This window comes from Castanea sativa, chromosome 12 (assembly GCF_040712315.1).
Source record: "Castanea sativa cultivar Marrone di Chiusa Pesio chromosome 12, ASM4071231v1".
In the NCBI taxonomy this organism is placed as follows: domain Eukaryota; kingdom Viridiplantae; phylum Streptophyta; class Magnoliopsida; order Fagales; family Fagaceae; genus Castanea; species Castanea sativa.
Window position 1 is genome coordinate 2917372 of NC_134024.1, and position 72089 is coordinate 2989460.

Sequence of the window (72089 nt, forward strand, 5' to 3'; positions counted from 1 at the left end):
ATAGTCTCTTCCAACCTACTAATCTCCGCTCCATCTTCTTTAAGATAGGATTCCAGATAGGTAAGTCCTTAAATTTAGCACCTAATAGAAGGCCCAAATATTTCAAGGGAAGAGAAGACTGCCTACACCCCAACAACCCCACCAAAGCCTCTAGATTGTGCACCACACCAACGGGTACCAACTCAGATTTTGCCAAGTTAATACTTAACCCTAATGCCTCCACAAATCTAGCAAGAATCGCCCTCAAATTAGCAATTTGTGTAGGATCAGCATCACAAAAGATAAGAGTGTCATCAGCAAATAAAAGATGAGATACCATTAACGATGTACCAGCCGTACTACCTACAAAAAAGTCAGAGAACTGCCTAGCGGAATTAGCCACATCCAACATACGGCTCAACACCTCCCTAAAAATATCAAAAAAGCAACGGAGATAAAAGATCCCCTTGCCGAATCCCCCTAGAACTTCCAAAGAAATCAAATGGGCTACCATTGAACAGAATGGAAAATTTTACAGCTAAAATGCAGTACATTAGCCATTTTCTCAATTTCTCTGAAAACCCACAGCACTGAAGCATATACATTAGAAAATCTCAACTCACATGATCATACGCCTTTTCCACATCCAACTTACACAGCACACTTGGAATTCCTGACTTCAATCTATTATCAATACATTCAGAGGCTACTAGAACGGAGACTAAAATTTGTCAACCTTTCACAAAGGCATTCTGTGAATTTGAAATAAGCCCATGAGCCACCCTACAAAGCCTATTAACCAACACCTTAGAAATAATCTTGTAAATAGGGATGGCAAAAAGTACTTGACCCGTGGGTACCCGGCCTGACCCGACTCGTGAAACAATAGGGTTGGGTTTTGGGTTTTTAAAATAAAACCCGAAGCGGGTTCAAGTCAAGTACGGATTTTAGTGATACCCGCCTCGAACTCGACCCAGTTAGAGCAAAATTACCAAAAACTCTAACTACACACACACACACACACACACACACACACACACACACACACTTAGAAAAGCCCTAATCTCTAACTCCCTCTCATTCATAGCCGCCCCTCTGCTCTGTCACTCTCACTCACTCAGCTCCTCACCCACTCTCACTCATTCTCAAGTCTCACCCTCACTCACTCTCATTGTTGGCCATACCCCTCTCTCAGCTCTGTCACCGGTCCGTCACCGCTATCACTGTTATTTTTATTTTTTTAAAACTTTGGTTTTGTTACATGAAATATTTGGTTATTGTGAGAGATCAATGGCTGGCGGTGTGCATGTGTGGTGGTGGTTAAGAACTGACCGTGTGGTGGTGGTGTAGTGGTGGTTTATGTTGTTGAGTTTTGTGGGTTTCCGATATGTTGGTGGTTTTTTGGTGATGATTGGTGAAATTTAAGTGTTCAGATCTGGATTTTCTTGGGGGTATGTTGCTAGGTTTTATGGGTTTCTAATCTATTGGTTGCTGAGAAAATAATGGGTTTTGTGGGTATCCAATCTAGGTGTATGTTGCTGGGTTTTGTGGTTTCCGATCTGTTCAGATTTCGGTTTTCTTTTTCTTTCTTTTTCTTTGATAAAAGATCTGGGTTTTCTTAAGTGTTCCTTTTTTCCTAATGTTTGGTTGCTGAGAAAATCAGATCAGGCAAACATAAATTTTTTTTTTATTGGGCCACGGTTTGGGCCACAAATTGGGCCTTGAAGTGGCATGGTTGGACGGGGCCCGCGGGGTCCGACGAGGCAGATTTGGGAGTTAAAAGAAAGCTCATTTATATATATGGGGTGGGTTCGAGCATAAAGAAACCCGCCTCGAGCCCGACCCGTTGTCATTCCTACTTGTGAATCTCACCAACTAAGCTAATTGGCCGAAAATCCTTGACCTCCATACCATTCACCTTCTCGGGAATAAGGGTAAGGAAAGAAGCATTAAAACTCTTCTCAAACACTACCTAAGTATGAAAGTTGTGAAAATTCTACAATTCCTACGAATCAAGGGTATTTTGGTAATTTAGTTGAGTCTAGAATCTTCTAAGGTATTCTAAATGTCTTAGGTTATTTACTTTGGGTCCATGATAGTATTTATTAGGTTTTAATAGTAGTCTTAATACCAGTAAGAATCTTATTAATACTAGTACAAGTAAAAGTCTTTATATATTGTGCTCAATGTATTCAAAGAAAATAGAATGAGTTGATCAATAAAATTGAGTGTTTTGAGCAATAGGCATGTTAGCCTTTGTTGTTTCTTTCTTCTTCTCTCTCTTTCTCTTCTTTCTTTCTAAGGTTACTGTTCACGGATACTGTTCACACAGCCCCTATGCAGCCCTAACTTCTCTCTAATTCTTCTTCTTTCTTAACCCTAAACCCACCACAACTAAACGTAGACAAATCCATAATTTGTCCTACATCAAGTGCCTTAATGAAGGCGCTAAGTTTGATACTCGGCCATTTTACCATGAAATTCGGGATGTTCCTACTTCTATCTTCCCTTGGAAGGGCATTGGAAAAGTAAAAATTGCTAAAAGAGGGGCTTTTTTAATGTGGACAATAGCTCATAGCCAAATTCTTACCTTGGATAATCTTATGCTTCGGGGTTGCCCTTTGGAAAATTGGTGTTGTATGTATTGTTGTAATGAGGAATTTGTGAACCACCTCCATCTCCTTCTTTTTTGTCCTATAACTCATTCTTTGTAGGTGCATATGCTTTAAGTTTTTGGGATTCAATGGGTCATGCCAAGTTCTGTTGCGAGTTTATTATTTTGTTGGCAGCACTGGCTTGGGAGAAATGAAATTTGGTTCTAGGCTGTTTGATGTGGATTATTTGGATAGAATGGAATCATCGCTACTTCGAGGATACTGAGAAATTTTTGGCTCAGTTGATAGATTTTTGCCACCAAACTCTCTTTGATTGGTCTCGATGTTAGGTTTTCTCGGATTCTTCTTCTATTATTGAGTTCCTTTTATGTTGTCTTTCCTTTGTTCATCATAAACTCATAGAATACTACTTTATTCATTTTAAACAATTTATCATGCAAACAAAATGAGCTTGGGCTTGTGGACTTCTAAAATGAGGAGAGGGCGAGCAGTGAAGAGGGTGAAGAGAAATTCAGAGTTTGCATACTCAGCAGATCTAAGTACTAGAATCCTTAGATTTGGGAACCTAGAAGCATGAGGATTGAGAAAAATATTACCTATCAAATTCAGAGACAATAATGTTGTAATAAAGAAGAGACAGCAAAGAAACTTCACCAAAGGTTTAGTAATGGTTAGATCGAGCTTTTGCAAACCACGTGTAATGGTGGTGCAGATCCATGTGTCAACGTAGAAGGGAATACATTTGGTGAAGCAAGCAACAGATGTGCAATGTGTGCAGGGTATGGGATTGGAAATGGTGAGCGAAGAGTCCAAATTTTAGACATTATATCCGCAAAGCTAAGATTTTGATCTCACCGCCCTAAGTATGGGCCCAAGTCAAGAAAACATATATACAAAACAGCAAAACCCACAATAAGCTTCTCCTGTTTTCTTGGGGGGGGGGGGGGGAAGGGGGGGGGGGGTGGGAATGAATTTTATGTAAAGGAAAGAAATTTCTAGCAAAGCCAAACAAATCTGGTTTGCATGACCCATGCTTATGTATTCTGAAAACAAAACCATAAGAAAGCATAAACCCTAGCATTTTGTCACTTGTCCAGTTTCTATGAAAAATATAGGATTAGAAAACAAAATCTATATGTTTCAAAGGGAACCCAGAAAGTTGAGAACTCATGAACTAAGTCTAGCACCACTATTTCAGCCCATATTAGTCAAGCTGGCATTACAATTCCTAGAACTTAAACATCAATATGAGATAGAATTCAAAAGCTTTGTACCCTTTCTACATTAATTTTCCTCAACTTTCCCAGGAGCTAAACATAGAAATAGTCACTCATACACAAAAATAAATGTTAAAAAGTGGCCTCTTTATCTGATATTGGTTTCTGAATGACAAATAAGATCATGAGTAACTTCTAATTCCAAATTGTCAAGAGTGGCATCTAGATTCTCATAGACAAAAAACGAACTGCATGGATAAAACTATATATATATATATATATATATATATATATATAAATAAAAGTTTATGCTGAGTACCAAATTCTTTTTGATAAATAATATAGATGATTCTGATCAACAATAACACAAATAAAGATATACAATTAATAGAAGATAATCCACCACCAACTACAAATATTTTAAGAAAAGAAATCAATACTACTCAACGAGAGCTCACATGCCACACACACGCATCAGGAATTCTAGACAAGATTTCAATTCTAAAATCAAATTCTGAATGAAAACAAAAAATAATGATCTTTATGTTTCTTATATTAGGATTCAGGAAAAAAAAAAAAAAAAAAAAAAAGGCCCTCCACCAAAAGGAGTCTAATTCAACTGTTACAGGCCCAATTTTAGGGAAAACTCAGCACAAAATCCAAAAACCAAAAAGAAAAATTTCCACAGCTTTCTAATCAACCAAACAAAACAAAATCAACAAATTCATAGCCTCAGAGATAATCAAAAATACAGTTGAAAATATCATTGACTCAATTTCCAGATTTTGAAAGGATTGATGTAGTGAAAAAAAATAACATCAAATGCCTCTTTCTTTCTTTTCTTTTTTTTCTTTTTTTTTTTTTTTAAATAGTCCCTAAGAGAAGGTGGCCTCTAGGGGAAAAAGGGCCCAAATTTCCATATGATTATAAAACACTGGCATGCATCTATTGTACTCTCCTATGGAAAAACGTAGTAAATACGATAAAAAGAGCAACAAAAGTGCCAATTTTATCCTCGAACATAATTGAACAAAAATGATGAGCACACAATCAATTACCCATATAGATCTTCTTCACTGCCAGCAATGTGACAATTTCTCCAAGCCAGCAGACTCCGACAACTTCATCGTATCCAATATGGGGCAACTAGAAGAAATAAGAATCACAAATTACTCAACTAATATGGGCCTTGTCACAGATTAAAGAAAATGCAACCATATGCCAATGAACATAAAAATAAAAATGTACAGCTACAAACAAGTTCCATAAGAGAGAAATGGTGACTTGCACAAAAATCAGGGGAAAAGAAAAAGTTTATCAGCCTTGCAGATTCACGAAAGCTACCACTTCATTGGCATTCCTCTTCCTAGCAATCAAAGTTTCCTTGTCCTTGTGTGCTTCCATTCCCAAACCATCCAAAATGCGGAATGAATCTTTGAATTAGATTAGAGAGTCGTTTCCTCTTTGGCTGTGGTATGTCTATGTCATTAGAGGTACCTTCTCCTAAATCATCTAAATCATCCTCATAAGAAGTGATGCTGCAGCTGCCAGCCATAGTTTGTTTGAGATTTTCAACATCTTGATTGAATACCAAATGCGCCCCACATTTCGTAACCCTTAATCCTGGACCTTCGGTTTCAAATGTAACCTCAATCTGGCTGAATCCATTAGCATCAACTCTATTCAATTCTTCTCTCCACTAGTCTCCAAGGGATGTAGAGGGATAATATTCCAACCAAAGTTGATACAATTTAATATTACCAAATTCTTCCGATAAAGGAAGGTACAGTCCGTTAGGTGCAAATCCAGTGGCTTTAACGGAACACCAAAGCCTTTGTGTAGCTCTATAAAATCCATAATCATCAATACTACAAAGTAGGTCAAGTGGATATAGCTGGCAGAATTAAAAAACAACATACACAGCAATTCCCATAAATTCGTTACAGAAATGTGAAGGCAAATGCAGCTTCACTGAAGCCTCCACATTTTGGTGGCTAAACCATTTGGGAATTTCACTTCCAGGAATCTCCAGACCATAAAATAAACGATCTTGGTCAAAGTATCTCTGAAATATACAAATCATGATGCTTAGAACTTCTCTCTCTCTCACACACACACACACACACACACACACACACACACACACACACACACACACACACACACACAGAGACCTGGTTATTAAGGATATAACATCTTAGCATTGTCCACAAGAAGTCATTGTAGCCTTGATTCTCCATTAATTTTATGCAATTGAGAAGATAGAGTGTTGGCCAAAAATCATCATCTGATCCTACTAATAATGTTTCCAATGAGGTACAGCCTCTTGCATGAATATGCTTAATATTTAATGGAAGTTTTGGCAATGATGGAAGACTCATGCAACAAATCAAACAAAGAACTTTCAGATTAGATAGTCAAATCATACTTTTAGGAAGGTAAACAAAAATATTTCCCTTTAGATCTAATTTTAATAAAGACGACAAACAGCCAATAGCATCGAGAATTGTCTGAAGATTGCAATAACTTAGATCCAGTTCAACCAAGGAGCATAAGCCTGATAAATTATGCACTAGCATGCCCATGGGATCTGTACTTCTTGGCATTAAAGGAAAACCAAGGAGTTTATTTGAAGATTTAGGTGATGGCCCTTCACATCCATGAAAAGACATTATTCTGACATTTTTTAAGAGATTGATGGATTTAGGTAGCCCTTTTATAGCAATTCCACTCACATCTAGCTCCTCCAATCCTTTGAGATTCCCCAAATTCTCTGGCAACTCATCAAGTTTTGAGCAGCCAGATAAAGTGAGAACTTTTAGAGACATCAAACTACAACATGCATTTGGAAGACTTGAAAGGCTTTTGCAGTCTCTTAGGTCCAATTTAATCAGGCCAATTAAATGCTCCATTGATAAAGGAAGATCATTTATAGCAGTCCCATTCAAACTAAGTTCCAACAAACATGACATCTTTCCCACAACCTCCGAAAACTTCTTTAGACTTGAACAACCAGAAAGAATGAAAACTTCAAGAGATTCCAAGTTGATCGTGTGTGGAAGGCTTTCAAGGCACTCGCAACCATTCAGATCTAATCGAATAAGTAGTTTGAGATTTCCAAGAGATTCATGAATCTTTGGCAATTTTGTACAACCTCAAAGAATCAATTGCTTAAGATTTGTTGCTCCAATGAGGTTTGGGATCTCAATCAAGTTTTTTGAGTCACTCAAGTCAATGAGTTTTAACATCTTTAAAATCTGTTATAAACAATAAATTGTGAGATAAATTCAAGCCTAAATGAAAGGGAAGAAAATACACAATTGCATAAGTGAAAATCTTACAATAATTTCTTTCCATAGTTGTTCTATACTGCTGCTATGCATTCTCAATTCAACAAGTTGGCATGGATTTTAAATGATATCCATGCCATTCTATAACACGTAACTCATTAGAAAGGTAACTAAGACCTTGTGGAAGTTGCACATTACAAATTTTAAGCGATCTCATTTTTTTCATCTTTGAGAAGACATTAGCATCCAAGCATTCCTGTCTTTGATTATACGTATTTAGCATTATGACTTCAACTGTCTCTGTTCCCTAATAATTAAGAACAATTCAATTAGAATAATTAGTAAGAATTTGTTATATATATATATATATATATACACACACACACACGTATGTATGTATGCATGCATGCATGCATGTATGTACACATACACACACACACACACTTTAGGGTTAGATTTGTCAACTTACAATACTTTTCTTCAAAACATGAAGGACATCCTCATACATCCACAATCTACTATGTCCACCGGGCTCTTTAGGGGATTGACTACAAACAATTTCTTGGCCCATTTTTTGTAGCAAGTCATGCATCCACAAGATTCCCTCTTCAGCAATGGTTATGAGAGATTTGTTGACAAGGACATCAATATTGTAGTCTATAGAGTAACCAAAACTTTCTAGTATATCTCTTATGCAATCTATTTTTTCTCCCTTGAAGAAACATGCAATATCTAAAAACAGCTCTCTCTCTATATCCATAAGCCCATCATAACTTATTTTAAGTATACTCAAAATGTTTCTATTAGGTTTTTGTTTTAGGTTATCTCGAGCACTTCTCCCTACCTCAAATCTTTTACCAAATAATGAAGAACCTAAAACTTTAAGAGCCAAAGGAAGTCCTTGGGTGTAATTCACAAAATCCATAGACAAATCCATATAATTTTCGTCAAGATGTGGTTCCTTGAAAGCTTTCAAACCAAAAAGCTTCATCATCACTCAACCTCCTAGTTGTATATACACAATCCACTCTATGACTTGTCAACAAATGGTTATCTCTACTTGTTACAATAATTCTACTCCCAGGACCAAACCATTCATGTTTCCCTGCTAGTGCTTCTAGTTGTTCTATGTGATCCACATCATCAAGAACAATAAGAACCTTTGTATTACGTAGTCTATTCCCTATAACATTGATTCCCTCACTTACACGCTATATATTTATTTCGCTTTCCATGAAAACCATAGAAAGAAGTTGTTTCTGTAAAGAAACTAGATCTTGCTTTTTAGTTTCTCTAACATTAGCAATAAATCTGGTGGCTTCAAAATTACAATATATTTTGTTACAAATTTCTTGTGCAAGAGTTTTTTTACCTATTCCACCCATCCTACAAATCCCTACAAAGCGAACACTGCCTGACCCTTCTTTTAAATACAAATCCAATAGTTCTTTCACATGGGATTCCATTCCAACAAGGTTCGTGGAAATAGTACTTTGGGATATAAGATTCACTTTGCTAAATATCCCTTTAAGGATTTCTTGGATAACTACCACTTCATGCCTACAAAGAAGATAGCAAAACAATAATATTGATGATTGTATATAATACAATAAAGTGGAAGCTCAATCAAAAATCTAAATTAGATTCTCATTACACTCTAATTTTGTGCCAAGTTTCCTTTTGATTTCCCTATCATTTGATGTCAAGTGTCTTTAGAATGCACGCTAGTTGCATGCCAAATGTCCTTCCAACTATGCACTAATTGTTTGTCAACTATATTTACACGAAAATTCATATATCTAAATTTAGAAAATAAAAAAGACTTACTTCAAATAATTATGCTTCTACTTATAAAAAAAAAATATATGTATGCTTCAATGAAATACTATGAATGTGTATAGTCTATTACTTATTAGATAGATGCGTCCTTGGATATGCATGGGTTATAAGCTAGTATCTATACTACCCTTTAGGGGTTTCTCCTGTTTGGAATGGAAATTTCATTGATTCAAAAATACCTCCACACTCTTAGGTTTAAGTAGAGACAAAATTAAAGAATAACCCAGTAAAAACACATTTATAACTCCCATGTACAATATTGCCTACAAAATTACAAAATAGGACCATTTTCTATTGGTTTTCAAACACAACTTCAAATGTATTTTGTCAACAACTTTAAACTTTTTTTAACTGATAAACTTATACAATTAGCTTCTTCTTTTTTGGGCAGAAAACTTATACAATTATCACAACTATTGGATAAGTTTAACTATAAAAAAATTAACAGGTTTATTTAAAAAAAAAAAAAAATTGGATAGGATAACTCCCACCCATCTTCCATGATTTCATCCAACACGGCAACACACACACACACACAAAAACTCCAGTTGGATAACTCTCCCATGGTTTTCAAAATATCCCTACTTAGAAATTCTACTAATTTAAAAGCTACCCTTACCCTAAACATTTAAAATGTTAAGCAACTTGAATTAATGGGTCAAATGAGTAATTATATAACTTAACACTACTCATAACCATGCATCTCCCGCTTCCTGTCACTTTCACACCCTCATTTCTCTCGACTTCTAACCCATAACATGCACATGGTAGTTACAATTCGTTCAAAAACTTCTTTTTAAAAAAAGAAAAAGAAAACAGAGTTGAGGTTCTCTGGTTTGCCTATTTGTAAATTTTTGGGTCTTATTGTGTTTTGGTTTCATTGTTTTACTATAGGCTTTAATGATGATAGTGATGAGGTAGCAATATGATCATGTTGCAACCCTCCGACCCAAGAACGAAAACCTTGCAAGAGAATTCGATCCTTTCTTTCAATGCAGCCTTTAAGGTCCCTATCAATTTCATTGAATTTGATGTTCAGGTATATATATACACACACACACTAGCCTCTAAGCACGCACGTGCTTAGAGGCTCCATTCATTATAATTCAGAGTTGTTACATTTTCACGTACAAATATACCCAAAGGTGTGATGAGTTGATCTTTGCCCTTCTGCACAAAGTTCAGACTTTTCACTGTGACAATGTATGATGAAGATAATGAGAGAAACTGTGACCTTATTTTTTTTATCTACTTTAAGTGCAAGCCTGCAATGCAATGCTTCTACCTTAGCTAAATCTATTTATAATCTAGTAATTTTCTACTTTGCTTTAAATATCTCTCGAGTTGCAACTTGCAACTATACTAACATTTTTCTCCAGTATATGTTTGATAAATTATTGATTATTAAGCTTTTGCGAAAATATGTAATTTATCATGCTTTAAGAGCATGAGATCCTTAGTTCAATCTTGTCTCTACTCTAACTCAAATAGGGGTGTCCATGAAAACCGGCAACCCGCCCAACCCATCCGACCTACCGCCACCCAATCCGACGACTCCGGCAATTGAACGTGGGTTTCGACCTTACTAACCCGACCCCAACGAGTCAACTGTTGGTTTTTAATTTCAAAACCCGTGAAACCCGACCTGAACCAAAATCCAGCAACATAGGCAAGCTTTCGGACCAAATTCGGCGAGGTCTAGTCCAAATCCTTCGAGATTCGGCGAGATCTCACTGTTATCTAACGAAATCCAGGCTAGATCCTGACAGATTCGATTAGATCTCAATGAATCTGGCCAGATTTCGGCCCCAGCGATGAAAACCAAGACTCGAACACATACAACCCAAAACTGACGAGACTCGAACCGAAAAATCCGACTAGATCATCCGAGTCAGTTTTAGGTCATGTATTCCTCCACTCGAATCATTCAGGTCGGGTTCAGGTTAGGCACAAATCCGACCCAGCCAAACTCGTGAACACCCCTAACCTCAAATTTAAAATATTAAAACCCCATGAGTAGGGCCCCACTTTTTAGAGAGGGGTTTAGGCCTCATATGTGAGGGGAAGTGCTAAAATTATGGTCAAATGATAAGATTCACAATTTCCTAACAACTTAAACTTTTGAAAGAACCTGTAATTTACCAATGTTATCCAAATTTGGCTAGCCTTGTTGATTGACGTTCCAAGCCAACTCTCAAAGGCTCATGAGCAGGGCAAGCCTTGTGATTACTTGTTGGTATAAAATTTGGAGGGTAGAAATATACAATTTTAGCTTCACAGCCCATTGGCAATTTTGACTATCTATTAATGTGGCAAATATCAACTAAACATGAACAGTTTTTGCTGAAAGTAACTCTAAAGTCCACTATTGAAAAAAATTGGCTATATATAATCCAGACTGCTAAAGCTAAAACTTTAGTAATAGAGTTACAAGCCTAAAAAATTTTCATAAAAGAGTTAGAAGCAAGAGTAACCATGGCTCTAGTCTCATTAGCGATTCCCATGCACAGCAAATGTACACCACTAGCGTTCTCCAACTTCCTTGCACTTGTGTTCTTCAATCAGCGCAGCAAGTTGCCAAGGAACCTTCTTCTTTTCCAAACACAGGTCCTCCAATTTTCCACTAACCAAAACAAGCCTAGAAAAAGTGCTTCTCAAACAGTAAGCTTCCACTCGTTTGCATACATAGGCAAAACAACCCCATTTGTACCTACTCTGCCAGTGCCCCTCAACTGTCAGCAACACTTGCCATCTCTCCACGATAGGACACACTCGCCTTGGTACTCTCTAGTATTTACTATAATCAACATCTTGTGCATCATAGGCTTGTGCATACCTACAAAAGAAAGCTTTACTGAGCATTAGCACATCGTTAAGTACACTGTTTTGCACCCTCAAACATCACTGTGTTGAGGTTATACAGCCCAAGCAAGACTGTGCTTCAGGAATAAACGATCCAAGTTCTCTTCCTCATTGCATAAGACACTTGGTTCACTCAATATGTTATGTTGTATGAGGCCATAGCAGCTTATCAATAACTCCACAGCTTGAGATAGGGATAGCTAAAATTTGGCCACTTCTGGAGAGTGCAGCTCTCTAATCAGGTCTTGTTTTCAAGTCAAAGTGTAAAGATAATTTTAAATACCTATTAATAGTAGTAGCTTATTTTGACTTAATTGAAGGATTCCTAAAGTATGGTTTTTATAACCTAGCAAAATAATATATTGTATTATTGAAAAATATTGATACACACATACATGACTAAACTTAAATTCTGGACAAAACACATCAAAATAAATTGTAGGATCTTTCCACTACAAAATACAATACATCAGGCTAAAAGGACAAAGCCAAGCAGAAAAATATGATAAATTAAATTCTGGATGTAACGCATCAAAACAACAATGACAATTAGAGCAGGGCTTACCAATCAAAGCAGGATACCTTCTCTATTTTTCAACCTTTTCTACACAATTGCTTGCCTGATTGAATATGCACCAAAGAATTAGGTTAGTATTTTATGGCTAAGTTTGTTATACGCTCAATTTTAATTTCTGTTATCCTTTGATTCTAATTCTAGTTGAGTTATTTTGATAAGCTAAGTTACCATATGGAGATAAGTCTTCTGGTTTGCTTTAACCTGTGAAATGAGCAGGAATAGTTTTACCCTGGTCATGATCTGAAATGGGTAAGGACAAATTTCAGTCAATAATTTCATTCAAAGTTAAAGTTATAAAAGTTAGAAAACTTCAAGAACATCAAGAGGAAATAGCACAAAATTCAATTGGTAAAAGCTTAAACAATTAAAGAGCAGTACTACGTATAAAAAGAGTTTTAATCTATTACAATTAAAAAGTAATGGGGCCACCTACATGTGGTTGTACCTGTCTATTGAATTAAATATGTAAGAAATCACAAATAGAAAAAAGATATGTCACAGGGCATCTATTAAACTCTTAAATCTCTGAATTAAAAGAGGAAGGAGAAGAAAGAAAGAACGAAAAAAAAAATCTAAATAAGAAAGGAAGAAAGATATGACACTTTAAAACTGAGATTCAAATATTATAAAGGTCTTACCAATTCTTCTTCACAAACATTACATGGGAAGATGAAGTCTTCAATGATTTCCCAACGTTGTAAAATAAAGGTATCAGATGGCTAAGGCCATTTAGTAATAGATCCAAACGCACTTCTCTTATGGTAAATCACAGATTTGACAAGACTGGTGTAACAATTGAGTAATATGCAGTCATTTACAACATTTTTTTGGTGACACATAAAATTGGACTAAATGCTTTTAACTTTGAAGATTGTCTCTTGGGAGAGCTTCTCAATTAGTTGGTGATGGCAAATCTATTAACATATAGGTACAAGCTTAGGTTCCCAACTCTGATAGTTTAAGAAGTTCACCAAGAATATTACTGCGGCTAATGCAGACCTTTTTCTGTTGATCAATGAATTTATCAAATATCAACAACGTGACGATATTTGGATATATTGAGAACTTGGTAATGATTTCATCATTGAAGAAATTTTGCATATTAAAATTAATTCCCCATTAAGGTAAGTTATGATCAAGCTCCTCATGGTTGAAAATTTTGAACAATCACTAACCATGATTTGATTCTAAAATTTGTTGCATTAAGAGAATTGCAATAATAATGTCCTCACACAAACAAATCATTTTAGTAACTTTATAATTGTTGTCGTACTTTTAAATAATTAAAGATTCAGAGAACAACAAAAGAAAAAAAAAAGAATTGAAAAATCATTTATTCTCTTAATAAAAATAAAGCATCTGAACTGGTTTCAGGTTAGTACACAACCATAAAAACCCCTCAACAATGGAGGAAGCTAGACGCAACCTCTAGGAAGATTAATTATTCTAACTAGCCATGAACCTGTGTGTTGCACATAATAATTATTTTTATACAATTTAAACTAATTTAATAAAGAGTAATATATTTTGTAATTATATTTTTATTTATTATAAGAATAATCATAAATGTAATATAGGAATAATCATAAATCATAAATTTAATAAGTTTTTTTCATACTAAAATTTTATTTTTTAATAAAAGCTACTTATAACATTTTGCGAATCATTAAAAAGAATATAAAATTTGGAAATGATTCTTTTAGTTTTAAACAAACTTTCTCAAACTTATTTTTTCTGCCTACAATCCAAAACACTGAAAAAAGTAATAAAACTTAACTATGATTAATTGGAACAATTAGGAAAACATTTTGTTGTTTATAATCTACTAAGGTTATTTTCTTTGCAGAAATTGTAATTTTGTCCACCTAAAACTTATTATCAAATAAAAAATTATTAGAAAAATCTAAGAATTAAATTTCTATATATGCATTGTTATATAATAATAATAATAATAATAATAATAATAATAATAATAATAATAATAATAATAATAATTAAAGTAAAATTGCGAAATTTAATATTTGTCTCTCATCCAATAATTTTTGTTTAGCCAATCTTTAATTTTCTCTAAATAAATGGTATTATAAAGTACTTCTAATTAGGGGTGTCAATGTTCGACCCAACCCGCGAACACGACATGAACCCGACACGGGTTTTTTCAGGTTAGGGTTGGACCTTAATGGGTTTGGGTCATAAACGAGTCAACCCAAAAGCGACATGATAAGAAATGTGTCATAAATGGGTCAACCTGCGTAACCTGCAATAGACACGTTTAACATGCCAATTTAGTTGTGTTAACCCGAAATAACCTACTTAATACAACCCGTTTAACTCATATAACAAATAAATATTTATTTTATTTTAGATTTGTCAAATACCTTTTATATCTAACATATATTTTAAATTTAAAAAGAAAAGTGAGTAATTACAAAAATCTACAAAGGATTTAATTGAAAATTGAAACTTTCAGACCCTAGAACTATTCATACTTTTTTTTTTGGGTATAGAACTTGCACAAATAAAATTGGATGAGCTTGTGGAAGATGTTATGAATTTGGACATTAACAAAGAATTTATGGATGATAATCGTGGTCATAGTCAGGATTAGTATACTGTTTACTCAAATTCTTTCAATATTGATACTTAGCATTTGGCGAGTTCCAAGAATATTATATTTTTGTTGAATTATGTTATTTTAATTTTGTTAAACTTTGTTATTTTGAATTTGGGTTGAAGTGTATGCACTTCTTTTGGAGTGTAAAAAACTTATTTCTAGATGAATGTTATATTTTTGTTGAATTATATTATTTTGAATGTGGGTTGAAGACTTGAAGTATATGCACTGCTTTTTGGGATGTAAAAAAAAATATTTCTAGATGGATGTTATATTTAATATTATGCAGGTTGAAATGAGTTGTGTTACATTCATGTCAACCCAACACGACTCGTTTATTAAGCGTGTCAAATGGATTGGGTCAGGTCAACCCGCCTTATTAACAGATCGGGTTAGGGTTGAAAGATCATGACACGATTATTAAATGGGTCGGGTTAGGGTTGAGTCATTTAGTCGAATACCCCTACCTCGACACGACACGAATCCGACACGTTAACCCGAATTGATACCCCTACTTCTAATACAATTATTAAGAGTACTTTGTCCATAAAAAAGGATTAAAAATAAACAAAAATGATTAAAGTCTCATAGTTTAACATCTAAATTGAGCACTATAAAAATCATGCTATCAAATTACAATTGCTACCAGATTAAATTATCTAAATCATGCTACGTAGTAGAATAATATTATATTTTTATATTTAATCCCTTATAACGCAATATAGGATAACATTTAACAATCAAAGAGAGAGAAAAAAAAAACACGACAATTGAAAAAAAAAACTGAATCACATTAACTTAAAGTAGATTAAAGAATATAAAAAATTATCAATCTAAAGCGAAGATGCAAGAAAAATAAAAATAAAAAATCTACCCAAAATTGTGTGTATGTGTGTGTGTGTGTGTGAGAGAGAGAGAGAGAGACAACCTTTTTTTTGTAAGGGAAAATTATGCATAGAATGAAAGAGATAGTGACAAATTTATAGTAAAATGGTGTGAATAAGAAGAGACAAAAATAGAGGAAGATGAAGGGAAAGATGAAGAATGATATTAATGTAGAGGGTAGTGGGGAGATGAGAAGGTGAGAGACGGAGAAAGATTGGAGAAGTAGTGGGGAGATGAAAAGGTAAGGGAGGGAGAAAGGTTGGAGAAGTGTAAATATGAAATAAAAAAAATATCAAAAATAATTATAAGAAAATGGTAAGAAAAAAGATAATGACGTGAATGCTGATGTGGCTCAGCATGAGCGCAGCAGCATTAAACACAATATTATATTTTTATATTTAATCATTTATAACACAATATAAGATAACATTTAACAATCAAAGCGAGAGAAAAAAACACAACAATTAAAAAAAATAAAACTGAATCGCATTAACCTAAAGTAGATTAAAAAATATAAAAAATTATCAACCTAAAGCGAAGATGCAAGAAAAATAAAAAATAAAAAATAAAAATCCACCCAAAAATTGTGTGTGTGTGTGTGTGTGAGAGAGAGAGAGAGAGAGAGAGAGAGAGAGAGAACCTTTTTTTGGTAAGGGAAAACTATGCATAGAATAAAAGAGATAGTGACAAATTTATAGTAAGAGGATGTGAATAAGAAAAGACAAAAATAGAAGAAGATGAAGGGAAAGATGAAGAATAATATTAATATAGAGGGTAGTGGGGAGATGAGAAGGTGAGAGAAGGAAAAAGCTTGGAGAAGTAGTGGGGAGATGAAAGGGTAAGGGAGGGAGAAAGGTTGGAGAAGTGTAAATATGAAATAAAAAATATCAAAAATAATTATAAGAAAATAAAAAGAAAAAAGATAATGACATGGATGCTATACTTCAACTTTTAGTAATATATAGATATAGATGTGATCAATTGTCAATAATGTTGATATTTGGATGTATGAAGAGCTTGTTTTAATGATTTGATCTTTACAGAATTTTAAATATCCAAATTAATTCCTCTTAAGGGTTATATTTTATCAAGCTCCTCACTACTGAAGATTTTTAATTTTATAACTACATTTGATTGTAAAGTTTGTACATTTTAGAATTGGAATCCTGGTTGTCTTAGCTACATAGCAAGTGGAGTGGGGAAAAGTTATATAACTGTTGTCATACTTTAAAATAATAAGAACTTTCAGTGCAAAACAACACTGGTTTTTTTTTTTTTTTAAACTGAGTAGGTGCGTAAATGGCCCTTTCCTTCCAGAAATTTTCCTTGCAAAGACAGTGATTGAGATTTTTTTTTTACTACAATGTAGCTTTAATGATAAACCCTTCCCCATGTATTGCTTGGTTGTGTTAAAGGGCTAAGCATTTACGTCCTCTCCTTCTAGGCATCTTCCAGTCAAAAGGCGGATCCAAGTTATCAAATCCATAAGGAAAAACAAAACAAAACAAAAATAAAAACAAAAAAAAGCTGGATATAGTTTCTCTTATGTAATTGCATGTTAATAAAAGACTCAATTTTTAAACAGAATAGGTGTGCAAGTGGTCATCTCAATTCAAACAAGTCATTTTTTTTTATAGGTAATCAGAGAACTAATATTAATGAGAACTAAAATGAATAGTACAAGATGTTCATGATGATGAACAGTAAGAAAGAAAAGAAAAAAAAACAGTAAAACTAAAGAGAAGGGACTCAGATAGATAATCTAAGGGAAAACATAAACTCTAAAAGAGACGAAGAATCAGTAAAACCCAAGCAACGAGACCACTCAAAAAGGCTACACTAGCATAAAACCTTTAACTCATCCAACGTCTTCTCCATGTTCTCAAAGGAGCGAAAATTCCGTTCCAACCAAACAATCCACATTAAACACCCTGAAATCAAATTCCAAATATTCGAGTTATACTTTCCAAGCCACTGATGCCAACAAGATAACAACCCCGCCACCAATCCTGGCATAACCCAGTGAATACCAAAAGCCTGAAGTATAAGAGTCCATAAGGTATGTGAAACAGGATAATGAAGAAGAAGATGGTCTACCGACTCCCCATCACAACAACACATACAACACTGATTTACCAAAGGGCGACCCCTAATCATGAGATTATCCAATGTGAGAATTCGAACGTGAGCAGCTGTCCACAAGAAGAAAGCCACTAGCGTAGGAATCTTTGGTTTCCAAACACCCTTCCAAGGAAACAAAAAATTTAGAGAACCCTAAATTGCTTAGTAATAAGAGCGGGTGTCAAACTTACCATCACCTTTGAGCCGCAAACAAAGAGTATCCCTCTTATCCCCCCAAGGAATACGAGATTGGATAAAATGAAGAAAAGAAAAAGAAGCAGCTAGCTCCCAATCTTCAAAAACTTTAAAAAACCTTAAATTTCACACCCTAGTAGTACTTCCTTCTGGAAGCCACAAAACCTCAGAGATGCAAGCATCCTTAGCATCTGAACACACATAGAGCTCAGGGTAGAGATCTTTTAGGGTATTATCCCCAATCCACCTATCATGCCAGAAGCAGATGCGGGTGCCTTCACCCACTACAAAAGACAAATGGTTAGAAAAACTCTCCCACCCTTCATGAATGCTTCTCCAAAGGCCACAACCATGGGTCCTCCTGCACACTTTCCTACACCACCCCCCTTAACCCTCACCATATTTTGTGGAGATTACTCTCCGCTAGAGATGGGTAACTTCTTGCCCATAACGCCACAGTCATTTTCCTAATAGAGCTTGATTAAACGACGCCACACTTCTTATCCCCGACCCACCCAATTTAACAGGTAAACACACCTTTTCCCTAGCCACCAAAGGATATTTGAAACTCCCCTCAGAAGACCCCCAAAGAAAATTCATCTGAATCCTTTCCATTTTAGCAGCCACAGCTTTAGAAATAGTGAAGATAGATAAAAAGCACGTAGGAAGACTTGATAGAGTACTTTTTAGTAATGTGAGTCTACCACCCTTAGATAAATAGAGACGCTTCCACCCTGATAGTTTCTTCTCCATCTTCTCCAAAATAGGATTCCAAATAGAAACTGTCTTAAAAGAAGTTCCCAAAGGCATCCCTCGGTATTTCATAGGCAAACTCCCCACTCTACATTGAAAAATACTAGCCAATGCAACTAAATTATTCACCTCCCCAATAGGGATAATCTCACTTTTCCCAACATTGACCTTCAATCCCGTAACAGCCTGAAAACAAGACAACACAAGCCTTATGGACAGCAACTGATCCCTAGAGGCATCACAAAATAAGATAATGTCATCCGCAAACAACAAATGGGAAATCTGCACACCAACAGAATGCACTACTCCCACATGAAACCCCAAAATAAAGTTATTCTCCTCTGTCTTCTTCAAAATTCTGCGTAAAACCTCCATTATCAAAACAAACAAAAGCAAGGATAAAGGGTCTCCTTCTCTCAACCCACAAGAGCTTTAAAAAAAAAACCTTCAGAGAATCCATTTACCAGGACTGAAAAATGGACAGAAGTAACACAAGCCTTAATCCACCCCCTCCATTTCAACCCAAAACCCATCCAGTCCAACAGATAAAACAAGGCATCCCAGTTTACATGGTCATATGTTTTTTTAATACCAAGCTTGCAAACCACACCCGATAACCGACTCTTCAACCTACTATCCAGACACTCATTTGCAATGAGCACTGAATCTAGAATCTGCCTACCACCAACAAACGAATTTTGAGTCTCAGAGACGAGTTTATCCAAAACCGCCCTCAACCTGTTAGCTAGTACCATGGACAGCAACTTGTACACACTGCCCACCAAACTGATAGGGCAGAAGTCCTTAATGTTAATAGCATTACTCTTCTTAGGAATTAAAGTGAGAAACAAAGCATTCAAAGACCGTTAAACACAGAGTGCCAATGAAAATAATCAAAGAAATCCATGACATCCTTTTCCATCACACTCCAACAATTGTGAAAGAAAGCCATGGTGGACCCATCAGGACCAGGGGCTTTATCACCCTTCATCTCCCTTAAGACGTGTAATACTTCCTCCTTTGTGGACTCCCTTCTCTAAGGACAGCCTCTCCACCTATTCAATGCATGCAAAATCTAATCCATCCTTAGTAGGGCGCCCCAATTCAGTTTCCTCATACAACCTTTAATAGAAGAGAACTAGCTAAGAGTGCACATCCGACTCACCCTCATAAAGAACACCATCCACCTCGATCCTCTTAATATTATTAGCATTTCTATGAGAGTTTTCCAATCTATGAAAGAAACGAGTATTATTATCTCCCTCCATCACATACAAAGCCAAAGATTTTTGTCTCCAGGAAATTTCCTCAAGAGAAGCCAACTATTCTATGTCTCCTTTGGGTTGAATACGACGAACCTGTTCCTCATTCGATAGACCCAGCAACTCCTCTTTTACATCTAAACCCATCAGTTCAGTCAGCAAATTTTTCTTTCTAAAAGCCAAGTCACCAAACTCCTCCCTGTCCCATTTTTTTAAATCTGCTTTCAAAGCCTTCAATTTTTTAGCCAAAATAAAACCTGGTAAACCCACAAAACTGTACCCATTCCACCATTGCTGAACTCTATCAACGAAATCCTCAATTTTCAACCATATATTTTCAAATTTAAAGGCACTACGACCACGTCGAATAGCGCCAGCTTCCAACAAAAGAGGGCAATGGTCAGAAATAACACGAGGAAGCACCCTTTGGGAAATATTCTCAAAATGATCCACCCAATCTAGGGAAACCAAAGCTCTGTCAATTCTAGACATAGAGGGAAGGCTAGAATCTTTAAACCAAGTGAAGGAAGCACCCTCTAAAGGTAAATCCACTAAAGAATTACTCTATAAAGTCTAGAAATGCAAACATAGCAGGGCTAAACGACTCACAGCCAAGCCTTTCACTTGGGTACCTAATGATATTGAAATCACCTACTAAGCACCGTGCCATGGGCCATCTGGCACACAACAATGACAACTCCTCCCACAAAGTAATCCGCTGACCATCCTCACTGGGGCCATACAGACTTAGATTTATATATGTAAATAAAGTAAATTAAGGATAATTAGGCATTGCTTGGCCCCACGAACTATGTAAGTGTTATGGTAATAATTAGTCTAAGCAATGCTTATCTCAATTCAAAGGCATCTTCTAGGAAAATTGACTGAAAATGAGAGCCAGGAGAAAAGAACCTTCATAGGATAAGAGAGCAGCTTTGATACATCAACAATGTTTACCAAACACCCTTTTGTTCTTTAAATGTGACTTCTTTTCCTCAACTAGGGGAATTCATTCATACTAGTATTAGTCCATTGGTTTCTAATGAGAACGTATAATTTAGCTTATTAATATCACATGATTCCTACTAGTCCCTTGGTATCTACTGAGAACGTATAAAAGCTTTCCTGTTTTGATGGTTGGTTACGTATTGTCCAGAACATGATTTCTTCTGCTTTCTAAAACACCAGCAAAAAGCATTTTCTTGCCATTTTTTGTTCTTTCAGTCTTCTTTGTAGTCTCTTTGGCAATTCTAATCAAACATATGGTGGGCAATCCATTAACTAATAATTAATTAATAGAAATTATAATGTTTGTAGTGGCATGCATATACTGTTTTTGCACTTTGAAAATTTTTGAACAACAAACTCTAGGCAACAAGATTGCATATTTTACCCTTCAATTGCACTTGCCTTCTTGTCTCCTAGCCATGTGACTGTTTCTTCTCACGAACTAGTCCAATAATCTTCGATTATGGGAGCAACTAGCACAAATAAGTAAACACAAATCACTGAATCAAAATGACCCTAGTCACTGTTTGTTTTATACAACTCAGAAGTTTTTAATTCCTGATTTTTGTTTTTGGATTAAATGAGTTTCTTAAGGAAGAGATATGATTCTCAAATAATAAAAACATTGAGGTGGAGGTGGAGGTCACGCTGAATATAACCTGGCTGTTATGATACAATCGAAACCAAAGGTGGGTGGGTGAAGCTTTGAAATAGCAGTGAATTTGGCGCATACGTCCTCTAATTATGCTATGGAATTTATGGAAGCTCAAAAAAATAATTAGACGAGAAGGCCTAATGAAGAGTGTAGATGGAGACCTCCTGTAGGTATGTATTATAAGGTAAATTTGGCTCTCAAGGAATCGCAGAACAATGCCTATAAATAAATATAAAAAAAATAAAAAATTGCAGAACAGCATATGGTATGGTTTGAGGGTAGTTCATAATAGTGGAAACCAATGTATAGGAGCTATGTGTGCAAAAAAAGCAGTAGGGAATGACCAAATTACATCATGAAATTGTTATGGTTGTTTGCAGTTGTTCCTATGAATGATTATTTGATTAAGTTTGTCTTTCATTATTTACTTTTAGGTTCGGTAAGGTTTTGGGACAAGTTGTTCACTTATCAAAAAAAGGCCTGAGAAGAGTTGTAGACTTTGTTGGACAAGTTGTTCACTTCACGTATTTTATAACATGCTGTATCAACTTTTCAAGTATGAATAATTCATTACAGTAAAGAGTTTTCACTTTTTAATTTTTTTTTTTACAATTATTATTGCAATTATGATAGTTCATGTAAAATTAGAATACTTATATGTATAAATTATACTTTCATAGAAATTTTGCCAGTGCATCGCACGGGTTAGCAATCAGTAGTAATATATATTATACAAAACTAAAACATGTTCCTTTTGAATACATTATGCTTCCCTAGACAGTTTCATAAATATCCTTTCATAGTGGTTCAAAACATAAGGAAGGCATTTGATAAAACTTGTACAATCTCATTTGTTTTCAAGCTGATGCAATGGCAATTCTTTTAAAAACACAAAACATGAATATCATTGCATATCCACAAGCTTATTCATAACATACGATAAAGTATTTAATAAACATGCTGACTTCATTCGTTTTCATAAGAAATGTGAGGGATTTTATCCAAGGATATCCACAGTTTACTTATAAGGAAAGCAAGAACGTTTGAATAGCTTTGTACAATAACATTCGTATAAGGAATTATCATAAATGGTCTTATCAAAACATTTTATGCGAGATTAAACTTGAAAACTAAAAACATGAACCACTAAAGGCTCAAATCACTATCCATTACCTGAAGTTAGCAGAGCCAAGAGTCTCAGAGCTGGAAAGGAATCACCGACCACCGAGAACGTCGCCTAAACCACAATTACAACGTGTCACTCACATGCTCCATTCTAACTCATTAAATCAGAAACCCCGACTCACTCAAACCTTACTGAACCCTAGGACTCCCTAGAGCCCTATCCCATGCATATGAGAATCCCAAAACATAGCCATGCCACAACACGCATTCATAGGGTAACCCACAATACAGCGAAACAAATATTAACAACATATTTAACTATTACACCAACTCTTGAATTAAAGTTATCATGTGCTTGTAGCCAACATTTAGAAGTCATTAAAGCACGTGACCACATCAGCTAAGTTGTCAATACATCACTCATATAACAATGAGCTCAGGAATACATCCTTTATCATGTCTTATACAGGTGCAAGTTACTGAGTGCCATTTACAAATAGTTAGGTATAGCAAGCCAGAACTTAATCCTACATCAATAATTTAAAGACATAAAGACGTACAGCATAGTATTGACATTAGAAAGGTTAACTTCAGCTAGCAGCTAAGATGTACGGTACAGATACAGGTATGGATATGATACAGGTAAGAGTACGAAGATACCACATTTCTTGAAAAATTACCTAGGATACGATATGTCGGGCATACGTGTATTAATTTCTTAATTATTAAATATATTTTTATATACTATTAAGCACATATCAATTTAAGAGCAATAATAAATAATAAAATGATGAATCCATGTCCTTTAAATGATGTTTAGAATACAAATCAAAATCCAAAAGACTAAATAAAAGATAACTAGATAAACGTAAGCGTTTACCATTGAAACCAATATATAAAAAATATAAATAAAAATTATTACAAGTTTAGGCTATCATTCACTATTGGGGGTTGGATTACAACGGTATCCAAGCCATATTACAGGCAAAAATTGGAAATCTTGGCTTCTTCAAACAAAAAAAACCTAGGTACGTTTATATATATATCCAGAATGATACTAGTAAAAGACATATTGGATATGGTTATGCAAGGAAAATGGAGTATCCGTGCATCCTAGGCTAGCAACCATTACTTCAATATGTAGGACTAAATCATCAAACTGTAGCACTCAAGTCAAAATGTAGTAGTATTCATGTATCCGTGCATACTAATACGAGACATATCAGATATGGATACGTGAGCAAAATACCAAAAACGGAGATGGTGAAAGAGAGACTAAAATCATCAAAAAAAATGTAGTACTCAGGTCACTACATCAAGGAAGATAAATTGGTATGTGGCCGGTTAAAGCTCACCAACAACATTTATATAACTAAAAACAACAAAACTCCTTTAGCTATATATATCTGTAACTTATACCACCAACAACTATAAATTAACAAAAGTAAGCATATAAATCTTTTACGACTAACTAGCCACACATAGACATACAAGTATACCCATTTCTTTTTGGGGTTAGTACATTTTACTATTCTAAACCATCCTTTAAATTACACTTTACACTTAAAACTTTTAAAATGGACAATTAGCACCCTAAACTATAACCCACAACAGACTTTATACCCGGTAGTCAATTTTGCATTTATCTTAGACTGAAAACCAAAGTTTAGAGTGCAAAGTGTAACTAGCTAGGAATATAGTTTAGAGTGATAAAGTGAAAATTTTCATTTATTTTTAAGGGATTGAGAAGAGGGGCAAATGAGTCTTTTCACATGTTATATTTTTCCATCCATGTTAACAACCAAACTAACGAAGGGGTGTAAAGTAAACACGTGTTATAGTTTAGAGTGGTAATCATGTATTCTAAAAGTTTAAGGTACAAAGTGTAATCAAGAATATAGTTTAAGGTGGTAAAACGTAATTTACCCTATCTTTTAAATACCACTATCACTTATTATGAATGCTTAAAAAAATTAAAATCCCCATTTTACCATATCAATAATTCTTCAACTAATTCCAAGCAATTACCCACAACCAAATTTCAAAGGCTAAGGTAAAACAAGCACGTGGAAATCAATAATTTTTCAACTGTCGTGTACCTTTGGAGGTCAGTTCATATACAACTACAATTAAACAATTTTTTATTTTTTGATTAGTCACAATTAAACAATTTCTAGCTCTTTATACTTGAACTTAGGTCTTAAGTCTTAACTAACATTATCTCGCATCATTATTTAAGCCTCCATAGAGATGGAAGGTAATTCACCTCAAATAAAGGTTGTCCCGGAGAGAGATTTTCCTTTCAAAATTTTGACGTTCATTGGAAATGGTTGCTTCAAGTACTAAAACCATGAGTCGGGTGGTAAGTATTTTGGGCTGTGGTTTGTTCGGTATAACTACCAGTTGACCCATACAACTTCTCTCAATTTATTCTTAACCCAAGCACTCACAAAATTGCACACACAACCTTATGCATTTAACATATATAAATATATATATATATATATATATATATATATATATATGTATGTATGTATGTATGTATGTGTTTCTCAAAAAAAAGATACTTAGCGTTGTTGAGTCGTCTCACATTGATAAAGTGTGATATTGAGAAGGGGTTTATCGCTTGTTCCATGACACTAACTGCCTTGGTGTTGGCGTGTAAGTGTATTCTTTTATCTCATCTCCTTCTCTATATATGGGTGAGTTTGGTTCAGCTTTTTGAAATTGAACTTTTCGAAAAAGTGGGGTTTTCAAAAAGTGCAGTATAAAACTGAGCTTTTTGAAAAAACTGAGTGTTCAGTAAAAACTGTTAAAAAGTACTTTTTGAAAAAGTTGAGTGTTTGGCTAGCACTTATAAAAGTGAAGGTTTGAGTTGTAAATTACCAAAAATGACAATATATATATATATATAAGAGAATTCTTTGTTTTAATTATCTCTCTTAATGTAAGTTATGGACACAAAATTTTTAAAAAAATTTCACAATAAAGTCTATATGACAAGTTGTTAATGGTAGATAAAAAAATAATAATGTCACTAGTATGTCTCAATGAGAACCAATAACAACTTACTGTACAAAATTTATTATGAAATTGTTATAAAAATAGTGTCAACAACACTATTTTTTTAAAAAGAAAATAGCACTAATTTAAAAAGTCTAAAAATACAATAAAATGTGACAATATTTTCACAATACTATTTGTTCTTAGTTATGGTCAATCCTAGTCTAATAAAAGATTTGATAACTCAACTGATTTGAAACTTTTTTTGTGATAATTTGTTGTGTCCTAACGCAATTGTAATTTTCATTTTATAAAATTCCTATGGACACGTATCCCACTCTACCTTTTACTTTTATTTTTATTTTTTTTTACTTCTCTTCTTTTATTCTCAACCATACGTTTCCTTTCAACCTTATCTTCTTCTACCTTTATATTCTCCCATCCACTATTATCTTCTCTCTGCTTCTCATTTCTCTAATTTCATCCATCAGCTTCCGAGAACCAAACCGAACTCCTCTCAAATTTGTCATCCAACCTCATGCATGCCAATTAAAAATCAATTAAGGTGAGTTAATTTTCCTCCACACACTTCTTCACAGTTTGTCTTCTTTCAAGTTTCAACACCTCTCTCTCTCTCTCTCTCTCTCTCTGTTTCACATCCTCTAAACTATTACTTCATCAAAGGGGAGAGAGTGAGAACTGACCCAAAGAAAATGCCGCTAGGTGAAAGGTGAGGGGACAAGGAATCCCGCTTCTGCGGCGTAGAGATGGAGTTCAACAATGACATGCCTCTGCTCTTGTCTCACAATCTCTCTTCCGCTGGCTTCGGCTTCGTCGTCGCTACTCTAGTTTGTATAATCGCCCATAGAGACGGAGTTCAAACTATTACTGCAAGGGATTGATTTTTTTTTTTTTTTTCCTTAGCTGATTTAGGAACTGTTATATATATATATATATATATATATATATATATATATATATATATATATATATATATATTTTTTTTTTTTTTTTTTTTTGTTTGAATTTGGAAATTTGTTATTGAATTGAACCTGGGCTAGACGCTCTTTTTTTGCGGTCTTTGTAGCAATTAATTTATCAAGGGTTCTGGGGCTGCAAATGACGATTTGAAATGTGAAGGGTAATTTGGTAACCGAACACAGAGTCTAACGGTTATATTAATGAACGCATATGGCCTTTTGGAAAGAGAAAACATTAGGTCCGGAGCTGGCGTAAAACCAGTGTTTTACGCCAGCCAATCAGACCACGCCGTGTCAGATTCACTTAAGTCAACAATATAAGCTAAAAAAAAAAAACACATTTCACTCTCAGCTCACACGCTCACAGCTTTTCCTTCACGCCATTCCTCTCTTCTCATCTCTTCCTTCACGCCGAACCTCTACCACCGCCACGCACCGCCACACAGATCGATGTTCTCCTCTCTTCCTTCACGCCGAACCTCCACCACCACCACATAGATCGCCCACCGGAGCTCACCGCCACAGATTTCGCTGGAGCTGTGCATGGAGCTTGGAAACATACCGGAGCCGCCGTGAGCCACGATCCAAAGGTTTGTTTTTGATGATTCTCTTTTCCCTTTTCGCCAATTTAGATTTCAAACACAGCCTGACTAAATGATGGGAATTTTTTTGGTTTTGTGTGAAGATTTTTGTGGGTTTTGGTGTGATATATGTATTGGATAGTGAGGAGTAGAAAGTGGGGTTGTGATAAGAGAGGGTTCTGCTGTGGTTTTGATTAGAAATTCTAAGCTGGGTTTTGGGTTTTTCTTCTTCTTAGTAAAGTATGGACCTGAATGATAAACCCAGAAGGTTGTACAAAGTTTGGAAGGGAAGTAATGTGAGTTTCTCTGCCTCTCTCCATGTCTTGTCAATTGGTTTTGCTCTTCGTGTTATGCTAATTTTCAGTTCATTAACTGAATTGGGTTTCTTAAATTTTCTTTTCTCTTTTGAATGACTATAATAAAATTGTGATAACTTCACCAATTGTAATTTCTTTGTATTGGGGTCCACTGTTGTTCATTGTTTGGTTGGTGATTATTTGATTTTAGATATGTCTATTGCTATTTTTTTGATTGAGATGATTGATCCTCTATTATCAATAACTGGAAATTGTACAATTGCACTAGTTAGGAAGCTCTACTAATGTGGTTAGAGGCAACAAAAATGAAAGAATTAAAGCTGATTGTGGGAGTTTTCTTTTGCGGGTCTATTCAGTTAGTTTAGTATTCTGTTGGATTTTATATCATCATACCACACTACTAAAAGTGTGAGGAAAAGAGGTTAAATTTTCAATTGCAGCCAACTAAAATATTCTCTAAGATGGGTGAGGTTTGGAAAGAAGGTTATGTCTAAAAAAACAAATATATTATAAACTTATTTTCTCATCACTTTCTCTTTTTGAAAGAACTAAACTATAATATAATTCCATTCATTTCCTCATTTTATTCTCTCTTGTAGAATGCAAACCAAATGGGAATTTAGAAATGTATTTCATTGTCTTTAGTTTCTCTCAAATTTCTTTTTATAAAAAAAATAATGAAACATAATATAATTTTTTTTTTCTGTTCTTTTACTAACTTGGCTTTTTTACTGTAAAATTTGAACCATATGGAGTGGAAATGAGTTTTCAATTTTGGTTCAAGTCAACTCAGCCACTTCACTTTAGTTTCATGTTAATGAGGCTAGTGTTTCTTTTTATGTTTTCATTTCCTTCCTTTCCCCTTTTTAGGGGGAAAGAGGGTTGCTTATCTAATTTGTCTAGTTTCTTATATTATGGGGTAAATTAAACAGGATGACAATTTTGGTTCCACATTTCTTGCTTTAGGAAAATGAAATTTAATGCTTCGTTGATTAATGTTAATTTCTTCTGTACTGTGCATGGTACTGTTTAATATTTTCTCTCTAGTAACTAAAATTTCAATTGGTGTGTCATTCATAAGAAATTCTGTGTTTTTATGGAGAGCATGCTCCAACTGCCTCCCAACTAAGGAAAATCTTCATCGGTGTCGAGTAAGGGTGGAGACGAGGTGTGAGATTTGCAGTCACCAATCTGAAACTGTAAGTCATATCCGGTGGGAGTGCCCATTTGCACAAAACGTGTGGGCTTTATTCAAAGGTTGAACACAAAAATGCAGCAACAGAGCCTTCAATTTCTTACTACTGTTCCAACAGATGCAGATGAAACTGAGCTAGCAGGAATTAGAGAAGTGGGTCGTTACAGCATGGGCAATATGGAATGCTAGGAATAAATTTTATTTCGAACATTTCCAAACTCATCCAAAGGTGATCCTCGACTTGGCGAATGGCTTGTGTGAAGAATACCAACGTCTTATGGATAGGCACTGAGTGACTTGATGTGCCATCCTCTTGAGCTGATGTACTCTTTCTTTTTTCTTTTTGTACTACCATTTACTTGAGCCCTGTCTTGGATTGGGCCTTGTTTGTATATTGTTTCTACATTAATGAAAGATTTCTTTCATTTTGAACTCAAAAAAAAAAATTTGAAAAAAAAAACTAATTATGATTAATATTACGATTGTTAGTAAGAACTATAATGAGCAAAATTTGATACATGGTTAGCTCCAAAATAGTTGGTAAATACATATGGTTTTAGGTTCATAACAAGCAAAAGATGGTAATAGAAATAATCATCCTTATTGGCTTATTGGCTTTATGAATAATGAATGTGACCATTGGCTTTATGCCGTGTTTCAATAGTCTTGAGATACTATACTAGTTTTTTCCCCTTATTGGCTTATTGCAAGGCTTATAAACTTAAAAGAGTAAAAATAACATCTTAGGCTCTACAGACATGTCATGGATTATTTTTATAAGAGTTTCTCATTAAGAATACATTCACCTGAAATAAAACCTGTCACAATTTTTTCTATAAGATTTTCTAATTGAGAATACATTCACCTGAATTAAAACTTGTCACAATTTTTTCTATAAGAGTTTCTAATTGAGAAATCATTCACCTGAAATAAAACCTGTCACAATTCAATTCATAAAAGATCATATGATTGACCATACATCTTGAAATAAAATGTCACAATTCTTTTGGGAAATTTCTATTTGAGAATACATTCATCTAGAATAAAATCTGTCATAGTTCAATATACAAAAAGGAGGACCCTACGTTAGGAATACAAAAAAGAAAATTGTTCTATGTCTATCCACCACAATTTAAACATTATATAACAAAAAAATATTTGCTTCCCAATCCATTCTCTTGGACACAAAACTTGTTTGTACATCAACTTCCTTGGAATTGTTGTAATGAATTCTGCATAAAAGAATGTACAACAAAATACAAAAAATAAAATTGGAATGAACACAGTTAAAAAAAAAATTCAATATATTTGCAGCTTAGTTCACCCACAGAATGCTGCAGCTCAATGATCTCAAGCTGAGATGCCTTGACAATCTTCTCCAATGCACCAGCCTGTGTAAAGCAAATAAATATCTCAGCAAAGGAAAAATAGGGTTCGGAAAACATAACAAAACCTTAAACACATGGTATTCATTAGCAGATAATAGAAACTATGGTCAAAATTTTCATTGGCAGATAATACTCTCCTAGGTATCAAATCAGCTATTACACTTCATTTTTATCAATGTTCTATATCTGCAGAACATTTTTTTAAGTGGACAGTCTAAAATATGAGTACATTAACAGGCTATGAATTTTGGTGCCAACATTCATATAAAAGTTCTTATTAATAAAACACTGTAATTTCCACTCATTGGTAAGTGAAGAAAAGATAGAGAAAGCATGCCTTTGCCATGACAGACACAAAAGCTCCAGCAACCCAACATACACATATCAATATTGCACCAAGTAAAACCCACATACACATATGCATATACATACAAAAAAAAACTCCAGCAACCCAACATAAACTTCAAAAACCAAAATTTACCCAGTTCAAACCACAACAAAAGAAATCAGAAAAAACACAATATCAATCTTATAAGCATAATACAGCCATAGACAAAAACCCACTTGTGAAAAAGTAAAACAAATTTTGAAACTTTCAACACAATTGTCAACTTCTTCACAGCAAGTTCCAATTCAGCATTCAATTATCATTTACAAACTCAATCCCATCACATTGTACATCTAAAGCCAATTTATCTAACAGTCAATCTAACTTAATCAAATCAATCAAACATCCCTCATTTAAAAACCAAACAAACCCCAGATCATATCAAAACCCAACACAGCATCTTTCATTAGAACAATACAAGATATGAACATACACTCACCCTCCGTTCTCATCAAAAAGGAAATGCTCAAAATTAGCATAACACGAAGAGCAAAACCAATTGACAACATAGAGAGAGGCAAAGAAATTCACATTACTTCCCTTCCAAACTTTGTACAGCCTTCTGGGTTTATCATTCAGGTCCATACTTTACTAAGAAGAAGAAAAACCCAGAACCCAGCTTAGAATTTCTAATCAAAACCACAGCAGAACCCTCTCTTATCACAACCCCACTTTCTACTCCTCACTATCCAATACATATATCACACCAAAACCCACAAAAATCTTCACACAAAACCAAAAAAATTCCCATAATTTAGTCAGGCTGTGTTCGAAATCCAAATTGGTGAAAAGGGAAAAGAGAATCATCAAAAACAAACCTTTGGATCGTGGCTCATGGCGGCTCCGGTATGTTTCCAAGCTCCACGCACAGCTCCGGCGAAATCTGTGGCGATGAGCTCTGGTGGGCAATTTGTGTGGCGGTGGTGGAGGTTCGGCGTGAAGGAAGAGAGGAGAACAGCGATCTGTGTGGTGGTAGTGGAGGTTCGGCGTGAAGGAAGAGATGAGAACACTGATCTGTGTGGCGGTGCATGGCGGTGGTAGAGGTTCGGTGTGAAGGAAGAGATGAGAAGAGAGGAATGGCGTGAAGGAAAAGCTGTGAGCGTGTGAGCTGAGAGTGAAATGTGTTTTTTTTTTTTAGCTTATATTGTTGACTTAAGTGAATCTGACGTGGCGTGGTCTGATTGGCTGGCGTAAAACACTGGTTTTACGCCAGCTCCGGACCTAATGTTTTCTCTTTTGGAAAAGGCTACGAAGAGAAGCTTTCTGAGAACTCGCATTCCCCTTCACATATCAAAAGCTGCGTTTTGAAACTTCACCAAACGCTTATGTTAGTTTTTTGGTTTCAAATAGTACTTTTTGGTATAGGAAAGTGCAAACAAACGGGAACTATGCGTGTGTTTCTCAAAAAAAAAAAAAAAAAAACATATTCGAAAAGGCCATAATTTATCCATTTAGATTTTAGACATTAATCATATTACTATATCTAGGTTAAAGCATAGTAATTAGTTATACTCTCTCTCTCTCTCTCTCTCTCTCTCTCTATATATATATATATATATATCATACAATCATTCATTAATAATATAATTAGGGTAAGTGGATAACATGTGTCACCTCTTGGTGGTGTGTTAGCACTTAGCAGTGGTGTTCCAAATGTCCCACGTGCACGAGAGCTTATAAAGTGGATTCCAAGTGTGCCCACTTAATTGTCCCCAATGGAGGTGAATGTCACATAGTTTACGCTCCCATACATATACAACACTTAAATATCTATATATTAAAGGTATTGTCTATAGTAAATTTATATAAAACATAGTTACCCGTTGCTTATATACCTACCATATGGAACTCAACTAAGTATGTTGCTCAAGGAATTGACATTTAAATTAACTTCATCTTACATTAACTAGTTATTAAAGGGGTTTTACATGGTGCAGGGCCCCACAAATGTCTCAAAACCGAACCCCCTAAGGCACGATTTTCTTTCATCCTGAGGGAATATGCATCATGATATTAGTTTTCTAAGAAGCCAATAACAAATGGGCAAAACCCAAAAAGGAAACGATGAATACTAATATATAACAATAGAATACAACGAATACAATCACAGTACAAAATGGATAGGCAAACAGCAATGTAAAACAACCATGCAATCAATGGAACATAGCTAGTAGCACATGAGCGAAACCTGCAAAAGGACGTGATTAATACAAATGTATAACAATAACGTACAGCATATGCAATTACAGTACAAAATCAATTTTCATGACATGCAAATAGCAAGAAAAGCGTCCGCGAAGTTACTAATTCTTGCATCCCTGGATGAATTTGGCAGAATATCTCATTCTCAACTGTTTCCCAATTGGTGCTACCTCAGTTGTCATCATGTGCATTTTCTGTCTTGTAGTCATATCTCAATGCCTTGATTTCAGCTTATTACTAGTGTTGCACAGTATTGAATGTTTGCTACATAGACAACGTTGTAAAAGTATTACTCTGCAAGCAAGCCCATTTAAAACCTTCGACACAACTAATTACATACTACATGGCCACTATTTAAGCATTTACAAAAAGATTTCACGAAGAAAGATGCAGTAATATTTTCATCATCTAACCATCTACACCATTCTCAATTAAATTAGATACTAATCAGCCAATTTTACCTTGGGAAGATACATGTCCAAAACATGGCCAAACTGACTAAGATGCAACCCAACATTATCAACAGTAACTTCAATTAGAATAAGTGTGTTTGTTTCCGCTTTTTAAGCCCCAATATGCGCTTTTGTAAAAAGTAAACACTATTTATGCATTTAATGAGTTATAAAAGTTGACTTTAATATTTATGCGCGTTTCTTTGCTCTTCACATAACGCGTATAAATATTATAGGCGTTTTCAAACCAATTTGGAAAAGTGAACTGCGCGTTAACAAAGTATCCGTTGGACCACACCCCACTTTACGAAATTGCCCTTCTTTACCCTTTCTTACTTTACCCATCTTTCTCTCTTTTTCTCACGCATTCCTCGTAGAGCCTCTCATCTCTCATCTCTCTGTTTTGCCCTCTCTCAAGACTAATCACACTAGCCTCTCTTCTCTCTGCTCTGCGCTCTCCGTCCGTGGTAAGTCTCTCTTCGTCTTCTTCTTCTTCCTTCTTTGTCTTCTTCTTCTTTCTTCGTCTTCTTCAACACATGTTTCTGTATTTTTTTTTTTTAATTTTAATTTATGTCTAAACTGATTTGAGAAATTTGTTGGAAAATTTATGGAAAAAAAAATATTAATAAAAAAAAATTGAAAACCTGTATTTTCAAGGAAAAAGAACCAGTTGTAGCGGCGGAGAATTTTTCGTCGATGTTGATGGAGAGATCGGAGTGCGTGAGCGATGGAGGGAGGTGCCATACCACCACCTTCGTCTTCTTCGATGGCTCTTTCATCGATTTCATCCTCAAATCTCTCTCTCTCTCTCTCTCTCCCTGTTTTCATTTTTCTCTGTGTTTGTGTTTTGGAGCGTTGTATTTGTGTTTGGGTGAGGAAGAAGACCTAAAGAAGAGAAGAGACAAAAACACTAGTGGAGGAAAAGTAAAGTAAAGATTTTTTATTTGAATGAGAGAATAAACGGGACACGTGGAGTTAATGTAGGGAAATTTATTAAATAAAAATTACAATTAAGTTAAAACCCAACAAATTTTCATAACAGTTGAGATATCAAATATTTCATATGTCAAAATAAAATAAAATTAATTAATAAAATATTAGACTGGGATTGACCGCAACTAAAACAAAGAGTATTGTAAAAATATTGTAATATTTTATTATATCTTTAAACTTTTTAAATTAGTATTATTTTTTTACGAAAAAAAATAGTGTTATTAACAGAATATTTTTATAACAATTTCATAATAAAGTTTACATAGTAAGTTGTTATTAGTTTTCATCTAAACCTACTAGTGACATTTTTTTTTCCTACCATTAACAACTTGTCATAATATTTATGCGCATTTCTCTGCTCTTCACATAACGTGCATAAAAATTATAAACTTCTTCAGACCATTTTGAAAAAGTGGGCTGCACATTAACAAGGTATCCGTTGGACCACATGTGATTTTACGAAATTGCCCTTACTTTACCCTTCACTTAAAACTTATCTTCTTCCCTTTATACACAAACACAAACACACCCACATATACGCACAAAACCTGCAAGAACACCACCACCAGAACGCAAATCCCACCATCCACCCAACACCGTTCAACCATCACCACCCAACCACCACCACCACCACCAAAACCTGTTAAAACAACAGAAACCCAAAATATAACGAAAATCAAACATGATCTACCCAAAATCCACAAAAAATTAACTTAAAATAAAACCATCAACTGAAAACCCATAACCCAAACTCAAAATCAAAATCAGAATACATACTAAATGGTAGCAGGACACTTGAAATCAGATGAGAGAGATTCAACCATGCAAGCTCTGACAGAAAGGAAGAAAAAAAAGGGAAGAAAACTTGTAGGTAAAGTGGCAAGAGAAAGGAGAGAAAGGAAGAAAAAAAAAGTAAGAGGAAGAAAGAGAGCTGGGAGTAGAATGTTCTGAAGTGTGAAGAAGTGGAAGGGAAAAAGAGAGGAAAAAAAAATCTTAAAAGATTAAGGGTATGTGGGTGAAAGAAAAAAGAGGGGAAAAAAGGGGGAAAAAAATGCCGTGTAGAGGATAAAAAGAGGGGAAAAAAAAAGAAGGAAAAAAGAAAAAGAAAATGTTATCACAATATTTTCACAATAAATTTTAAGTAATAAATTATTATTAGCTAATATTAGTGAGAAAAAAATAATTTTAATAGTACGTTAAAATTAAAATCAGTATAAATTTTTATCACAATATTTTCACAATAAATCTTAAGTGGTAGGTTATTATTAGCTAATATTGGTGAGAAAAATAAAATTTTAAAAAGAGAAAAAAATAATTTTAATAATACGTTAAAATTAAAATCAGTATTAATTTTCATCACAATATTTTCACAATAAATCTAAGTGATAGGTTATTATCAGTTAATATTGGTAAGAAAAAAAAAAATTTAGAAAGAAAAAAATTGATTAAGTATAATGAAGTAGTTGATTTAAGTATGAAACAAACTCATTTATATTTACATTGCCCTTTTTGGTAACTTACCACTCAAATCACTACTTTTATAAGTGTTAGCCAAACACTCAGTTTTTTCAAAAAGTACTTTTTAACAGTTTTTACCAAACACTCAGCTTTTTCAAAAAATACTTTTTCATACTGCACTTTTTGAAAACCCCACTTTTTCAAACTCACCCTAAATCCTATGAAAGCCCTCTTTCCCCATGCTGAAGCTGCTGAACTCATCAAAGGCTTAACAGCACAGTCGTAAGCAGAAGCAGAACCAATCACTATTTCTGGTGGCAAGTCCTCTTTTCCTCCAGAAGACAATAGTCAATTCACTGGCATCTGCCCAGTTACATGAGCATGATCTGCAGTGTCAACAGCAATCTACAAAGATGAGAATATATTTGTATAACATCGAAAATATTTTCTAATTTAGAACAAGGACATCCATAATGAGTGCAGGACCGTAGGTAGAACTATTCAATGCCCAGAAAAAGAGCAACAAACCAGAAAACGCAAAGTTGCTTGGAAAATTCAATATAGTCATAGCATCTCTATGCAAGAAAGTTTAATTATCTGTTTCATTCACTGAGGTTTGTTCAATAAACCACCAAAGAACCAATACATTAAGAATATTTAAAACTGTGGTTTTACTAGCATTAAGGCTTTTTTTGTTGTTGATAAATAAACAAAATCATTGTTTAAGTTAAAGAAAAATAAAGTATACATAAGGGCTCATACAAATCTTGAGAATATATTTTACAGTGAGGTTGAGATCCAGGGAACATTATAAATCATGCACATGAGATCTATCAACAAATTCCAAATTGGAACATTGTCCCCAAAAAATTTCTGTGGATACTAGCAGTGTTTCCCAATCTCAAACAGATCATATGTACAAGCAGTATGCTTCTCTCATTTGTTACTGACCACTTAAAATGATGTGAAGTGCTGGCAAGCAATCACATATTCTAATTTACTTATAATAAAAAATCACATATTCTAATTTCATTTCTGTATGTGGCAATCTAATTCAACTATAACCTACAAAGTACAAACAACAATGAACCTCTTCAGTTTTCAATGTTTAAAGATGTTTATCCAAAAGAATAGAAAATATATACATAATACATACTGGTAATTTTTTTTTTTTTTTTTTTTTTGAGAAACATATTGGCAATGTTAAACTATCCATTTCTGAAAAGGCATTATTCCCCATTTTGCAATAAAAGTTTCCATGTTTATAAAATTTTTAAATTTCAGTTTTCAATAATCAACACCTGCAACAGTGCAACCTACCAATAATTAAACAGTATGGCAGTGTTAGAGTCAATATGACTGGCCAAAAACCACATATGATATAAAATCAAATTGTGATGTCCTTAACAGGAGCACAGATCTAAAATCAAATCAAACAATTAAAAAAAAAATCATGTAGAACATTATTCAACTTCGGAAAATTTAGTTGACGGGAAAATTAAACAGAGCAAACACAAATTTCAGAAAAAATATACATATATACATACATACATAAATATATATATATATATATATATATATATATATATATAAAAGAAAGAATTCATAGTATAATCATGATTCTATTTATAAAATGCCAAACTCCCTTCCAAGGTGAACTTGAAGCATGTATAATCAGATAGCTGTGTCTTAAAATCTAGAATTACAATGAAAAATTGCATACATAGGCACTGAAAACCAATAGCCTAACCCCCTTATCACGGCCTGCACACCTACCACTTCAGCCAAGCCAAGGAGAACACCACTTCATTAGTGTGCAATGTACCAGCAATATAAACCACAAAAATTGTCTCCAACTTAAATACAACCAAAAACTAAACATCAAATTACAAAATCAAACATGATAAATCGTAGCTTACCTGCTCAACCAGAGCCATTGTATGGGCAAGAAAGATGCAAATGTTCTTCTGGGGATTCCTTATTGAGGGACTCAGCAGTACAGCAATGTAGGTCTTCCCACAACCTGCCCCAAATAAAAAATTATATCCTCCAAAGCTTTCTGGCATAGCTCCAACTGGTACCTTTAGAAAACAAATAAACAAAAAGACATAACCCACAATAAGCTTCTCCTATCTTCTTGGGAAAAAAATGCATTTTATGTAAAGGAAAGAAATTTCCAGCAGAGCCAAACATAACTGACTTGCTTGAGCCATGGTTATGTGTTCTGAAAACAAAGCATAAGAAAGCATAAGCCCAGCATTTTGTCACTCATCCAGTTTCTATGAAAATTTTAGAATAAGAAAACAAAATTTATATGTTTCAAAGGGAACCCACAAAGTTGAGAAGTCAAGAACTAATTTTCAAGTCACGCATTACAATTCCCAAATCTAAAACATCAAAACAAGATAGAATTCAAAGGCTTTGTACCTTTTCTACATTAATTTTCCTCAACTTTCCTAGCTGCCAAAGATAGAAATAGTCACATAAACAAAAACAAATGTTTAAAAATAAAAAAAATACCCTGTGTCTGATGTTGGTTTCTGAATGAAAATAAGATAATGAGAAGTTTCTAATTCCAAATTGTCAAGAATTGTCTGAATGCTCACGGACTAAAAAAGAAGTGCATAGATAACAAGTAAAACTAAATAAATAAAATAAGAGTCTGTGCTGAGTACAACAATAAAGATGATTCTAATCAGCAATAACATAATTAAAGATATTAAATTCTTAGAAGATAATCCATCTGCTACAAATGTCTTAAGAAAATAAATCAATAATACTAAACGAGAGCTTACTTGCCCTCTACACACTATCATCAGATATTCTAGACAAAATTTCATTTCTAAGATCAAATTGTTTAAATGAAAACAAAAAATAATGAACTTTAAGTTTCTTATATTGGGAATCAGAAAAACAAAAGGCCCTCCACTTCCAGGGCAAACTCAGCACAAAATCAAAAAAAAAAAAAAAAAAAAAAAAAAAAAAAAAAAAAAAAAAAAAAAAGAAGAAGAAGAAGAGAAAGAGAGGCAAATTTCCAGCTTTCTAATCACCAAACAGAACAAAATTCATCATAACCTCGGAGAAAATCAACAATACAACAGATAAAATCATTGACTTAATTTTTAGATTTCAAAAGGGTAGATGTAGTGAAGGAAAAAAAACAGATCACATGCGGTTTTTTTAATAGGCCCTAAGAGGACTGACCTCTGGGGAAAAGGGCCCAAATTTTCTGCTTTCATTTGATTTTACAACAAAACTGAAGTGGCATTCATCTATTTTATTCTCCTATGAATAATTGTAGTACATTGGTACAAATAGAGCAACAAAAGTGCTGACTTTATCCTCTAGCATGATTGAACAAAAATGATCAGCATATAGAAATCAAACTTTTAATATACATAACCACATTATTGGCAGGGAAAGGATCTGCCTTCACAGTTGCCTCGTTCCTGTAAGACCAATTAGACGTCCTGTTCCTATAAGACCAAATAGACCATATAATAATGACAAATGACACCAAGAAGTACTTTAAGTTCCTATAATTGCCCCTGATACCTTCTGACAGGTCCGGATCCATGCCTAAATCCAGTAAGGCTGAATGAAATCAGTTCTAATAAATAGATCAAACCAAACCAGATTCCTAGATTACAAGAAAAAAGAAGGAAGCCTTTTAATAGTTCCAAAAAAATAAAACCCCTTAGCATACTTCGTATTTGAGCAAACCAAATTATATGGAAAGGACAAGAAGGAAAAATATAAGAATTAGAATTCTAGATTTTTCATTTTGAACTTCCTGTCAATCTTTAATGCCTTTACTAATGAGCTTGTGCTTATGGACTTCTAAATGAGGACAACCCAGAAGCATAATTTTGATGGAAGAAAACATGGGATAGAACCACAAATTAATACCTTGGCAGTAAAAGCTTTTCAATTTTGATGTATACTTGCTTTCCAGCAAATGATTTCTACTGCTTTTAGAACACCAACAAAAAGCTCTATCTAGCCATTATTTTTAGGTATATTGAAACAAAAGAACCAAAACAGCACAAGAAGAAAAGAGTACAATATTAGGAGCTCACTGTCTGTTATCCAAGCTAATATGTTCATAAAGAACTTAGAGGCAATGGTTGCTAGAGATCAAGCCTCTGCCGGACGTCTGTTGACCTGTCAAACCCAAACATTTGTAAAATGCTGAATTTCCTTCACGGCTTCACCACTGCCTCTCTACTAGCTAACTCTGCCACCTCTTTGTTACCTCTTCGCAGCTTTCCTACAACAGAAGTGGTTTCCAGTTGGAACACTCTCTAAAGGTCTGGATTTGCTTATCCTGCTGCTGTCAAGGCTTTTCCTTGTTTTCTAAATTGTTAGTTACCCTGCACATTGTAACCAAAATTTTACAATACATGACCACATTAGTGGCAGAGAAAGGCTCTTTCTTCACAGTTTCCTTGTTCCTATAATTCCAAATAGACCATAAAATAAAGACAAAAAACAACGCGAAGTACTTTTAAGTTTTCTAAATTTCCCTGATTCCCTTTATCCATGCCTGAATCAAGTAAGACTGATTGAAATCAGTTCTAATGGATAGATGAAAACACAAATTAGATATCTCTGGATGACAAGGATAAAAAAAATGGTCTAAGGTTTTAGACTTTTAGTATCTTTGACACAAAGGACATAAGTCCCCAGATGTTTCACAATTCTGCCATCACAATTAGAAAATTCAATAAAATCCTCCAAAGAATGATAATCATTTTAAAAGTTAATTGTAACCAACATAACTAGTTCCAATGCTCAGGGCCCACTTAAGGTTGTGCCTGTAAGATCACTAAAAGACCTGGCAACTTTGTTTCTATAATTCCTGGTATGCAACAGCCATTATCCTATTTCAACCAAAGAAGCCCCAAATTTGGAATGAGGCCTTATGAGCTTGTCAGCAACACAATCAGGAATTTGTAAAATTCTCTCGGCATCATTTTGACTATAGAGTGATTAATTCAGAATTCCACCCGAAAGGATCTTTGACTAGCACATCTACCTCAACTTTCAGAGAATCTACAATATGTATATACTTGGATGTTTATAACAGGGTATTATCAATTCACAATGATATATAATATATTAAGCTAAAAAAACAAAATAACAAGGAAAATGTGAAAAAAAAAAAAATTAAAGACAAAATGCATTAAAACAACATAACAAGTAGAGCAAGACTTACAAATCTAAGCAGACTACCTTCTCCATTTTCCAACCTTTTCTACACAGTTGTTTGCCTGCACAAGACCAATTAATGTAAAGGTGAACATGTGAAATGGGCCTGGGAAATTTTAGGAACATCAAGAGCCCAAAGCACAAAAGTCATATGGTAAGAACTTCCATTATAAAGAGGAATGGTATGTATGAAATGAGTTTTAGACTATTAATATTACAGATCGATGAGGCAATGGATGTGATAGGCTGTAGTACCCTTTCCATTCAAATTTGACATTATATACATTCTAACTAACAAATTGCAGAGGAAAAAGATGTGTCACTTTTAAATGAGATTCAAATATTATTAGGGTCTCAGTCTCACCCATGCCTCAACACAAGCATCACATGGGATGATGAGGTGTAAGATGTTAACCTAACATCGCAAAATAATTACAGCACAAGGCTAATGCCATTTAGTAATCGACTCAGTAATATCTATTATATTCACAGTATTTGTTGATTTCTATTAGTGACATTATTACGAATTTTGTTGTCAATCACAATAAAAAAGCTTTTCCTCTTCATTCTTTGTTCTTTCAAGTTATATTGCAAGGAGTCTCATCGACAGCTCTAATCAGACGTATGGTGGGCAATCCATTCATAAATGTACACTTAAGAGAAAAAGATAGCGCAACAATCAACAGAACTTGAATTAAGAAGAAAGACAATGACTTACAAGTAATGTAGAGAAAAAAGTTGATCAACCTTCCCAGTCACTTTCACTAGATTCCTCCCAATTGCTTAACTCCTCACCAAATTCTCTGTACTCAGTTGACTCCTCACAATCCGTTTTGGGTGTGGTACATCGTTAGAGCTTCCTTCTCCATTAGGTTCAGCCCCATCATAGTCATCACGAGTTCGCTTGGCATTGCCGAATTTATGATGGAGAACATCCAAACCCCTATAAGGAATGATGCTATTGTTGCTACACTGAGCCATACTTCGGTTGACATCTTCAATGTCTTTCTTATATACCATACGGAACCCACATCTCTTCACCTCAAAGACTGAACAATGAGTCATAATTCTAATTCCAACCCGAATGAATCCATTTGCATCACATTCCCACAATAATTTTATTTGTTTCTCTAGGTAGTATTGAGGAAGCAAATAAAGTAGCCAGATATGATCAGATAAAACAACAATATGGCCAGTGTTTGGTGCAGAGGACATTTTTTTTCCATTGGCTACTAGCCAACAGGAAAGCGAATCACCGTTGGGGATTTGGTGATGTGGATGAGAACAAAATACAACGCAGACAGCGATCCCCATCCAGTCATTACACAAATGAGAAAAGGGTTCTTTTATATTCACTTCAGCCCCTATACTTTGATGCCTAAACCATTTCGGAATTTTACTTCCAGGAAAAATGATGGCATATCTCTTATGCAGATATCTGTCTTCAAGAGAATGTCCCTGTAACATACAAAGTAGGGTGCTTAGAACACACTCTGAGTGGAGAGAAAAAGAGAGAGTGAGAAAGAGAGATTACCTGTAACAACTTTTTTATCACTGCAAAAAACATGTCAATAAAGCCTTGATTGTCACATAGTTTACTGCAATCTGAAATATTAAGGATTGGCTCAATTGAAGAATTTGGTTTCAATAGATCTGGTACCGTTTCCAATGAGGTACAATTAAATCCCCTAATATAATCAATATTTAATGGAAGCTTTGGCAATGATTGAAGACTCGTGCAATTATCCAAGTTTAAACGTCTCAAACTAGATAGTTGAGCGATGCTTTCGGGAAGGCAACCAAAATCATTTCCACTTAGAATTAACACGTTTAAAGAGAATAAGCAACTAATATCATTGGGGACAGCCCTAAGATTGCAATCACTTAGATCCAATTTGATCAAAGAACACAATCCCGAAAGAGATAGAGAGGACAATTCCACAGGATCTGGACATCTTAGCATTGAATAAAAAGGGAGGAAGTCATACCATGATTTAGATTTAGATGATGATAACCCCTTACATCCGCGGAAAGATAGTTGTTTAAGGTTCTTTAAGAGACCAATGGAAGGAGGCACTTGTCTTATAGCAGTTCCACTCACATCAAGCTCCTCTATACTTTCTGCATTCCCCAAATTCTCAGGTAGTCTCTCAAGTTTTGAGCATCCAGAAATATCCACATCTTTAAGCAACTTCAAATTGAAAATGGTGTTGGGTAGACACACAAGATTTTTGCAATCCCTTAAATTTATTGAAGTAAGGTCAGTCAAATGCTCAATTGATGTGGGTAGTTTTGTAATAGCAGTACCATCCAAGTAAAGCTTACATACACGTTTCATGTTTCCTCCAAATTCTGGAATATGTTTTACTTTTGGGCAGTCAGAAAGAGTAAGAATCTCAAGAGACTCCATTTCAAACTTGCTTGGAAGAGTTTTGAGGCTTTTGCAGGCTTTTAGATTAAGAAGAGTTAGCTTTTTAAGAACTCCGATTGATGTGGGTAATTCTGTAATAGCAGTGTCATCCAAGTAAAGGTTTAATACAAGTTTCATATTCTTCCCGAATTCTGGGATTTTTTTCACTTTTGAACAACCAGAAAGAATAAGAATTTCAAGAGACCACATTTCAAATTTGTTTGGAAGACTTATGAGATTTTTGCATCCTTTCAGATTAAGAATGGTAAGCTTTTGATGAACTCCGATTGATTGGTGCACCCTTAGTAAATTAATACAATCTTCTAAAAACAACTTCTCAAGAACTGGGATTTTGGTGACATCAGGGGTTTCAATGAGATTTTGAGACTTGTTTAATTTGATGAGTTTCAATCTCTCAAAAGACTGTTAAAAGCCAAAAAAGAGACAAAAAAATTAGCTTTTATCAAACCTTACAATTTAATGAAACCTAAAAAAAAAAGGTTGTCTATAGTTAATTAAATACCTTTGTTCCCTTCCAAAGTCGTTCAATGTAGCTGCAGCACATGTGAAGTTCAATAAGCTTATTTGATTGGAAACTTGATGGCAAAGATTTTGAAGAGTACCCATGCCAATCAAGAAATCTTAATTCATTGGAAAGATGTTTAGGGTCATGCATAAGGTGAACATTATTTATTATGAGCAATTTCAAATGTTGCATCATTGAAAAGGATTCAGGATTCCAATCTGTCTCTATTGGTCTGGGTAATTTTAGAACTATGCCTTCAACTGCTTCTGTTCCCTAATAATCAAGTACAAGAGGGATTAGCGAGTTGCAAAATGTATGCTTACCGAAACTACTCTAAGTTAAGCTATGTTAAATAATATAAAAAGGCATATGCTCCAGGTATTTCAATAGCGTCATACCGTATTTGTTATCAGCACATTGTCAATGTCTTTATACAACCACAATCTGCTACGCTTCCCAGGATCTTTAGGGCACTCTTGAAGAACCACGTCCCGACCCATATCTTGTAATAAACTATGCATCCACAATCGATTCCAATGCAATTTTATGAGAGATTTGTCAACAAGAACCCTTAATCCAATTAAAGGGAATAGCTCGAGAGAATCTAGTATTTCTAGGACATTATCTTTATCCATATGATTAAAAAAACATGCAATATTTAGGAATATTTTTTTTTCTGTTTCATCTAATCCATGAAAACTTATTCTTAGTACATTGAGAATTCCTCTTTCAGGAAATTCTTTGAGCCTATCTAATTCACTTTTGCATTCATCAATGCTTTTTTTGAAGCAGAAAGAACCCAAAACTTCAATGGCTAAAGGAAGGCCCATAGAATAATCTACAAAAGCTTGGGATAGCTTTTTATAATCTTCGGCTGGTTGTTCATTTCGAAAAGCTTTCAAACTAAAAAGTTTAAGAGCTTCATCATTATCCAATGCTTCAACCTCATATATGTCATTTACTTGATGTATGTTCAGCAAGTATTTGTCTCTTGTTGTTATCATAATTCTACTACTTGAACCAAACCAACAACGCTCCCCAACTAATTTCTTCAATTGATCTAATTCATTTACATCATCAAGAACAAGAAGAATCTTTTTGTTACGTAACCTATTTTTGATCATGAGAACTCCTTTATCAACATCTTGTACCTTCAAATCTCTATCATTTAAAAGTTCATTCAAAATTATTTGTTGTATCTTACGTAAACCACGTTTTCCAGATTCTTCCCTAATATTAGCGATAAAACTGCAAGCTTCAAATTTATTGGAAACCATTTCATAAACAACTCTAGCAAGAGTTGTCTTACCAATTCCTCCTGTCCCCCAAATTCCTATAATGCGAACATCATTTGACTTTATAGCTAAGTGGGACTTCAATTTCTTAGCTCGGGATTCTATTCCTATTAGTCCCAAGGTACATGCTGAGAATGCATTACTCAATTTATTTGATATCACTTCCACAATGTTTTTTATACATTTGGCCTCAGACCTACAAAGAAGAGAGAACAATAAGTCGTGAATCTGAATCTATGGCATTAAGTTTAGTAGGTTAAAACTGAAATTGGGATTCTATTTTGTCTTAAGCCAATTAATTTATAGCTTTCTATTCACTCAATATAATCAAATACAGGATTTCTACTTCTTTTCTTTTCCACACAACATTTTAATAACAAAGAAAGGTCAAGAGTCTTGTAACTCAATGCAATTGCTTAGTTCTCTCCATGTGGAAAACTTGGATTCAAACCCCCTAAGAAAGTCTAGAAAATTGAAGAGGATGATATAAGCTATCTAAAATTTAAGATAAAGCAACAACCCAAACTACTCTAGTAAAATTACTCCAAAAGAGTCTTAAAAGCACAAAATTAATTATATGATTCAGTATGAAATCTTGTATTACATGGCAGATGTGAACTTTCTTCTCTATCCAATTCACAATAAAAATTAAATATGAGCCTTTTATCATGATTCTACCATCCTGTGATTCAGTATGTCACCATGAACTTGTATGTAGGTATGTTTACGGTTCAAAAAAAGACTAAAGATAAGGAGCATTCTTTTTATTATTTGATAGAAAGAATTATGTCAAATAGGATTACCTATTTGTCTAATTACTACAACCATCATTAGGCCCCTCCCCGCTATAAATGTAGTTATGTGTATAATATATCAAAGTGAAAGTTCAATAAAAATCCAAATCATTATGTATATTAAATTAAAATGAAAGCTAAAAGAAAGTTCAATTTAGAATCAAAATTAGATTCTAAATCAACTCCAATTTTGTGCCAAGTATCCTTTTAATTGCCCACAATTTGATGCCAAGTTTCCTTTTTAATTTGGCACTAAATTTGATGCCAAGTGTCTATATTTTAAAGGAGGCTTCAATTTTTTTTTAAGAGGAAAGGAGGCTTCACTTTGTGTCAACTGTCATTCCATCTCTCATTTATAAAAATTAAAATAAAAAAAATAAAAAAAAGTCATTCCATCTCACATTTTGCATCAAGTGTCATTACATGTAAATTCATGCATCTAAACTTAAAATTTATACATATATGTAAAATTTTAAATTCAAAGTGTCATTACATGTAAAGGTTTATTAACGTATACGTAAAATTTTGAATGTATAATACCTACAACCTATTCAAAACTATTTTAAGTCCACCTAAAACTATTTCTAACCCCTTTTATGTAGATCCCATATGAAACCACTTCTAATCTTTTTAAAACTAATTCAAATTTCCTTAAAAAATTATAATTGGACAAATTATGAATTTTAATGCAAACGTATATCCTGCTCTAAAACTGGGTTATTCATATATTATTTGAAAATGAACACACAAAAAAAAAATTATTGCATTACAATAACAAAAATTAAGTTAAGAATTAAGTAACAAAAAAGATTTCTCCTGTCTTTTCAAAAATAAAATAAACAAGAATGAACAATTTGCATGTTTTACCAAATAAAATTGTTACAAGGATTTTTTAAGAATTGACAAAATATAGGAATGACCATTAATAATATTAAACTTGTGTAAGAATTTTAATATGCATCTAATTATGTTTATTTTTAAATGTATCCATGCATATGAATGAGATTAGAAGCTAATTAGATTCTAATTACACTCAAGTTTGTGTCAAATATCATAACAATTAGATTTCACATACTCTAATTTTGTGTGAAATCTAATGCAGAGCAACCATTCAGAACTATATCAAGCCATAAAATGATCACTTCTACTAATTCTATATTCATAATAACTCAACTTTCGTAACTTACATGAAAACTATAAATAGGGAATAAATTACATACATGACAATAACAAAAATTATGTTAAGAAAGATTATTAATTAAGTATATAGATAATTCAGCAAACAACATGTTATTTTCTTTTAACTAAAATAGGGCAATTAATAATGAGTAATTTACATCTCTTGCAAATGTTATCCCTACAAGATTTTTCAAGAATTGATAAAAATTATAGAAAGTAATATTATAAAATTAGATAAGAACCTTTTATATGAATCTAATTATAAGTTTATAACTAAATGTGTCTATATTTATATACAAAGAGTTACAAGCTAGTAAAAAAATTTATTTGATGCTCTTTCTTTCATTAAAACTTTAGTTTGCCTAATTATTTTTTTAATAAATTTCATTAGTTCCTTCACTACTTTAAATGTAAGTAAGTTTGGTTCAATTTCAAAAGGTAACTGTCTCTTCTTCAATCTTTTTTCCCCCTCACTTCCCCACCTATGACTTTTTTTTTTTGTATTCTTTTAATTTGACAAGTTTAAGCTCATCATATTCTATACTTCAAATTTTGTCATTTACTTTTTAACTACTTAATGATAGCTGTTTTGGTAATTAAAATATGAATCCAACAAATATTCATGTTTTTGAAGGGTTAAAAATGGGCTAGAGATCTATATTTTTGTTGTTAGTTGGACTAATTTTGTTATATCTTTGTGTTCACCGAGTCTTACTTTTATTTTATACATACATACATATATATATATATATATATATATATATATATATATTCATTCTTTATGTTTTAAGTTTTCTACCATTTCAAAAAAAAAAAAAAGTTTACCCCAGGAGACAGCTTTTATGACTGGGTGGTAACTGGTAAGAGAAACATAAACTGCAGATAAAGTAACAGAAAAAAAAAAAAAAAAAATTTAAGCTGTTATACACACTGAAATAGTACGATTTTGCTTGAAATGACTTAAAGTCACCATTTTAGTTCTTTGTATAATAGGGAAAGATCAACATTTTTGTTAATTAAGTCTAAAATTTACCAACATCAAGAAATGTAAAGCCTTATAAAAATACATAATTATTATAATTCCCATATAAATTTAGGGTCCGTTTGGATAAAGCTTATTGCTGAAAACTGAAAACACTGTACCAAAATAATTTTTAAATGTGTGAATAGTACCGTGGATTCCATTTTTAATTTAAAAAAAAATCTAAAAAGTGAAGTTTGTGGATCCGTAAACAGTACACGGATCCACAAATTCGGTTACTGTTCATGCACAGTAACATGAACAGTAGCCGCTTCTCCTGTGAAACGCGTGAAGCAGAAGGAAAAAAAAAAAAAAAAAAAACGCTGTACGCAGACGCCTTTTTTCATCCGTATCCCAACTCAGCCTTATATTAACATTATTTATTTTGCATTTAATTTTTTATTCTTTCTTTACTTTATCTCAAAGAAGAAAGAAAAGAGGTAATGTTGGTTTTTGAACGTGAAAGAAAGAGAAAAAAAATTTTAAAAAAAAAACTAACATTTTAAATGGAATGTTTAGTAAAATAGATAATTTGATATTACGAATTTTAAAAAGTGGATAAATAAGATAAAAAGTAGATTTTTATACTAAAATAGACAAAATTTTTAAACAAACTGATGCAGAAAGAGTGTAAAAAATGCTACTAAAAAAAACCACGATCTTACCTTTGACGTTTCAGTAAATGCTCGCCGGATAAATTCCCCACTTCTCTCATAGCATCCTTCCATTTCTGGATCTTCTTTCTGTCGATTTTGTCATTTTTCTGATGTTCGTTAAAGGCTTTTTCAAATGGCCCAGTCTGCTTCCGTACGTCGGAGGGATCTACGTGATAAAAGATGGGCACCACTTCAAGTCCCTTATTTTTTTTGCATTCAACAATTTCAGCAAGTTCATCCAAGCACCACCTGGAATCGGCATATTTTTTTGAGAAAACAACGATTGCATACTGGGATTTTTCTATTGCTTGTATGAGCTCAGAAGCAATTTGTTGTCCTAGTTGGAGTTTTTCGCTGTCTCTAAAGGCTTCAACGCCTTTCGATATAAATGCCTCATATAAATGGTCTGTAAAGCCATGGCGGGTGTCCTCACCCCGAAAACTGAGAAAAACGTCGTAGTTCGAACCAGGTAAAGAGGGTGTTTCGGAGCTAGTGGAAGCCATTGGAAACTTTTAGTAACAAGCTTTTTTGTGGAAAAGTTACAAAGGAAGTTGCAGTACAAAGAAAATGGAAACCTGGAAAGAGAGTTATCAGAGCTTTATGAGATAAAGCTCTAGTAAGATGAATAGATAGAGGTGTAGGTAACGCTGGTATGGGAAATATGGACTGATAGGAACAAGTCTATAAAGATATCGAAGGCTTGCACTTGCCAAGATCTAAATCATCTAACAAACCAATCCATACCCAAAATCCAACAAAACCCAGAAATTTTGTAAACCCATTAGGAAAAGTAGCAAATCTAAAAAACCCACCAACAAAACACACCCAAAAAAAAACCCTAACAAATTTTCAGATCGGAGATTGCTGTTGGCGGAGCGGTGTGGGATCGGCGATAGTGAGAGTTTTGACTTGTCGGCGGCGAGGACTTGAGATGATTCGTCGGTGAAGAATGTTTTTTCTTGGATCTTGTTTTCTGGGTTTGGTTGGGGCTGTGGTGGTGAGAAGAGAGGAGAGTGAGGGAGGCTTTGTTGTGGCTGTGGTGGTTAGAGGAGATTAGAGTGAGCTGTGAGAGTGAGAGGAAAGTAGGCGGCTGGGCTGGATGAGATGAAAAAATGAAATGTTAGGGTTTATAAGTATGTATATATAGTAGGGTGTTTTGGTAATTTTAGTATTAAGCGGGTCGGGTCCAAGTCCGGGTTTGGTCCGGGTTTGATTGTGATGTACTGTTCTTTCTGATGAACTGGTGGTACCAACTTTTTCTTAGTTTTAGAATGAAATTAATTATTTTACTCATTACTCATTAAAAAAATAAATAAACTACAAAGAGAAAATTGATAAAAATAAATATTTAAATGAATCTAGGAAAAAAAAATAGTCTTGTATAAGGGTCTGTGAAAACTGAACTAAATTAAAAATATATGATTTTTAACTAAAAGTATATATTATATAATAAAAGTTGGATATCAAAAACTATACTAACTTTTAATAATTATACATTATTTATAATTCCATCATGTTTTAGAGTCGGACTGCAACGTGGAGCTTTTCTCAATGAAAAACTTTCAGTGAAAGTCCTATCCAGTTTCCGCGTTCTTCTTAATAATATTTGCGTGTTTAATCGTGGTCCACTTTCTGCATTGTTTTTACTTTTTGGACAGAGGAAAATAGGACACAGACGGTGACTAGTTAAAGCAAAAAGTTCAATTCTGAATATGTATGGAAATGGGAGGGGCTGCACACTTAAATTCACATTCAATTTCAATTGAATTTCAATACATACACACGGACCACAACTGGTACTTGCTAGGAAAAAAATATTTAGGTGCACTAATGACACTTAATCACAAGAGAAACATGTAAAAGTGATGATGTTTTAATCACGGCTTGGCACATCAACATTTGAGAGAAAAAAATTAGAAAACTGTGTCCTCAACATTAGTCTTCAGATTATATTCATTTTTTTTTTCTATGCATGCAATTTTAGTGCCGATTGCATAAATGCCTTTGTAGAAACTTGACACATACGCATAAAAGCAGATTTTATTTTTAATTTTTATAGATAGGATAAAATTTTAATTGATAGGATCTGCTTCATAATGATTGGTCTTTATTATCAGATTAAGATATTAATTGATTTTTGGTGTAAACGAGATTCAAACCCTTGTCCTTTTATTCAACAACAAGAAATTTTATCAGTTAAGCTAACCGTAACTCATGCATAAAAGTAGATCTTGAAAGGTGGATTTTTTGTTTTCTTCTCCACCCAATTTAGGTACCCACTATTTTTTGGGTCAAAATTAATTAGATTGAAAAAGGAGAAGAAGATATCTATTGCAATGGTTGCATTCAATCGATTTCTTAGAACAAATGGGTCTAGAGTTGTGTTATTTAATTTGTATCTTTTACATTCATGTTTTTAGAATACCAAGCTTTTTTAGCGTAACAAACTAAAATGATTTCTGTTTAGTGATGCAAAAATTGGTGCTTCAACATGCATGAGAGACTCAGTTGAACTATACGATTGATAAACACCATTAACTATTATAATGGGTAAAAGAAATGATAATTCCCCATGTCACAAACAATAAAAATGAAACACTTGCAAGATTCTTAATTTTTTCCTCCTTATCTTCCATCTGCTCCGTACCAAACTGGCCACAAAAGCTTCAAACTCAAATTTGTATATCAACACAACTTTTGATTATAGATGTGAAAAGGGGGGGGGGGAAACAACATAAGAATATAAGCAAAATCTATATTCAATAGATTTGACAAAAAAGTGAATCTTTTATGGGCCCAAAACATTAATGACCCAGACAAGCATATAATAATATCAACAAAATGCTAATGCGTCAATAACCTTTTTGATCCCTGTCGGCTTATTAATCTAGTAAAAATTAGAAGAATATTTAATATCAAATTAATACATAATCTCTTACCAATAAAATGGAAAACTACACAACTCAACCCACAACAGATGGCATTAAGTTTTTCAGTAGAAAATATGTAAGGGCTTTTATTGAAAACTTGTACACTTGGGCCATAAATGAGCTGATGAAACTTGATTATTATGCATAATCTAAAAGCATGATAAGAAGAAGAATAATGCAAAGGAGACTACATATTTATTTTGGTGGGAGGTATAAAACCAAATTTTATAGATTTTATTAGGGTTGATAGATTTGATTTAGTTGCCAATTCTTATTTAGTGAACCTTGTTAATGGTATGAAGTCCATGTAACAAGAATTTCAAATTGCTCAATTGATGACTTTCGAGTTTGGCAAGAAGACATAATTAGTGTGCCGTGTTGGACATAATTAATGTGTAATTTTAATTTATAGTTTTATTTTTCCAATTTGCTTAAATTTTTTTTTCAAAGGTTGATAATGGGTGAGGGAAAGTTACTGGTAGTATTCGAACTATATATGTAAAACACCACAAAATATACCATTTACATAAATATTGTCTAGCTAATGGTGTCATACTTATAAATGCATATTTGAGTAACTCACAAGTTTTAAACACACTATGTTTGATGAAAGTGCTGAAGGAAATTATGAACTTAGTTTATGTGGTTTTTTAGATAGGTAATTCTTTATCCCTCAAGATTTGAAGTTTTCTTTTGTTATATTTCTTACTATTTCACTTCAATTTCTTAAAAGTATGTCTGCATCTCCCCAAAAAGAGACATTATGGATTCAATACATGGGCGTAGTGTAATCCCTTTAATTAAACAAATGGTCATACTAACGAGTACTCTCAGAGTAATGATTAACAATTAATTTTAAGAAAGTTTTGACACAATTTTTATGGGAAATGAAAAAAGCTGTTAAAACATTAATTGCTTTTTTTTTCTCATAAAAATTTTCTTTTCCCATAAAAACTTTTTTTAAATATATTGTTAATCATTTTTTTAAGGGTATCCGTTAGCATTTTCCTTAAACAAATCATCATGTTGATGAGTGTCCATAGAACAATTATTAATAAACTATAATAGGAAAATTTTATTATTTTTTCATAAAATATTTTTGAAGATAGTTCATAAACTAATGCCTTTAAGACATTGATTAACATTTCTTGAACAAAAAGGCTCCCCAATTCCTATCTCATTTTTTCTTTTACAACCTTTATTTTAGTGCTTTTACCCTTGACTTACAGTTTTTAACACTACAGGCAAGACTTGCAAGTCATTGATTCCCCACTTTCTTCATCATCTTCCCTATTTTTTTTTCCCACCTTCCAAGAAGATGAGACTAGCGAGTCATTTCGTGGTGACTTTATTTCAGTGCCTTTACCCCTAACTTGCAGTCTTTAACGCTATATGCAAGACTTCCAAGTCATTGATTTCCCCCACTTTCTTTAGAGTCCGTTCGGCTAGAGGAGTGGAAAATTGTGGGAGGATGAAAAAATGGGAGAATGGAAAATATTTAGTTTTCCCCCTCTTGTGTGTTCAGTTGGAGGGGTGGAAAAGTGGGAAAGTGGAAAATTCTTTTATTTGGTTGGAGAGAAAAAGGGAATGATAAAAATTGTAATTTATATAAATTGACTATTATACCCTTGTTACATAATATGTAAGAAATAGATTTATTTGTACTCATTACATAATGTAAAATTTATCACATCATATATATAAATTTATCACGTTAAAAAAAATAGATCAGGTCACGTTGAAAAAAAAAAAAAAACAAGAGAACGTTGAAATTCAAGTCACGATGAAAAAAAAAAAAAAAAAAGACAAGTGAACGTTGAAATTCAGGTCACGATGAACAAAAAGAGAGAGAGAGAGAGAGAAGAGAACGTTGAAAAAAATAAGTGGGAAGAGGGCATTTTTGTAAAAGTGCTACTATAGCACTTTTCTCTCTAGATTTTCCTTCCGATTTGGAAGGAAAAAAAAAATGTGAGTCTAGAGAGAAAACTTTCTCCCGGGTTTTCTCTCCTTCCTATTTTCCTTCCCCCAACGAACAGTGAAAAACATCATTTTCCACCCTATTTTCCATTTCCCTATTTTCACCCCAAATGGACGGACCCTTAGTTCATCTACCCTATTTTTTTTCTCACTTACCAAGAAGACGAGGCTAGCGAGTCATTTTGGAGTATTTTGGCTGAATATTGAAAAAAATCAAGTTTATTTGTGATGTGGGTACCGTTCAAACTTGTTTGGAAAAATGAGGAGAGAAGTGAATTTCGGCAATAGTGTTGCCGAAATTCTAAGAAAAAGTAGGAAAGAGAAGAGAGAAATGATGTGACGGAGAGAGAAAAATGAATTTCGACAATGATATTGCCAAAAATAAAAAAGCTGAATTTTGGCAATTCAATTATGATCGTAGCATTACTCTTACCACAGTTCAATTTTCTTTTTTTTCTTTTTTTTTAATCCTTCAATTTCCACAATTCAATTGCCACAATTGAGTTTTTTTTGTTTTTTAAATCCTCCACTTTTAGCAAAATGCTAGAGATACAAATTCTTTTACAAAAACTTTCATAAACTGTTGATGTGATGAGTGATTATTGGTAAATAAAAAAGTAATGTTATCAGTGGGTGTTGATAAGAACTTTAAGAAATTGGTCATAACAATAGTTTGTAAAAATATGGTAAAATAATTTGTGACCGTAGCATTACTCTTACCACAGTTCAATTTTCTTTTTTTCTTTTTTTAATTCTTCAATTTTGGCAATTCAATTGCCGAAATTCAGCTTTTTTTTTTTGGCAATCTCATTATCGAAATTCATTTTTCTCTCTCCATCATCCGTCACATCATTTCTCTCTTCTCTCTTCTACTTTTTCTCAGAATTTCAGCAATACCATTGTCGAAATTCGCTTTTCTCCTCATTTTCCCAAATAACTTTAAACAATACCTATATCACAAATAAACTCGATTTTTTGCAATATTCAGCCAAAAGACTCAGTCATTTTGTGGTGACTTTATATAGCTCTCTTTCCATTAATCAGATTGGAGTGGGGTTTGTATTTGGAGAATTTAGGAAAGTTACAGGAAGTCTCCCCCCTTTGTTTTTGGGTAAGAGAAAATTTCCTCACGAGTCTCTTCGTTTGGACAATTGAGATGTTTTTTCTAGAAAAACAAGAAAACCAAGAACGCACAATCCTAGGAGTGTTTTTTTTTTTTTTTTTTTTTTTTTTTTTACGCAAGTCACCCAAGAGATTACAATTAATGCTTGCCTGATATCCCATATTGCAAATCTTCCACAACCATAAAATTGGAAATGATTTTGAATAAAATGAATAATTAATGAAAAATATCCCTCCCTAGAAACTCAAAATCTAAAGTAGCAAAAATTAAGAAAGAGTCTGTTTGGTTTAGAGGAGTTTTGAGTAATATGATCCAAAACTCATAACTGAGTTATCAAAACACATGAAACCCACACAAATTTTTTTGTTTGGCTTAGTTTTCAACTCTTGTTTCCATAACTCAATTATCTGATTTTTGAGTGATGAATTATGGAAACTATGTTTTTAAGTTATGGAAACTGTGTTTTTAAGTTATGGAAACAGAGTTATGATAGCATTTTCGTAATTAACCCCATATATCCAGCTGCAATGTTTGACAAAAGATTTTTTTTTTTTTTTTTTGGTGGTGAAACTTAGCTGCAATGTTTGACAAACTTTGGGTTTTTTTTTTTTTTTTTTTTTTTTTTTTTTTTGTGAAACCCAACGCAACTGTTGAAGTTGAAAACTGAGTCTAAGCTAAGTTGCCAAACAGGGGACTTGGAAAATTGGGGTATTTAAGTGATGAGTAATGAAAATTGAGTGATGACAAATTACAATATTGGATGAAATTTGTACATATGACATGGAGCCCTAACCATTATTTACTTCACACCATCATTGTTTGAGTAAGATACTGAGAAAGAGACAGAAAGGAAAAAGAGCTTGGGATTAGACAATCAAATCAAGTACAAAGACAATATTGTTTTGTGTTTTTGATTTTCTAAATAAGTTTTACACTATCACTATCTTGGTATAACCTTTTTGATCCCTGTTGGATTATTAATCTAGTAAAAATTAGAAGAATATTTAATATCAAATTAATATATAATCGCTTACCAATAAAATGGAAAACTACACAACTCAACCCACAACATATGGCATTAAGTTTTTCAGTAGAAAATATCTACGGGCTTTTATTGAAAACTTGTACACTTGGGCCATAAATGAGCTGATGAAACCTGATTATTATGCATAATCTAAAAGCATGATAAGAAGAAGAATAATGCAAAGGAGACTACAAATTTATTTTGGTGGGAGGTATGAACCAAATTTTATAGATTTTATTAGGGTTGACAGATTTGATTCACTTGCCGATTCTTATTTGGTGAACCTTGTTAATGGTATGAACTCCATGTAACATGAATTTCAAATTGATCAATTGATGACTTTTGAGTTTGCAAGAAGGCATAATTAGTGTGCCGTGTTGGACATAATTAATGTGCAATTTTAATATATAGTTTTATTTTTCCAATTTGCTTAAATATTTTTTTTCATAGGTTGATAATGGGTGAGGGAAAGTTACTGGTACGATTTGAACCATATACATAAAACACCACAAAATATACCATGTACATAAATGTTGTCTAGCTAATGGTGGCATGCATATAAATGCATATTTGAGTAGAGTAAGTCACAAGTGTTAAAACAGTGTTTAATGAAAGTGCAGAAGGAAATTATGGACTTAATTTATGTGGGATTTTCAAATAAGCAATTCTTCATCCCTCAAGATTTGAAGTTTTTTTTTTTTTTTCTTAATATTTTTATTTCAATTTCTTAGAAGTATGTCGATCTGTATCTCCCCAAAAGAGACTATGGATTCAAAACCTGGGGGCATAGCGTAATTCCCTTAATATAACAAAAAAGGCTTCCCAATTCCCATCTCTTTTTTCTTTTTCTTTTTTTTTTTCTTTTTACAGACTTTATTTCAGTGCCTTTACAATCTTTAACGCTATCTGCAAGACTTGCAGCAAGTCATTGATTCCACACTTTCTTCAGTGCATGCATCTTCCCCTTTAATAGTGATAGGCCCAAGTGAAGGGCAGTAGTGAAATTGGGTATTGTAAATTCTAAAGAATTTTGTGGTGATCCTAGCGTTGCTAGGCCATTCACATCCTCTGTTTTCAGTGAAGTCTACATTTTTTTTTTTTGTTTATTTTTTTAAACAAAGTGGATGTGCAAGTCTCCCTCTCCTTCCAGGAATCTCAAACTGAAAATTACTTAACTCACGTTATTATGATTATTACGGTTGCAGAAATTTAATTAACTAACGTTAAATCAACACAAAAGCATCCTCTGTGTTTTTAGTGATTTCTTTAAGCAACAACCCTCTTGATCCTATATACTGTTAGCTTTTCACATAATAAGAGAAAAACGTTTGTAATTAAACAATCACAGTTGGAATAAGAGGAGAATTTCAGATACTAATACTATAAAAACAAAAGTGAAACACAAAACCCAGGATAAAAATCTTTGTCATCATCCAAATATAAATTGAATCGCAAACTAAATATCAATTCAAAAAAAAAAAAAAATTAAAGAATTCACACAAAGCATTGCACAAGAGAAAAGAGAGGACCTTGAGTATGCGGATCACGTTGTGAAGATCAAGGAGACGAATAAGATTGAACAATTGGTGGTAAAAAAAACTTTCCGTGAGCTCAGTTTGAGAAGAGAAAAAACAGAGGAAAACTATGACAGAAAGAGAGAGAGATGGGGAGGAAGAGAATGACTGGAGAGTGAAAGAGACAAATGCTGAAAAATAGGGTGAGTAGGCTTATAAAGCAAACCCAAGACGACGTAGTTTGGTAATAAGTAGAGAAAAAAAGAAAAAGAAAATAAAAAAGAAGCTATTATTGTGGGTCGAACCTGGACTGACTGGTGGAATGGAGCGTGTCCTTGCCGCTAGGATACCAGGAAGTTTCTTTGAAAAAGACTGAACATGTGGCAAACCAACTTCTTCCTTATTTAATTGCTAGTAATAAATTTATTTAGATATCTTTTCTGAAATTCAATTAATTATTTTTTAATTATGTTGTGTCTGGTCACAAATATTTTTTAAGGATAAAAAAATCATAATATTTTTTAAATTTATATATAATAATTACTTTTTTTTCAGGTTAACCAGCATTACCAAAAAGAAGGAAAACAATTATTATTTAGAGAAGCTGAAAAAGTAAAAAGTTGTTTAATTTTTTTAAATGACACAATGATTTTAATATATTTTTTTAATTATATATATAGCTCTTCTTTAATGGCAAAACGGTGTCGACTTTGTCGTGCCATTAAATTATAAAACGGTGTTTTTCTCAACAAAAATAAAATAAAATGATAAAACAGTGAAGTGGGCTTTTCATGTTTTAAAGAAGGGCAAAACTTAGATACAGCACCTTAGGTACAGTACTTTAGGTACCCCATTTAAAATTAAAACACATGTCTACTTACTTAACAGGGAAATTGCCGTTTTCTTCTCCATTTATTTCTTTTCCTTCTTTTATTTTCCCCCTGTTTCAGACTAAGACTTCCCACGAGAAAACCCCAAAACCTCAAAACTATATTCTTCTCTTTCTCTCTCTCTCTTTCCTTCCCTCTCGCTTAAATTGGATGAAATAGACAAATCTAGCTCTCTGAGTTCTCTGTCTCGGTCTGTTTTCGCAGATTGGTTGGCTGGCACTAAGAAAATTCGTTGGTATGTATTGGTTGAATCTCATTATATGTTTTCAATTCTAGTTGCTGGGTTTTGTGTTATTTTGATGTTTGGTATAGTTTTTCTTTGTTGATTATGATCTGGGTATCAATTTTTGTTATTGGGTCGATGTTATCATTGCTTTGATTTGGGTTTTCAATTCTAGCTGCTAGGTTTGTGTTATTTTGAGGTTTGGTAGAGTTTCCCGTTGGTAAGTTTTTTTTTTTTTTTTTTTTTGAGCTATAAGTGGAGCACTTACGCCATTTCATTTGAATTTATTGTGAGTTTTGGCTCTATGTTCACCCCACGTTGCCTCATCCTTTATAAAAAGAGTCCCCCAGCCTTCATTTGCCTACACTTAAAGATAATAGTGGGAACCAAGAGCTATGTGTATAGATGTGCTATACATTTGTGTGGAAGTGCATATTTGTGTATATGAGAATAATTTTTTGTGATGTGAAATGATATTGTTAGTTTAGTATTGGCTGGACATGTTGTCAAGCTGAGAAATATATTGGTTTTTAATTTAGTTCATAAACACACTTCCAAGATTGATATTTGATAATTGTTCATTTGACTTGTTTTATGTACACATACATGATTTGGATTGCGGTACGGCAATTGGATTTCTTCAGCTATTCATACCAGCCATCAACTGCATTTTTGAGTTAAAATGAAAATTGAAGGCACTCATTGAGTTATTTATCTGTTTTTGTTCGCAGGGTTTAAAATTCTAAATTTGCAGCTATCGCCACAAAAGGCCAAATATTTAGCATGTTTTGGATATTTGAAATAGAAATTTCTAGGGAATCAATTTCAGTTTCAGTACAACCTTTAACGTCAAAGACAACCATTACTACCAACAAAATCTCTAGATCTTATACCCACATGTTGTTCATTGCCCCTAATACTATTTTACAACCAAGTCCATGCCGGTGCAAATTTTACTTGATGAATGAAAAAATCAATGCTTTCTTTCAAGTTTCTGACATCCAAAATACCAAAGTAGGTACAATTTTTCCAAGTGGGTCTTGCATGAAGTGGAGATATGATCTTGAAGGCAAAGCATATAACTAGTACAGCAATTGGCTACATTCATATATGATCCAATAAGTACAACCTTCATCCAAAACCAAGAAGACCCTAAGATTTTCAAGTACACTAATTAAATAATCCACACAAAAAAATTGTACACGTACAACAATTGGCAATATTCAGCTAAAAAAAATGAATGTTGCAACCTGTAATATTATGTACACATGTATTTATTACCACTTTCACCATCAAATACATAAGCAAGCTTGGCAATTGCATCAATGAGTGCAATTGATGCAATTGCATCAAGAAAACAGCAGCCCACACGCTGCAGGTAGCAGCTATCCAGTGCAGAGGGAAAAAACACAAATGTACTGCACATCTATACATATAGCTCTTAGTTCCCACTATTATCTTTAAGTGCAGGCAAATGATGGCTGGTGGACTCTTTTTATAAAGGATGAGGCAACTTCTAGTGAACATAGAGCCAAAACTCTCAATAAATTCAAATGCAATGGCGTAAAAATGCCCCACTTATAACTCAAAAAAAAAGAAAAAAAAAAGAACTTAGGAGTGGTAACCGACAATTGATTAAGCCAATGAATGACTGAACAAGATAAAAGTTCAAAAAATTAGTAACCGATTTCACAGAGGAAGCAAAGAAAAGTCAATTCCATTTAGCATTGACGTCTAAACAAACAAACAAAAAAGACTAACCAAACCCGAACACTTCCTTCATTAAAACCATAGACTTCATATACACAGAGACCTAAACTTTTTTCTAAAAACAAACACCACTTTTTTTTATTATCTAATTTCTACAGACTCAAGCAACGGTCCTCTTGGCTCTCTTAGCAGCAGGAGACTTAATCAATTTCGGCTGTTTAGGCTTAGCAAGAGTTGATTTCTTCGTCTTCTTAGGCCCAACTTTCTTCGTGACCTTCTTCACAGCCTTTTTAGCAGCCTCAGGTTTCTTCACAGCCTTGGTTGTTGTAGTTGTAACCTTCTCCTCTTTAACCATTTTAGATAGCTTATACGAAGCCTTGATTTTAATAAGCTTTTCTCTCACAGCAGAGTTCTTCAATTGGAGACCCAAAATCTTCTTGTAATTCAGAGGAAGCACATCCTTGTGCTTCTCTTCCATGTAACACCACTTTTTTTTTTTTTTTTTTATCTAATGTCTACAGACTCAAGCAACGGTCCTCTTGGCTCTCTTAGCAGCAGGAGACTTAATCAATTTGGGCTGTTTAGGCTTGGCAGGAGTCGATTTCTTCGTCTTCTTAGGCCCAACTTTTTTCGTGACCTTCTTCACAGCCTTTTTAGTAGCCTCAGGTTTCTTCACAGCCTTGGTTGTTGTAGTTGTAACCTTCTCCTCTTTAGCCATTTTAGATAGCTTATACGAAGCCTTGATTTTAATAAGCTTTCCTCTCACAGTAGAGTTCTTCAATTGGAGACCCAAAATCTTCTTGTAATTCAAAGGAAGCACATCCTTGTGCTTCTCTTCCTTGTACTTCGCTATAGCATATGGACTCGACCCACTTCTTTCATTCAAAGCCAACAAGGCTTCCTTGATCATCTACAAAATCCCATAAAAAATTCGAAATCATCATGTTTTGTTAAAATGAAGTAAACAGTGTTTTATTAAATTGTGAACTCACAATACAAATATCACGTGGCATATTGCAAAAGAGAATTTACTAAAGTAAAAACAGAATTCACTTTATGTCTCAAGACGTTTGAAATGGTTGAGCTGCAATAATGAAAAGTTACCAATCAATGCCATACCACATTTAAAAATCAAACTACAATGTAATTGACCAGTCACCATAACAGTCTTAGAAGATATGACAAATAAACCAAAAAAATTCACTAGCCGTTAAAACATCTCCAGGTATTGCTAATATCAATCCAGCAACTTCCAAAATATTCAAATCAAGATATTTGTATTTAATTCTCTAAGATCAGTATATGATTGCTGTTTTAAGAATCTTTTGCCTTTCCAATTTCAAATTTCTGATTTGAACTATCAATCAAACACCAAAGACAAACATCAAACATTAAAAAAATAAATTAGAACTCAGCTTCATCAAGGTGAACTTAGCCATTGGAAACCTCTTCCAAACCTCAAAATAACACAAACCCAACAACTAGAATTGAAATCCCAAATTAAAATTAACCAAAGCAATACTAAGACAGACCCATTAACCAAAATTGAAACCCTCATTAGATATAGCCAAAGAAAAACTCTTCCAAACCTCAAAATAACACAATCTCAGCAATTATAATTGAAAACCCAAATCAAAATTAACCAAAGAAATACTAAGACATACCCATCAACCAAAATTGAAACCTTTATTAGAAATAGCTAAAGGAAACTCTACCAAACCTCAAAATAACACAAACCTAGTAGCTAGAATTGAAAACCCAAATCAAAACAAACCAAAGCAATGATAACACAGACCCAATAACTAAAATTGATACCCAGATCATAATCAACAAAGAAAAACTCTACCAAACCTCAAAATAACACAAAACCCAGCAACTAGAATTGAAAACATATAATGAGATTCAACCAATACATACCAACGAATTTTCTTAGTGCCAACCAACCAATCTGCGAAAACAGACCGAGACAGAGAACTCAGAGAGCTGGATTTGTCTATTTTATCCAATTTCAGCGAGAGAGAAGGAAAGAGAGAGAGAGCAAGAGAAGAAAACAATTTTGGGGTTTTCTCATGGGAAGTCTTAGTTTGAAACAAAAGGAAAATAAAAGAAGGAAAATAAATAAACGGAGAAGAAAACGACAATTTCACTGTTAAGTAAGTGGACGTGTGTTTTAATTTTAAATGGAGTACCTAAAGTACTACCTAAGTACTGTATCTAAGTTTTGCCCTTTAAAGAAAGCAAAATCATAAACAACAACTAGAACACAAAATTTAAGAATGGGCATTGGGTATTGTCGTATTGAAATCAAAGAGAGAGTCAACAAATCAATCGTTAAACACAAAGTAAGTAGGTGTGAAAGTGAGAAAATTATTCAACAATCCTAAACGAATTGGAAGATAATTATGAGACACTAAAATGACAGCCTTACCATTTGTCGTCATCAACATATATAATAAGGAATTTCTCTTTAAACAGTAAAATGTAATCTTAAAATTCTATGGATTTCTATTTCTTTCTAAATTCTTTTTAATGTATGTTTTGTACGTGTATATGAAAGTTACAATTATATTTTGAAACATATTCTAAAGTTGTGTTAAATTTCCTATAAAAAACTTTTTTTGTAGCATAAAATTTTCTATAATAACTTAAGTTTTCTAATGGCAAGGTCTTAGGGGCAATATGCTTTAAAAAAAAAAAGTCGTGGGACAATAAATTTAGCTTCATGGTTATCCTCTATAAAGTTTGTTAATATTGTTAAGTGGAAAGTTGAAAAGCTTAGTGGAAATTATCTCATGGAGCGAGGTAAGTTGTTTGGGCTTTCGGTGCTCTTTTTGATTATTGTGTTGACCTTGCATGGACCCATTTTTCAGTAAGATAATCTAATGGGACAAAACTATTTTCAAACATGTGAGAGAGTGGGACACAAGATTAGGTAAGAGAAATAAACACAAGATTTTGATTCCTAACACATACCAATCCTCACCCCCCATCAAGTCCAAATCACAAAATCTACTGACCCACTAGGCCCAACCCATAGTTTCAAAGGAATAAATATAATATATCCTAATAAATCTTAGAACTATTATTTATGCAATAAGCACATTCAAATAAAATTTAAAATTGAAGTCAGAAAAAAAAAATGAAGGAAGATAAAGTAGAGAACCCCCCCTAAAAAAAAAAGAAGATAAAGTAGAGAAGTGGACTTTATTAGAGCTATATATACGTAATTTACTCGCCCAATAAGAAAAAGAGAAGAAAGATTAAGTTTCAAGTAACTAGTAAAGTATTGTTTATGCTTTATCATGCTTTTCTGATAATTTTATTATTTCTGGATTAGCATTGTAGTGGAAATTTGATGGCAATTACTCCTACACATTCTGCATAATTTCCTAGAACTCCTGCTCTAATTGCTTTTCAAAAAACTATAAAGTTATTTTTATTTAAATGCTTAGTGGAATTTGGAAACTTTATGACTAATACATTCACTAATTAAATTAATATAAGCAGAGTGCAAAATAATTATGCACTTCAGGTCATTGATAACAATGATAAGGATGTGTAACTGTGTTTGCACTCGGTTTTTGTTTTACTCTTTTTTCTTTCTTATTTAGAGTAATTTCATTTGGGGTTTTTTATTAAGGCTGATTTTTATTTTTTTGGTCTCTCTATGATAAGTACGAATAATTTTATGACAAAAGGCAAAGGGTGCAACCAAAATATAGAAGTACACGGATAGGGTGACTTAGACATTTAGAAACTGAAAATGAAGAGTGTAAAAAATAATGTGGGGAAAAAAAGTGAAGTCTAGGAGCAAGCAAAGTGCGTGATTGACATCAAGATTATTTATATTAGAGCTGTTTTAACATCAACTTAAGAATCTTTACCCTTTCAAACTAATGACTATGCTTCTTTAAAATGAATAAAGGGATCACTTTGCAAATAATGTAATTGTTCTTTAAAAAACTGAACATGTCAATTAATGAAGGGGTGTCCAAAAAATCGAGGCTGGTAATAACAACTTAATTTGTTCCATGTTCTCATGAAATGACTTCATTGGTTCCATTTCTTTTCATTGAATTGTTTGTTGATTTTTCAAATTTTAGAGAAAAACTTTTACATTTATATATGGTAAAAAGTAAAAATGTCACCAAATAGGATTATATTGGGCTTAATTGTTTGTAGATTGTAGAGTATGAATATAAGTGCATTGTTTGTCAATTTTTGATCTTTGTGAGTGATGTTGCCATTAATCTTTTCCCTTTTGTACAAAGGTCAAATCTTTCACTATGAGAATGCATGCTGAAGATACTGCAAGGCAATGCTTCTGCCTCAGCTATAGATCGGTTTATAAAACTGTTTTATAAGACCTTAGTCACTTTATTTTATAAGACTCCGTTTTTAATTTTTAATTGTTATTTTTTGATTGATTGAGTAGCTTCTAGAGAGAGATGATTATCAACCAATTTTTAAAATATGATAAATGATTAGATTTAGACCCCAATGTGATTATGAACAAAGGGATTGACACGGTGATTTGATTATAAAGTGGAAAACCATAGGAGAACTTCTCAAATGGGAAAAACCACTAAGGGGACACCTTTGAGGCACAAACTCTATATAACCTCTATAAGCGTGCCGCTTGCCTTCCTACCATAATTTTCCTAGAATCTTTGGAATCCTTCAATAGTGATTTCCTCCAATACTCATTGCTTAACTATTAATATTACAGATCAATGAGGCAATGCATGTGATAGGCTGATAGCATCGTTTCCATTCAAACTTGACATTATATTTTTATAATCTATTAAGGTACTAAATGTCTGAAAATAAGAAGAACATGGGAAAAAAATAATAATATATTAACAGTGTTTGTTGATTTCCATAAGTAACATTATTAACCTTTTGAACTTTGTCTTCAATGCTAGGAGTGCCATTGAGACACCTCTAATCAAATATATGGTGGGCAATCTATTAACAAATGTATAAAAGAAATTGCAACAACCAACAGAGCTTGAATTGAGAAGAAAGACAGAGACTTATAGGTAATCAAGAGAAAAAAAATTTATCTACTTGCGAGGTCACTCGCACTAGATTCTTGACCACATTCCTCGTACTTACTTGACTCCTCAGAATCAGAGTTACCATGGCTTCACATGGCTTTGTAACCTTCCACTATCACTGTCGAAATGCCAAAATTATTTTGGAGAACATCGAAGCCCTCATGAGGAGTGAAGCCATTGTTGCCTCTCTTAGCCATAAATGGGTTGAAATCTTCTGCCTCTTTCTTGTATACAATACACAACTTGCATTTCTTCACCTTATTTGATAGTCCACGTCCACTGTCTTACTAAAAAGTATATTTTTTACAAACATGAGTATTTAGATTTCTTTTAATAAATTTGGGGTTCAATCTCCGTCTACACTAAAAATCAATTGGTGTCTTGGTTTGATGATAAAAAGCTACCATCAGGAGTGAACCCCATAAGTTGAAACTCACTCTAAAAAAAAAAAAAGATTTCTTTTAATATTTCACTATTCACATAGGCATGTACAATCTCCTTTCCCATAAACTCCTATACACACCAGGTTATTACAATGTTGGTGTACGGGGAGTTACTCTTCCTCAAGCCCATTGATTATAAAGCTTGTCGTAATGGTGCCACGTGTAATGCCTTGCACTCATTGAGCCCCACGAACTCAGCCCAAGCAAGCTTTGACGCCCGTCAAAGGCCCGAAACCACAAGACAAAGACACTTGTGACATGAGCGGCAAAGGCGAGATCCTAACTGGTCGGGAAGTGCAATCTCCTGGGAAGGTGAGTCCCGGAATGCTTAGCGTCACCTAGGGAGTATCGCTGCCGGACAGTCCCTCTAACGGTGGAACCAGTTCCAATACCACTTTCACCACCTCCCACTCCCAACTAAACACTCACTTAAGAGTAATAGCATTGGACCTCTCTTCCCACTTACCATGAAAACAATCATGACCCTTCCACTAGCCTTGGACTATAAATAAGAGATGGGAATTTGAGAGAGGGGTTGGATTTTTTGGGTAGGAGAATAGAAACTGAGGAAAGAGGGTGTCCATTGTGGGAGAGAAAGGGAGAACAAGTCTGAGTTTACAGAAAATAAGGGTTCTTGGGTCGCCGGGTATAGAATCACCCATGGTAGGAAATCCAAAAACCCACAATATAAATAGATTGTGAGCCCAAATAGAGTTTAAGCCCAATAACTACATTTTGGGTACGCACAGTTGGTTATTTGAAAGTACTAACTAGTTAGTTTCTGGCTTTTACATAGCCACTTGACCATGTCCATTGTTTTTATTTTTATTTTTATTTTATATATAAATAAAATGTTATCTACAAAATTTCTTTTAATATATATACACACAAGTTGATAACAAAAATAATAGTTTAAAGATAGCAAAAATATTATTTGATTAAATTTTTAAGTATTCAATTGTTAACCTAATAAATAATATTTTTAGCTGTATTGTGTTGATTTATCCCATCCATTGAGTAAAATAGTGAATACATTTTCCAGGTTTAGACTAGAATACTTTCATAATTTTTCTCTTTTTGAGAAATGAATACTTTCATAATTAAGTGAAGGTGCAATAATACATGTTATAAAGCATGGAATAGTGAATTTATAGGTAAGATTGAAAATTGAAAATTCACTTTTAATTTCTACATTTAGATTATAATTTTTTTAAAAACTATTCAATGATTTACTCACTCCCTTAAAAGTTATTATAACTTTTGAGTGTAGCTTGTGGTATGCTTTATGTTATGAATTTTTTTTCTCTTCCTTATATGTGTTTGTTTCGAAAAGAAAATATTCAACATTAATTTTTACATCACGATAATTGCAACTTGCAATGCAATTATTTCACAGAATCCAATCCCATCTTTTTCATATGATAATATTTGCATGTCCAATCAAGACACGACCGTATGTTAATATATATGATTTTAATAATCCAGGAAATGAATCGCACAATAAATAGTTATTGAAATTGACAAGCAATGAGTTGAAGAATTTTTTTCAAAATTAATTTGATAAAAATTACGTTACCTATAACAATGATTTATTATTTTTGCTCCTCAGTACCTTTAACAATGAGTCCAAGAAATCTAGTAGCATAAAAAGGTATACAATTTTTGCCAAATTATCTACATGACAAATTATGAGAAGTGAGTAAAAAGTATTAATGTTATATAAAAGTAACATGTAACTAATCACAATTTGTCATATAAATTAATTGAAATAAAAATTATAACTTTTTAGGTAGTGCTTTGAAAAGATCATTATGGTGGGGACAACATGCATCATTACAGTAGAATACTAGAATCTGAGGTACTGATCCAGTAACCTTTTTTTTTTTTTTGTCGAACTTAACCAGGTTGGCAAGGAAGGCTTATGAGTAGCGTGACCCACACTCTCCGTTCATGAAAAGAAGACAATAGGACATTGAGTAATTCCTGACAATTAGAGCACTAGCATCTGAGGTGTAAATACCACCTAGTTGCTATTTTGCATCCAAAATCTCAAAAATTACCCAACATCTGAGTATGAGTTCTTAAAAAATTTTGCAACCTGCGAACAGTGGGTTTGTATAGATAGAACCTACTATTCACTTGGTTGTAAAAATAATAATATTATTTTAATGAAAAAGAATAAAGAATGAATAAAATTGAGATGGTATAAATAAAGAAAGAATAAAATTGAATATTTAAATGAGATGGTATAAATATAGAAACTAGGATGTTAGATGTATTGTAAAGTGAATTGGTATAATACATAAAATAACTTTTGAGGTTGTAAAATAGAACTTTTTTGGCCACTTGGATGCTAGTGCTCTTAGGTATTACAAGATATCCAAATTTTCTTAATACTTTTTACAACTCTTGAGATAGTATGTTCTGCTTATTGATATTAATAAAAGTGATGTTGGTAGTACGAACATGTGATAATGATGTTGATGTCATCCCTCCAATTCTTTCACAACTTGAGGTCTCAACTCTCAACTCGATCTCCAGCAACTCTAGTGTGAAAGGGAGCAACTATGCATTTGATGGAACATGCTATATATACTTGGAACCAGAAATAGAAATTAAACAAAGGTTTTAGCCGGACATAATAAAATATACAAGCATTTGAGGTCACTAACATTCATCAACTTGTTAGACAACATTCTTTAGGACATGACTATGAGCTGGTAATAAGAATAGTTGTCTCACAGCGTAATTTCTTAAGGGTTGACTTGTACATATATGGTGGGGGCCTCAAACTGAAGGCCAACTTCATTTATTTATTTATTTATTTTTATTTATGATGAAATGGTCATGTGCGGTGCACATGATCCCTGAAATAAGAATTTTGTCATTACTGAAAGCTTAGAGCATCAGCATTTATTTATCTCAATTCTTTCCTATTTTACCATAAAAAACCACTTTATTAATTATACAATACCATTTTTTAATACACTCAACATCCCAACTTTTATTTTTTTTATTCTACTTATTAAAATAATATATCTTCACAATAAAATATATTTTTTACTTTTTTGTTTTTTCCCAATTTTATCCTCCTTCCAGAATTCTCCATTACTTTATTTTTCACCTTCTTCCAGACTCCTCCTCCATCATCCAAATCAACCCAACTCCTCCATCATCATTCATCCATATCAATCCAGATCGGCGAAACTGAAAAAAAAAAAAAAAAAAAAACCATCACGCCGATCACAATGCCACAGCCATCACAGCTCCACCGATCTCACCACCCACCGATCTTCGCCACGCCAATCTTGCCACCCGCCAATCTCCACCATTCTCAGTCACACCACCCACCTCCATTGAGCAAAATCCAGCCAAATCAAAATCCAAAATCAAAATCCATCATCAAACCCATCGGAACAATTCCCCCAAACGCCAACCCAAATCCGACCCAACCGCCACCCAAATCCGACCCAAATGCCGGAAACCCATGAACAAACCCATGCCGGAAACCCATGAACAAACTCACGACCTCCACACCTCCACCATAGAAACTGATTGAGCTTCCACGTCGTTGCCTCCATGCTGTTGAAGAAGAGAGAGCAGGAAGAAGAGAGAGTAGAAAGAAAGAGAGAGAAAGATAATGGAAATTTTGATCTGCAGAGAGAGGAGAGAGAAGATAAACCGAATAAAAAATAGTTTTTTTTTTTTTTTTTTTAAACATTGAGCTACAATGCGATTCTACATTTAGAATCACATTGTAGCTTAATTGTATTTTTTTTTTTTTTTTTTTTTTGCAATAGTTGTATTTTACAACTTCTAATGGAGTTGTCTTTTGAGCCTGAATTGTAAACAAATTTGGGAATTTACCCATTCAATGCTGATGCTCTTAGGGGTGAATAACACAAAATTAGAAGTGTAGGGAATGTGTTTGCTATTGATCCAAACCTCATTTGGTCTTTTTGAAATTCACCCTTAACTTTTGTTTATGTACTTTATATTACTTTCTTTAGCTTTTTGCTTGCTTTAGTGAAAACTTTTTATTTTTATTTTATTTGTGGGATAAGTGTAGTCAAGTGGAAATTTGATGAAACATATTGAGTAAGTTCTCGAAAAGAGGAGAAAGAGTAATTTCCTGGTGACCAGCTATAAAGTTGTATTTATATTGATTTTTGACCAACTATCTTTTGTTCTATTCACTTTTTTTTTTTAAAAAACCTATAACCACCTTTGTTGAGCTTTAATACAATTTGGTCTTGAACCCTTTTTATTTATTTATTTATTTTATTTCCCCCTATTTGGCATCTTTAAGCGTAGCACATGAGATGAATTTTTTTTTTTTTGGAGAAGAACATGGGATGAGCTTAATTAGCAATATGTAACGACGTTATCCATAGCCACCACCGTTAGTGTAGGTGTGCACGTTGCTTGCTGGCTTCTTTTTATCTTCAAGGAAAAATGAATTAACAACAACAAAAACTTAAAATAGTCCAAAATTGTTGGAGTCGGCTATGGATCATCGACAATGGATTTAGTTCATTTTGACTATTTTGATTTTTTTTTAAACAAAGATAAAGCAAAAAAACAAAACAAACCACACCTAAGTTTTGGCCATTTTTGCTAAAACCAACTTCTGATTCCAATTTGTTAATTCATTTGAAAGCCAAATTCAGTGCATAATTGCATATTACATAAATGCTTGTTAAAATTAGGATAAATTGCAAAGTACACTCCTAAAATTTAGGGTTATTTGGATTTTACATTTTGAAATTTGAAAAATTGTATTTTACACCCTAAAGTTTAGTTCTGCTAGCAAAACCCCATCTTCTGTAAGTTTTGGTTGTTAAATAACACATTGGCACATTGATGTGTATTTTTTTCCCCTAAATCAGCCTCCTAAAATAATGCTGTTTCGGAACCTCCAGTAGTGTCTTTGTTTTAAGTGAAACGACGCCATTTTTGGAAGCTAATTTGGCACCCAAAAAAAAAAAAAAAAAACCACACATTAATATGCCAGTGTATCACTTAACAGTTTAAAACTAAGGGATGGTGAAGTTTTGCTAACAGAACTAAACTTAAGGGTGTAAAATCTAAGCAATCTTCTTCAGGGTGTAAAATTCAAGTAATCCCAAACATTAAGAGTGTACTTTGTAATTTGCCCTAAAATAGAAAATGAGCATGAGAATCAAAGAGATAAACTGATAGAGCTGTAAATGAGGACACAGTTCAACTATATAAAAAAAAAAAAAAAAGAAATATAATTATGAGAGACTACAATGACAGATGGGTGCAAAGCTCTTCACCAACATATAGCACAAAAAGCAATTAGGGATCTCTCCCAACAGCCTGATTATTCTTTAATTAAAACATTGAACGTGCCAACTATTTTTCTCTGTGTAATATATAGTGATCTAGGTGAAGAGCTTATTGGAAATTTTTAGATTTAACTCATTTGTTTTTGATGTTGTCAGTAACTAATTTTACACTGTTTAACATATCTCTAAATATTGAAAATTTAATCTTAAAATTCAGTAGATTTCCTTCGTACGTACATGTTTTTAAAAAATTAATGACCTTGCAAAAGGAATTGCTGTACCGCATGAGCTATGCCTGTAGGGTTTTAGTAAGTTCACTAGAGTGAGCTTGCTTTGTACTTGCTCCTGTGTGAATTCTCTACCACTGGTTACGCTGTTCAGAACATTGAATTGAAACTCACCGTGCAATTTTCTTCTTTTTCTCCTTCTTGCTTATTGAATTTCACAGAAAACAAAATATATAAAACGAAAAAGGGAAAAATCAGAACGTGTTGAGAAATTATTAAGTCTTTGTAATACTTAGTGTTCAATACTATCTGTTATTCACAATATTTGTGATTTCCATTAGTGACATTACTACCTTTTTGAACTTTTTCTTCAATCACAATTATTAATTTATGGTGTGTGCCTCTTGCATCTTCATCTAATTTGTTGATTAAAATTAGTGAAATTATTAACTTTTTGTACTTTATCCTCAATTGCAATCATAAATTCAAGGAATTCTACTTTATTCATTTTGAAAAACCTGTCATGCAAACAAAAAGAGGTTTTGCTTGTGGATTTCTAAAATGAGGATAGGGAGGGCAGTGAGGAGGGTGGGGAGAGATTCTCAGAGTT

The 72089-nt window shown here is 33.5% G+C and overlaps 4 protein-coding genes and 1 pseudogene across 4 annotated transcripts in view; all 5 read right to left on the reverse strand.

Moving 5' to 3' along the window:
• The window catches only part of LOC142619495 (uncharacterized), a 1694-nt gene extending 1201 nt beyond the window's left edge, over positions 1–493 (reverse strand). Inside the window, exon 1 of the mRNA XM_075792615.1 lies at positions 16–493. Within this exon, the coding sequence (XP_075648730.1) occupies positions 16–493 (478 nt within the window). The remainder of the gene's footprint in view (positions 1–15) is intronic.
• Positions 494–5177: 4684 nt separating this feature from the next.
• On the reverse strand, positions 5178–8092 carry LOC142619496 (TMV resistance protein N-like). Its single transcript, XM_075792616.1, has 5 exons — positions 7571–8092; positions 7250–7408; positions 6300–6945; positions 5573–5679; positions 5178–5510 (listed from the first exon to the last, which is right to left on the reverse strand). Exons 1-5 carry the CDS (start codon positions 8090–8092, stop codon positions 5178–5180), a joined length of 1767 nt encoding a protein of 588 aa, XP_075648731.1.
• Positions 8093–40211: 32119 nt separating this feature from the next.
• On the reverse strand, positions 40212–49824 carry LOC142619184 (TMV resistance protein N-like; annotated as a pseudogene).
• A 10773-nt stretch (positions 49825–60597) lies between these two features.
• Positions 60598–60915, reverse strand: LOC142619499 (histone H1-like). Its single transcript, XM_075792621.1, has one exon. It carries the CDS (start codon positions 60913–60915, stop codon positions 60598–60600), a length of 318 nt encoding a protein of 105 aa, XP_075648736.1.
• Positions 60916–60960: 45 nt separating this feature from the next.
• On the reverse strand, positions 60961–65582 carry LOC142619500 (histone H1-like). The gene is made up of 2 exons (XM_075792622.1): positions 65556–65582; positions 60961–61347 (listed from the first exon to the last, which is right to left on the reverse strand). Exons 1-2 carry the CDS (start codon positions 65580–65582, stop codon positions 60961–60963), a joined length of 414 nt encoding a protein of 137 aa, XP_075648737.1.
• Positions 65583–72089: the final 6507 nt, after the last annotated feature.

What these genes read in the sequence shown, in the direction of transcription:
- LOC142619496 (XM_075792616.1), bottom strand. Translation starts at nt 8,092, where the DNA reads ATGAAGCTTTTTGGTTTGAAAGCTTTCAAGGAACCACATCTTGACGAA. An exon ending in ATGTTTTGAAGAAAAGTATT is followed by an intron (nt 7,409 to 7,570) that starts GTAAGTTGACAA and finishes CTTAATTATTAG; the next exon opens with GGAACAGAGACAGTTGAAGT. An exon ending in ACCTTTCTAATGAGTTACGT is followed by an intron (nt 6,946 to 7,249) that starts GTTATAGAATGG and finishes AAATTGCCAAAG; the next exon opens with ATTCATGAATCTCTTGGAAA.
- LOC142619499 (XM_075792621.1), bottom strand. Translation starts at nt 60,915, where the DNA reads ATGGAAGAGAAGCACAAGGATGTGCTTCCTCTGAATTACAAGAAGATT.
- LOC142619500 (XM_075792622.1), bottom strand. Translation starts at nt 65,582, where the DNA reads ATGGTAACTCTGATTCTGAGGAGTCAA. An exon ending in CTCTGATTCTGAGGAGTCAA is followed by an intron (nt 61,348 to 65,555) that starts GTAAGTACGAGG and finishes GGGATTTTGTAG; the next exon opens with ATGATCAAGGAAGCCTTGTT.